At 34.2% G+C, this 65,561-nt stretch overlaps 2 protein-coding genes across 7 annotated transcripts; both read left to right on the top strand.

The window, feature by feature from the left end:
* Positions 1–210: 210 nt before the first annotated feature.
* On the top strand, positions 211–7,488 carry LOC127862334 (uncharacterized). The gene is made up of 3 exons (XM_052401417.1): positions 211–689; positions 1,681–2,830; positions 3,844–7,488. The coding sequence occupies exons 2-3, from the start codon at positions 2,122–2,124 to the stop codon at positions 4,191–4,193; spliced, it is 1,059 nt and encodes a 352-aa protein (XP_052257377.1). The 5' UTR covers positions 211–689; positions 1,681–2,121; the 3' UTR covers positions 4,194–7,488.
* Positions 7,489–14,051: 6,563 nt separating this feature from the next.
* Positions 14,052–29,296, top strand: LOC127862688 (uncharacterized). 6 transcript variants are annotated; one of them, XM_052401933.1, is made up of 3 exons: positions 14,052–14,256; positions 22,564–22,715; positions 26,967–29,296. In XM_052401933.1, the coding sequence occupies exons 2-3, from the start codon at positions 22,602–22,604 to the stop codon at positions 27,783–27,785; spliced, it is 933 nt and encodes a 310-aa protein (XP_052257893.1). In that variant the 5' UTR covers positions 14,052–14,256; positions 22,564–22,601; the 3' UTR covers positions 27,786–29,296. The 6 variants fall into 6 exon arrangements, with proteins under 6 accessions (XP_052257893.1, XP_052257891.1, XP_052257894.1 ...); XM_052401931.1 differs by lacking the exon at positions 14,052–14,256 and adding an exon at positions 14,274–14,392; XM_052401934.1 differs by lacking the exon at positions 14,052–14,256 and adding an exon at positions 14,883–14,993.
* Positions 29,297–65,561: the final 36,265 nt, after the last annotated feature.

Consider the following 65,561-nt stretch of genomic DNA (forward strand, 5'->3'; position numbering starts at 1 on the left):
TCATGATGTAATGGGAGCGTCTTGTGTCAAACTCGCGAAGATAATGGAATGTTACAGGTAAAGACCCGTTCGAATTCAACATTTGTGTTCGTTCAAGAGTAGAATAAATCAACGTTATCTTTTTACATGTATATTGGTTTGGGGTAAGCTGAAATATCGATAATAAGAAATCTGAAGATAAAGTCACACGACAAGCTATTTCACGTTGTGTTTCGCAATATCAATTGCAGTATAGTTGTGATCGATGTGAGTTAAAGATCTAATATTTGCGTATGCACACATAGCGGGGTTTATAACAGTGAACTAATTTGCGTAAAGCGCACTTTCATTTAAGTAAAATACATTATTGAATATACTGATATAATGGAAGCCACTGCTGTTTCGTTTGCGGATCAAGGGTCAGATTCAGTTGTTGAGTTTTGTTGCGCGGAATGCGATGAAACAAAAGAAGCAAGATTTGATTGCGAAAACTGCCTTAAATTTTACTGTGAAGAATGCATTGAACCACACAACAAGCTGTATAAGAAACATAATTCCTTTGCTAGAGGCGGAGTGAATAAATGGCCGCTTGCCAAGAAGTACATGGATTTTCTAGAACGTTGTGAAGTTCACAAGGGAAAACAAATTGAATTTATATGTGAGGGCCACGACAAGCTCTGCTGCAATACATGTGTTCTGCTAAACCATAGGTATGTAGATAACATGTTTCATTACATTTCATTGCTAGTGTATATACATTCCTAGCAGTTTGCATGAATTACCTGCAAGAAGAAAATCATCAAATATATTTGAAGTAATGTTTACTATACGCTATGTATATCGTGTATCGTATTTAAATGAATGAATTAATTAAAAACTGTCAGACAAATGCATTTAATAAAACACTGTAATTTGCATGGTGTTAATACTATAATCCCGTGCATATATTACTGTCTGCGTCTTTTTACCATTGTATACAACCTTAATATTTTCAATTAAATTATTTACACATTGTAAAAATATCGCTTTAACGAAATTATTACCAGCCCCCAATCCCTCAAAACAAACACACTTTGTACTCATAAATGAATGCGTATTCATAGCTTCGAGTCATTAAAAGGTATAGTATGTTTTTAGTTGCATTCAAAAGCAAACTTGTCAAAAATGATGTTACTTTTTGATGACGGGGTATGTAGCTATGTTTTAATAAATCGAAGTCTCTTTTAAAGCTCATCAGTGTGTTGCTTGATCATTTTAACCAAAGAACACATGGCATTTAGTTATTTAATTAAGTACGACCTTATTCGTTAACGATTGAATTAATTTAATTCCGTTTTTATAACATTCTTTTAGAAAATGTATCTGTGATAAATGTAACCCTTTTTTATAGTGACTTGCATTTTTCTAATTTCTGTAAACAAATCTCGATGTATGAACATATCTTTAAATTAATAACAGTGCAAATTTTAAAATTAGCTTCTTTCCATTTAAGGGACGCTGAATCTGTATCTTTTCAGACATTTTTATTTATATATTGCTCTTCTTGAAGTAAATAGAGATTGCATACAATTATACAAGGTCATTTTGGTGTGTACTTATCATTCTTTATTTACCATTTTAAAAGTTTATGCTTAAGATACGTGCATGAATATAATGACTATGAAACTTTTGACGTGTTTTTGTTTTTATTATTTATTCCAGAACATGCGATGTAAAATTGTTGTCTGAATCAGTAATTAATAAACCATGGCCAGGAATTCGGAAACTGTCGACCAAAATACAACATATTCAGGGACAAACAAAAGAAATGAAGGCAAACTTTCGGAGTGAACTAGAAACATTAGAAGTATCTTATATTCAACGGGTGCATGATATTAGAGACGTGCGCCAGAAAGTCATTACTGCCTTGGATATGCTTGAGAAAAATACGTTGCGAGAACTTGATGACATGAAGAGTTGCTTCCAAGAATCACTTAAGTCCAATATCGATGATTGTACAAAGATTAACGCGGACTTACACATGTTCAATGATATACTACCAGACATTGGAAATAAGAGCAAGGAATTACAGTTTATTGCCGGAAAAAAAATCATGGACAAAATACAGGTATCGGAAAATATATCAATGATAATTCTATTAAAATGGATTATTCAATAACATTCGTTGCAAACACGGGAATCGAGAAGTACCTATCCAAAATGACTCATCTCGGTATCATTGTGCATAACAACCGAAAAATGCCACCACACGGTAACCAAAATGAAATATTCACATTAGAAGATAAATACGCACATGTTGTACAATTGCAAACATGCTTCAATCAAGAACGTGAAAATATAAGCATTTCTGAACGGCCCAATGATGAAATGAATCTGAATAATGACGACGCGTCGACTAAGTCGGATGATGAAATTCATATTCGAGGTACATGTATTTGCGGTTTTCTTAGCGGTCATATTGTTATTGCTTTTAGTAATCAGACATTGGCGCTATTTGACCAGCAATATCGTTCAATCAGTCATACTGAAATATCTGGGACCTGTACTGATATTTGTACAATCAGGCCAAATGAAATAGCTATTGCGTTATCGAATAAGCCTGATAGTTCTGATGATGGTAGTTCTGGGGATGAAACAAGCGAAATGGACACGATTCACCAGGTTCAACTTATCGGTTTGGACAAAGGGCAACTAATCAAGGACATGGTAATACATCTTACACATTTGTGTATTGGAATTGCCAGCTACAAGGATGATTTGTACGTTACTTCAGGCACCGCATTGTATCATTACAAAATGACTGGGTCACTGGTTGAAAAGATTTACGAGGATAAATCGGACAATCGTACAGGTTGTGTATTTTATTACATTTAAACATTCAAAATTATTCATCATATATTTTTTATGAGCACGTTAATTTACAGCCAATAATTGCTTTAAAATCCATATGTGTAAATGGCTCGTTTACATGTTTATGCGATTGATAATCTTAATTGACATTATAATAAGATTACAAGCATACATTAAACAATAAATATATTCTTACATTTCAATAAATAAATACAGTTGCGTTTGCAAAGATTCCATTCATATATTTGTGAGATATCACAAAAAATGTTCACCTGTTATGCGAGTTTGCAAAATTAAGATAAAAAAGTTACCAACGCTTTGTTATTTTATCCAGTCTGATTAAGCCATTAATTTATCTGTATATGTGCTATATCAAATCTATCTGCTTCTTTAATTTATGATCGATTGAATGTCAACAAATTGCGACATTTGAGCTGTTTGGTATATTTGTCGGTTAAACTGCAATAACTATGATTGATGGTTACCACCATCTCAGCGATACTGCCAAATAAGCGGAAATAATATGATCACCTTCTAAATGACTATCTTAACAATAAAGTGCATACATTTCGGTTGTCAGAGAAATAATGTTTCGTAAAGTACACGTTGCAAAAGTTCAATTTGAAATCACTGTTAATATAACTAAAACAGTTGGTCGGCATTTTATTTGTATCCGGCATTCTCAACCGACTTTTGACTATAGTTTTTAACCGCGCAAATAACTCAGTGGCGATATGTCATGAATCTATTTCCATGGCGATTGTTTTCATACCTGAGTCGATTCAAAAACATGTAATTTGCTGAAATCATTATGCGCAGGTAAAACTGGGTCGGTGAAGCTTGTACATGACAACTGTGACTTGGTTAACTGAACGCAATGATATAACTAAAAGAAGAATTCAATAGGTTTAAGCGACCCTCATATCCACCCCTTCCACCCGTAGAATGAAGTTTTAGATCTCAAATTTGCCGCATTCTTTCCTCATTTTTAAAGATAACTATTTATTATTTTAGTTTGGAAGTGCGCAGTTGGCCTCCATGGCGACAAGATCTTCGTAACAAACACAAATAAAGACTGTCTTATCACATTAGCCATGGATGGATCCGTGCTATCGAGATTAGATGAAATAGGTTGCCACACGGATATACATGTTACTCCGTTAGGACAGGTTCTGGTCTTTAGATATACACAAGGAATCATACAGATAGACGGTGATGGGCGGACGATAATTTCCAAATATGAAAAGATTTCTAATATAGACTTTACAGTGCAGTCCGTTTTTTACAATCAGATGACGCAGGCAATCATTTTGACTGAACAAGATGATGATATAGCATGTATTCTTGTGTTTGAAAACAAATAATGTTAACAGTTTGTGCCCATAGTATAACTATTTAACGCTATGTTTTTTTTTTCAACAAAAATAATTTAGAACAATGACGAACTGGCTTAGTACTAAAGTTGTTTTAAACAAATATGTTTAAATATAAAAAAATGTTTTTTTTATTCAATATGAAACATGAGATGTATATATGTTTATGATCACAAAACAAAGTGATACCATGTAGTAGCAATTATGTTCAAACATAGCAGACAAGATATGCTTATATATACATATTTTGGACCTTGTGTTTTCCTTTAGATTTAAAAATGGTTTATGTGTATTTTTTACCTTGGGTGTTTGTGATACATTTAGATGCTTTAAAATCACGGAAAACAGAATAAGTATAACTAAAAAGATTGAATTGCATAAGGTTGGTAGAAACAAATGGACTGGATTATTAAAGTTTAATGTGTTTCCATTTAATATAAAATATGTGAAGTGTATTGTTGAAAGCTATTTTTCTTTTTCAATTTCAATCTTACGTTTTCTGTATTTCTTGCTGAATATGAAATATTTCATTTATATAATATTAGTAAGAGCAGCGTAATAAACCTTCAGTATTTTGAAGGTATTTGTCACTTGCTGATGTCTAAACCAGATAGTTTAACATTTAATTGTTGTTTCTCACTAGAAATGTTATAAATTGGTTCAATAGAGTTTGAATATGTTTACACTCCAAGCACAGATGTTCTATTGTTTCAATATGTTCACTACATATATCACATAAATTTGTGTTTGATAGGTTGCACTTAAACATATATTTATTTGTTGCTATGATTCGCTTGATGTATTTATATTGGACATTTCTCAGTGTGCTATCAGTAGTGTTTTAAATGGAATGATATATATTTGTTTCCAATAACATTCATTTTCTCCAAGAAGGATTTGCCATTTAATTTGAGTTTTGAAGGTTTTTGAAGGGTTTTTAATTTGAAGTGTGCAAATATTTTGTATCAACATTATTGTTACTTCACATTTTATAGCTCGGTTGGAATAACGTGTAAAGGTGCGGTCACATAGCGCATTACGGCTAAATCACGTACAAAAAAGAAATGAAAATCTTTTTTTTACTTGGTCGAAAGTATTAATTTCTGGTAAATGTTGGCTTGACTATGCTTTGGGCGTGCTTTGTACTTGGTCTGGCAGTTGGCGTCTGATCCACTGCTGAAACATCGCCTAAGCAAAGCTAACCACTTCCAGCCGCGTGAAAGGTTCGAAATATGTTCGCGATTGTTTAAACGGGGGCAAAAATAGGCAAGTTTCCACGGCTAGCCGCGGCCTTATCGGGTCTGGAGCACTGCTGATCACGTGCCATAGCACTGTCCAGTCACGGCTCGGCCTCGTCGGAAGCGCAGCTTTGCCTCTGCAAAGAAGAAGCCAACTAAGTATTCGAAGAACAAGGCCAATGCCCCAGATGAGGATTAGGCTCTTCAAGCCTCACATGCCCAGGTAACGGTTCATGTCAAGGCCAAGGTCCATGCTTCTCCTGCTGATGCTGCCAGTCCAGGCCATGGACCTTAGGCTAATTCTTACCATGTTGCTCATGGAGAAGCAGAGGCTGCAGTTGATGGTCAGTACTTTTTATTTTGATCAATTCACTGTATTTTCCTTTGCATTTTTTTCTTTCAAATTTTACATTTCGAATTTCTATTTAGAACTGAAAATCTAAAGCAAGTAACTAAATAAATTGTCACTTAATGAACTTTTTTATGTTAAGGTGCTACTCCTGTCGCCAAGCCAGCTTCCATCCCTCCTGCAAACACCACTGCTGCCAACATTACCACATACCTCTGTTGAGATCCCTGTTGCTGGCACCCATGGGGCTTGGAGAATACATCGCCACCAAGCCATTGAGAAGGAGACACACTAATAGTGGAAAAGGTGAATCCTTCTACACCTTTTCAAGTCAAGGAGGAAGAACCAGTTCTCGTAAGCAAGGGCCGTGGACGGAGACATGATAAGGGAAAGGCGTAGGCTGCCTATCATGCCCCAAGAAGGACTGGTGTCTTGACGCAGCTATAGAAAAGGATGTTCTCACGATTGTGATTTAACAAACACCTCGGGGTTAGAAAATATCCTACCCCTTTTACAGGCTTCAATTTAATTCTTCATTTGTATAAAGATCCAGAAAATATTATAACTATGTGTAAAAAAGTTTGACATTGAAAAGGCAGACATCAGCTGAAAGGATGAGAATTCACACCCATGCGTTCTAGAGTAGCTGAAGGCCAACTGCAACCTCTGGGTGCGAAGCAAGAAAGGTTAGAAGCAGAAGATTGCTGCCTGGAAGATAAAGACCAAATATCAATGTGGAAAACCTAAAGAAGGAGGTCTCCTTGGTAAGTGCCGGTGTCATTCTCTTTACAATTTCATCGTACATCGCAGGAGGCATCCTCATGGAGTTCTGAAAAGCTTTTGGATCTTCGTTACTCAGCTCGACCATGAGGTCGTAAAACCCCAGCTGAAGTCCCCTCGAAATCCAGTCACGCACCCAGATATTCCGTACTACCCTTCCCCTCCTCTTCATACTTCCAATTCTCTAAGCAAGAATATGTTGGGCCCGTATCAGTTAATTCTGCTGGTGCTGGAGCAAGAATATGATAATAATATGGCCATCAAAGTGCATGTTCACCCCTTGACATCTAGACTGAGAGTGAAAAAGAAAATTGCTGTATGTATATTCCGCAAATCAGAAGCGATATAAGCGTGCTTAGAAAGAAAATATTGGTATTGAGCACTTGTTCGATACGTCGTTTCAACGGTCTTAGGTAGTGCTATGTGCGCGGAAAACCCCACTTGTCAGTGATAAGCCGCAAATCACACCCCATTTCCCTGGATACCAACGCGTAACACCCGTCCGATGACCGTGCTCTGCCCGTGACAGTCCGCTAAACTTGTGCGTCTTATTACGTCTTCCAACGTTTTAATCACTGCCGGAACGCGAATTATCACTTGTGTTTAACGTGTATTGCACGTCTTTTCCATGTGTATCACCCGTGGTTGTCTGAGGTATACAATTTTGAACAGTTCAAAACTTTTTTCTACGTCCAACGCCGTTCAAAATTTGCTCCGCGTCATGCCGCGTCTGAAAATCGACTCAAGATCGTCTTAAACTCGACATCAACGCGAACAACATCGTCTATTTCACGGGAGATTTATGTTTGACGCAATGTTGGCGTGATTAAGCCGTAAATCGCTGTGTGACAAGGTCTTTAATTACATGAACCGTGCATCTTTTTCTCCAATACATTGTCTTAACGGGTTTCCTTTAATCATGTTCTTTGTTTAAATTATTTGTTATAAAAATACAAGTGGTTCAAATTAAATCAGTAATTTAAAGAAAAAAAAGCGATCGGAGGATTGTTGAAATAAATCAATGCTAGTTCAAAACATTAACAAAATAACGAATTCAACAAAACCCAAGGACACGAAACTTAAATAGTATCAGCTTTTTGATAGAACACTGGAATAGAAGCCGACCAAAAATATACAATTTCGATTGCTGTAAAATTATACCGTAAGGCTTTTATATTCAGAGCTAAACATAATTCTTAATTTGCATAACTGTTACATAAATGGTATAAAATTGTATAATTAACTAGAAATGGCGCGGCAGAGGCCGACGCGTATCCCCACGCCGCATGTTTGACCCAGGGGCGCCCCAGGGTTGGTAATGGGGCCATGCATAGTTGAGATTGACCGTATTGCCATAAGAGATGTTCAGTAACAATTTGAAATAAATGGGTGTAGAAATGAAGAAGTTAATGTAAAATAACCTGAACAAAATGAGTGAATATCTCTGACCCGGCCCCACCCCAGCCCCCATAACTTCTGACCCAAGGGTAAGATCAAAATTCCGAATAGTGCACTGTGGCAAATACGGTATGCTCATACCTACCATGTGTGTAAGTTTCAAGGTTCTATTGCTAATAGTGTAGGGGGAGATAGAGGCCAGGACGGACGTACAGACGGCGGAGATAACCACATAATAGATTTCAAAATCTAAACGCGGACCCTCAAGGTCAAGGTCACAGTGGTAAAAAATTTCATGCGCATGGAAAGGTGTTGTCCGGATGCACATGCGTACCAAATATGAAAGCAATATTTGAAGGGACACAGCAGGTATGAGCCTTTTTCGAATCACGGTCGCAGATTTCGAAACCTGAACGCTGACCTCAAGTTCAAGGTCACAGGGGTCAAAAATGTTATGCGCATGGAAAGGTGTTGTCCAGATACACATGCAAACCAAATATGAAAGCAATATCTGAAGGGACACAGTAGTTATGAGCCTTTTTCGAATCGCGGTTGCAGATTTCGAAACCTGAAAACTGGTCCCAAATTCAAGGTCAATGTCACAGGGGTAAAAACAATTATGTGCATGGAGAGGTGTTGTCCAGATACACATCCTTACCAAATATGAAAGCAATATTTGAAGGGACGCAGTAGTTATGAGCCTGTTTCGAATCGCGGTCGAAAATTTCGAAACCTGAAAATTGACCTCAAGTTCAAGGTCAATGTCATAGGGGTAAAATTTTGTGTGCGCATGGATAGGTGTTGTCTAGGTACACATGCATACAAAATATAAAAGAAATATCTGAAGGGACACAGTAGTTATGAGCCATTTTTCGAATCGCGCTCGCAGATTTCGAAACCTGAAAACTGACCCCAAGTTCAAGGTCAAGGTAACAGGGGTCAAAAATTTTATGCGCATGGAAAGGTGTTGTCCAGATACACATGCATACCAAATATGAAAGCAATATCTGAAGGGACACAGTAGTTTTGAGCCTTTTTCGAATCGCGGTCGCAGATTTCGAAACCTAAAAACTGACCCCAAGATCAAGTTCAAGGTCACAGGGGTAAAAAATTGTTTGCGCATGGATAGGTGTTGTCTAGATACACATGCATATCAAATATGAAAGCAATATCTGAAGGAACACAGTTCTTATGAGCCTTTTTCGAATCGCGGTCGCAGGAAAATCTCTCACCCGGCCCCACCCCAACCCCCATAACTTTTGACTCAGGGGTAAGATGAAAAGTCCGTCGCTGTCACCGTCGCACATATGCTCATAGCTACTATTTGTGTAAGTTTAAAGGTTCTAGTGCTAATAGTGTAGGAGGAGCAGGTGGCCAGGACGGACGGTAGACGGAGATAACCACAATATCCCCACTTTTTTCTCCGAAAAGCGTAGGGATAACTAGCAACAAAATTTGCAAGGACATCTTTTATTATCCTCAATACCCAAACTGTTCTTAAGGCCTTGAAAAGCACATAATTACACAATGTCATTGGATACTCGTTTACTTAAACCCATTCATTACTTTGAATAAACTGTACATTATTTGACAACCTAAATCGATCAACTATTGACTTGTTCGTGCATACATAGCATATTGCAAGTCTGTATTTGATTAGAAGCTCCACTTCTCAACGGTAATTGCCATTTAAGTCATTATTTTTCAAATAAAGTTTCTATTGAAACCAATATTGTCATATAAGGGTGCTTACTTTTAATTTAAGGACATGTTATTATTATAAATATATCTTTTGTAAGCATGCAAGTTGTTATTTAAAACCTTGTTTTTATAATAACGCGATACACGTTGCCAAAAGTAAGAACATGAATACAATCTATGGCTTGCGATTCTGTAATTATAGAAATTTATATGTCTTACTGGGGTTTAAATTGGGGAAGAAAAGAACATTAGACCAGTCCCTTCTTTAGAAAAGTTAGGTGATTGATATTCAAACTTAAAGTGTATGCAGTGTTGTTTAATAAAGATCGCATTAATGGAAGGTAATATAAAGCGACAGAGAAAATCATCACTGTCGAAAATGCTGTAATGGAAATGCTAAAGGATAAACAAAAAGTGAATTTGTATTTTTATGGAACTCATTCGTGTTGACGCGTGTTAAACTTTTAACACAGTAGAGACTTCTTCAAAGTTGTCGGACGTTTTTCAACAATGTTAGCAAAAACACGATCTCTTGCTCAGATTAATGAACTATTAGTGACCTTTAACTATCGACCTCAAATAGATAGGTGTCTTAGGTCAATTGTTTAAATGATATGAATCCTGAAGTAGTGTTCGCAAAACTTTTACTGCCATTTCAAACCACTGTCGACGACACTTTGATTTAAAAAGTCTTATTATGAATACGTCCAAATGTTGTCAGTTTTGATAAATCGATTATTAGTTTTGATACTGCTTTGTTAATATCAACTTTCAAAATTCAATGAACAAGAATATAAAATGTCTGATTTAATTGAAATTTTTTATCTAGACGCTTTGAGAACACAAGGCCCGACATTGAAAAGTAATGATTGAATTCATTTCGTAGAGAAAAAGCATGCTCAATGACAGGACGCTAAGGTTAGAAAAATAACTTGAGACTTCTTATCAAATGGATTATTTTCATCAGGTATTTTAATCATCCCATATAGGCGAGCTCGTCGATGATCAAGAAGTCGTTTGCAAATAGATAAGATAGTAAATAAAAAAATCTTGCTGTAGGATTATTTACTTTAACTTACCCAATAATTGAAGATAGTAAAAGTACATTATCGATCTCGTTCGTAATAAACATATACATGAGACATAAATGTTAGTACCGAGTTATGATAGCTGTAGCTAAGGTTTAAAATACATTTGGTATACAAAATGTCAGGTACGACAGACTTGCGAATTTAAGTGTAAATTTTAATTAAATTCGAACAAGTATACAACTTACAATTGAACAAGATTGTATACGATGGTCTTGAAAGATCTTGTTTCGAATCCAAATCTTGTAAAAGGAAAATGTTAGACAGGGTTTATCACAAACGTAGTTCTTAATGTGCGCATGTGCTCAATACATATTCATGGTTTGATGCTGTTTGATTAGTTTTAGTTTTTCCTCAATTATGTCATATGAACCTTATCAATGTATTTTCAAAGAAGACATTGTATGCGCCCGCACAAAAGCTGATCAAACAAGCAACAATCGTTTCATTTACTACTTAAAGTATTGCTCAAGCTAACAATTATGATCCTACAGAATTAAACGTATATAGTACACGTTATTTTTTATTGAATCGGATGTCACCCATTTAAAGAAATATGGCCAGGAAAGACTGTATTTCTACTGCAATAAAAATTATATGTTTTACATAAAGGCATTTAATTAACACATCATAATTAAGCTAATTAAACATATTTATTACAACCTGAGAAATGTTGTAGAATTAGGAGGAAAAAGTCTGAAAGGGTAAATAATGGTTTATTGCACAATATATTAATTTTTTGTATAAACATACGGAAACAGTTTGAAGGTATTAAATCATATTATCAACTAGTTGTTTCTTGCAGTAACTAAAGTTGTGTATATGTAATTTATTGGTATATTCCCCATAGATCCTTCTTTGGAAACAAAACCAATACTCCTCTGTAACCTGATGACCATTCTTTTGAGCATTTCACTCGACTAACATACATGTACGAACTTAAACCAACCCAGAGAACAAATATATACTTTAACATGCAGAACATCACCACTTATCCCTTTGTATTCATACATTGGAATGCAAGGCATGTATATTTAAGTATTTTGTAAAAGGTCGTAAAATTTAAACCTTTTTTTTAGAAAATCGATGCGATTAAACGATTCATTTCAATGAAATTTTATGTTAACAAACAGCTTGCAAAGATAATGATTTGTATGTTCTGATCATTTTTCCTTTCTCGACTATGGTGCCTTAGATGTGCCCTACGATAACTACATACGTTTTGCGATAATTATCTCGTTAAACACTGGAGTATCGTGTTATATTACATCTTGTTATTGTCTGCTATAGTTTTCTCTGATTGTTTTGTTCTGTATAACTCAAATCTGGCTTATAAGGGTACCAAATTGACATCATGCTTTCAGTTAACAAAAACTTACTCTTTAGTGGTAACCTGAATATTCACTTGTTCCTAGAATCTAATTCCTAATTCATTAACGCGTTAATTATCGAGAACCTCACCTGGTACCAGGAATTGCATCGTGTTAAGGTTTACGTTAGAATGATATTGCTGAGGACCTCGGGCGCAATACATCATCTGAATGTTAAGTGGGACATGCATAACGCTGGCCAATACTAGTCTCTTCAAAAAATGTGCCGTGATTTTCCGAGAATATTTTTTTTTAAGATAACTTAATTGGTAAAAGGAATGTTAACGTAGTAGCAGATACTTATCTGGTAACAAGAATGTTCTTGTGGTAAGGTTCGTGTTAGCACGATATTGCAAAACACCATTGGCTAACACACTTAGATACGTGAACTTTAAATTGATATTATTTTCATTTACATGTAATAAAATAGTAAGAGGAATATTATTGAATTTAGATTCGCACCACGGGCCAACTTGAGTGGTAACAGAAACAATAAGCATGTGATGATTGATGTTAGCAGATTATGAACTAGTAACAGGAATGCTACCATCCCAAAGTTCGCATAAGTAAGAAAATGTAAGTTATATCCTTTATATGCACTTTTGGATCATTTAGTTTAATAACAACATATCGGAAATATGTTCGTAACTGATAACTTAATATTCAGAAAAATATAACAAAAGTAAGAAGTGATACGAATTGTTTCGCGAGCACTAACTAGTAACTTGATAGCTTTTGTAAACCTTTTGTTGTTAACACGATACGTAAGTGATAAACGCGATTATAATCGCGAACCTAATGTGGTTATCGGAAGCAGGGTTTCAGAATCAACGTCTTTTATACGGATTTACACAGTGCAGTAAACACAGATTTTTTTTAAAAAGAACACAGGCTTATTTAATAAAGTATTACGATGTATTTCAAATTGTCATAAACAGCATAAAAATCTGTATTGTATGCACTAGTTAAAATTCTTACGAAACATTGTTTTAAAAAGTTATTTCGAAAAAGACAGCCTTTACCGGTGAGTTTACACCAATAAACGTTTAATTGGGAAGGAACCCAACCCAGAGTCACGCGATCCTGCACCCTGGGAATGCAGGTCTATGCAACAATACTCGACTCTTGCAACGGGTATAGTTACGTCCTTAGAGTCTATTTTTTTGTACGACCTTGAACCAAAAATACATCGTTAACGAAAACGTATTATTTAAAACCCGGCAATACGTTTTCTACACTGATATTTTACCGAAGATCAATGAGGGTTGTTGACAGCCTAAGTAGCCCAAAGTAAACGTCTACTTAAGCGTGTACGATCGAATAGCGAATGTTTTAATTTCTTAAGACTCGACTTATTTTTGGAATACATAACGTATTAGAATTGTGAAATTTAAATGAATCGTTTTATTAAATTGGCGGTGTGTTTATGTTAAGGCGCACGAATTTAAGTCTTGGCAAGTATGCAACTGGTGATTATGATTAAAGGGTTGATTTCATATGAAAATGTTAAAGACATGGAAATATTTAAACGTATATTTTACCTGTCTGATGCCACATTAAGTGGTTTTAACAAACTACAGCGACGCTTCCGCATAGCAGAATGGACTAAACTACATCCCGAAATAACATTTTGATTTTGAGCCTTAAATTTTGATTTCAATAATATGAATAGCTCTTACATTGACACAAGTTAATAGTAAACATAAGGGTTTTTAGATAACGATTTTGCTTCAAAATGTGACTTGGGCCAATATCTTAATCATCACTGCAACAAGAAGACAAAAACGCATGTATATACCGATTATAAACATATCTCCAATTGTAATAATGTAATCGCTTTTAAAATATGAATGAATTTGGCTGTATTAGAGAAAAGTTATAGGCATTACAGTTTTCGTATGTTCTTTACGTTTCGGTCCGTGTTCTTATATTGTACTTTCTTATGATATTAATGTGAATGTAAGATTGCAGTTATAATTTGATTTTATTACATATTCGTTATCCAAAAGTGACATGTATATCACCGCTCTGTGTTCTATTTTAATGGTTAAATGTTAGCAAACAAAAATTGGAAATCGGTTCAAATGATCTATTAATATTGCTGAAGTAATACAATACAGGTAACTTGAGGTAAGCGTTATTTATATCACAAATCTTCTACAGGAGTTTACATGTGTTTATTTTGCGTTCGAATATTTATAAGTCGCGTCAAATAATCATTTGTGTTTTAGTATAAAAAACACTGGACTTTGCAAACCAGTTACTGGTAATATTTTTAACATTTTGTGTGAAATAAACGACATTGTTTTCAGTTTTGAATGTGTGTCAATACGAAGAATACTTCAAGATAATATAGTTTTTGTTTAAAGAAAGATACATTTTTAGGATATTATACGATACATTGTCAAATACTATTAATGTGATTGCGTGTCTGTCATTACGTATTGGACTACATTACGATTCGCTATCATTAAAATACACGACAGTAATTCGCTTATAAAATTTAAATACATATTTGTTAAAAGACAAACAAAGTATATGTGTAAATATAAAAAAACTCTTAAAACACATAAATGCTTTTATCGAATTAAATGTTATATAAATAAAGCTAACGACAAACAAGTACACATAGAGAATAATCGGTTAGTGTTGTTCCTTGTTCTAAAATTGTACTTTCTTATGATATTTATGTAAATGTAAGATTGCAGTTATAATTTGATTTTATTACATATTTGTAATCCAAAAGTGCCATGTATATCACCGCTCTGTGTTCTACTTTTATGGTAAAAGTTAAGCAAACAAAAGTTGGCAATCGTTTTAAATTATCTATTAATATTGCTGAAGTAATCCGATACAGGTAACTTGAGGTAAGCGTTATTTATATCACAAATCTTCTACAGGAGTTTACATGTGTTTATTTTTAGTTCGAATATTTATAAGTCGCGTCAAATAATCATTCGTGTTTTAGTATATAACACTGGACTTTTCGAACCAGTTACTGGTAATATTTTTAACATTTTGTGTGAAATAAACGACGTTGTTTTCAGTTTGTTCAAAGAAAGATACATTTTTAGGATATTATACGATACATTGTCAAATACTTTTAATGTGAGTGTGTGTCTGTCATTACGCATTGGACTACATTACGATTCGCTATCGTTAAAATACACCACGGTAATTCGCTTATAGAATGTAAATACATATTTGTTAAAAGACAAACAAAATACATGTGTAACTATAAAAAAAAAACCTCTTAAAACACATACATGCTTTATCAAATTAATTGTGATATAAATAAAGCTAACGACAAACAAGTACACATAGAGAATACTAGATTAGTGTTGATTATAGATCAGGTTTATCATGCGAGGCTTAGAAAACTAAAAGCACGAGCCTTGGCGAGTGCTTTTTCGTTTTCGTGCCGAGCATAATGAACCTGATCTATAATCAACACTTACCTATGAATCCATGTATCCCACTTTTTATTCAGTTAACCATTTTATTTTTAGTTAGTTCAATTGGATAATTTCGCTGGATTTATTTCGTCATTTTATCGATGATGTCATTTGGTAAAGAAAAATATGTGTAAAATGTGTATTTCGTTCCTTTTACTTTAAACACTGTATAAAATACAAGAATAAGTGTTACAATTCTAGCACTTTTATCCGAACATGGAGTCGTAAAATAGTATATAAATGTAACTTTTTTTCTCTTTCATTGCTTTTTATTAAACCTTGACTGTTTGGTGGCTAATTAAGTTTACAGGTAAATGTTTTGTGAATAATTCTGTGCCAACAGTGAGAAATGAAGCTTCTTAAAACCCGTTTAAACTCAAATGCTTTGCGATTATCTCTCCAAGACGGTGACCCCAGTTGTGTTCATTTTTGTATTTTTGTTGTGTACTTGGTGTCTTGTTTGGTAAATTCGTTTTGTGTTTCTTGTTTGGAATTTTGCCAACTGTCACACATAAAGAACTATATGCGCATTGCGCATACTTGAGGTGAAGATGGCCGCATATGTTTAGCTCGATACAAATGAATATGATTGCGTGTATAAATTGAATTGGAAATAATTTTGAAAATAAATTCGTAGTTAGTTTGTCGGCTGTCGAATCCACTAACAAACATATAAATATACATTGATTCGCAAACAAATGATGTATTCAGGACATTCAGGACATCGTTGTGAATTTCTTGTGTCTCCTGTGTGGCATTGTGCCTTGTTTGTCCTCGTTCCTGACCAATGTTAAAAATAATTAGATAGATATAGATAGGTATTCGTAACCGCCAGTGTGCAATCGACGACTATACCTTTGTATACCTATTTGTTACCACAGCTATTATCGGATTACATATACTTCGTCGTATTTATCTGTTCTACATTGTCAGTAAAACCATAGGGCGATCAATAAATCAAATAATAAAACGAAACGAGGACCAATGGATCTTTCAGTGATCAGCGTAAAAATTGCTGCCGCGTTTCCAAACAGTCACCAATTCTACTACCAAGTGTCCCATCTTAACCGGTGTATTGACCAGTTGGCCTTTGTTTTCCATCACATGGACAATACGTTATCCAAAACCATCAAGAAGGTATATACCGAGTTATGGAGTTACTTCTCCTCTCCCACAGTCACGTCCGGCTCGCCGGAAAACAAACCTCAGCCGCCAATAAAGTAACTTTCAGGCTATTTTACACAAGCTCTAATCTATTTAACGGTAATTGGTGAACCATGGTCGAATTTAAAAAGGCGTGAGCAAAATGTCAAAAACAGAACAAATCGAGAATCTGCATTTTGGAAGCTAATTTTTTAACTAGAGATCAAATTGAATAATATTGCAACTAGTCGACATTTTGATAGTGAGGAATATGAGGTTTACTTGAAAAAACTGTAAGAATTCCGATGCAGGCTTTCAATCGACCTTGAACCGATTGCCACTCTTAAAATAAAATACTGGACTTGATATCAAATAGCTTGCTACTCTCCTACGGACGTTTAAAGGTCCAATCACGCTCAATGCGGGATAATTGATTGTTCTTTTTTTTTGAAGAAGAGTCATCATTTGAAAGCCCAAAAACGACGAATTGTTTCAATAAACTTATAAGTGTTTGCTAGAAATCTGCTTTCAATAACAAATTCCCGCAGTACAATTAAAATCGAGAGAGAGCGTAGCGACAGTTGCGATCGGCGTTTTTTCAATTCGTCCAATTGTAGCCATATTCAAATTCTTACAATACAAAATAACAGTAAAACATAAAAAATATTGGACAATTCTCGTGGCTCTAATAAATGCAGCAGTTACCCGGGTATTGATTCAAACGGGCGACGAAGGAGCGACGCAAAATTCTCATACCTTACCTGGTAAAGGCAGGAATTGAAGGAAAAGGAGCATCATTTGTGCACGATGCAAACAATATTTGTGAAACAACATGCGTAGTGGATAAACGTCCGCAAGCCCCTCCCCCAGGCCCAGCGTCTGAACTATCACCACTACGATCCGAGTCGCAGTGAGTAGGTAATCCAGTTACAGAGCGCCGGGCTATACTCAAGTACAGAGCTTGGATCAGCAACGGAAGCCTGACACATTTCTTGTTAAATGTTTATGCTCTAAGCTATCCAATCCTGACTTTTCATGATACTCAAATGGCTTTGATTTTGTTCTTTTCTGTGATACATTGCATACTCTGCTGGAAATATAAAATTGGAAGTTTTTGAAAGAATTCGAGTGTTCAAGGCCTAAATTTTACAAAAAAAATAAATGTAATATTGGTCGTCGTGTTGTTTACTATTAAATATATTTTAAACTGACGTTAAAAATATTTCATGCGTGTTTTCTTTATAAAACTTGTGGCTGTTATAATGATGTATATGAGTTACACTGCTACATACAACCAGTGGAATCTTGACTTTATATGTATACATATTCAGTGTTTTTTTTATTAGTAATTTTTAACTGTATTATTTAACACATACAGTATTATAAAACGCTTGGATATGTTGTTTTGTGGACGATTTAAAATCCATCGTAGTCGTAAAAAGCGAATTGTATTTATTCTAAACGGGTTTTTTTCTGGATTTTTTTCTATAATTTTTCTGTCTCCTTTGAAGACTGCAAAGAAATGTTTATAAATTATCATTATTTTAATCTTTCACACTGTTTACCAAATTTATAAATGAATGGTCTCCCTTGAATGGGCATGTTGTGTTTTGAACTGCAGAAAACCCCACAATGTTTTAAAGGTTTTTTAGTCTCTGTGTTGGGAATTTGTTATTGAAAATGAATTGTGCTTTAGTGTAAAAATTAAATATTGAACATAAATACAAAAGGTATGAAAATACATAACTTGCATTAGAAGAAAAGACAAAAACCTATTTTTTTCCAAAGTATACTGTTCATAAAAAATATGGCATCACAATCTCCACATAAAGAAGACATTACTAAACAAAAAACTTCAGAGATATTAGATGTTACAGAAGTATCTGTGAAGAAAATTGAGAAGAAACAGTAAATAAACGTAAATATATAAGCAGTGTGAGTGAACAAGACATTAGCATTAAATCACCAAAACGCGAAACCAAGAAACACTCAAAGAAAAAACCCAAACATGAAAAACAGGAACAGGAAAAGCAAAAGCATGCAGAGCAAGAAACAGAAAGCAATGAAAATAAATATAACATCAGCATGAAAGGTTTATCAAAACAGCTTAGTGAGATAAATGAAAAACCGTCAAATGTTATGATGAAAAATGACAGCTGCCTAGAAAAAATGATTGTAAAAGTTGTGAAAAACATGAAAAACAGCCTTCTCCATAAAATTGAATTATTACAAGCAAAACCATTCGATAGAGAAACGGAGAAAGAGAACTTGAAGAAACAATTAGATATATTACAAACGGAGTTGAACACAGAGAAAGTGGTGAACCGTGAAGCGTTAAGTAAAGAAAAGTATAGCAACAGAGAAGCAATAAATGAACTGGAGTAATACACTAGAACCAACAACATAGTCCCACGGTCTGCAAGACACAGATAAAAATGAAACCCCTGAAACCACCATGAAGCTGGTTGCAGATGTTGTAAAACAACACATCGGTATCCAACTCATCAGAACTGACCTTGATTTCGGCCATAGGCTAGGTCGTTTTGAAAATGGAAAAAGTCGACCTGTCGTCTAAAAATTCATCTCTAGAGAGAGAAAGATACATATTTTAAAAATGAGCAAGGAGTTAAAGCAGGGTAAAATATACCCTAGTGAACATCTAACGCCACTGAACCAAGATGTCTTCAACTCTGTTCGTTTGAAGAAAAGGGACAGTGGAATCAGTCTGGAGTAGGGGTGGAAGGATGTTTTTAGCCAGTATGAAGAGTGGCTGAACCTACATTTTGTACCATGGCCTCAGAGAAAGTAGCACCAAATGAACTGTAAATATATATTTGAGAACAGCAGTGTACATTCAAAACTACTGTGGTAATACAAGAACTTAAACTGAAAACCAAGGATACCGACAACATGGGCAGTTTGTGTGTCTTGTTTTTGGATAAGTATACCAACATGAACATTGATAAACATTTACATTTGCCTGTCTTTAGCCCAGGTGCAGTTGTATACGCAAAAGATTAGTGGTCACTCAGCCGTGCATTATTTACATACAGTTAAAACTAGTATTTATATCATTCCATTAGTTTTCCATTAGTTTTCGTGGGTTAGGAATAATTACAATACAGCATAATTATCTACTATCCTTTTTAGGAACTCTTATCAGGTATAAGGTTTCCTTAGATTAAAAATCAATACACATATTATGTCATCAACTGCTTAATAAAATGAATAAATACAAATAAACAAATGAATGAATAAAAAAACAGGTGTTGTAAATTATTGGTTGTGTATTTTACATCAGTACTCTTCCTTTTGAATACAGCGATAATTCATAAATTACCAAAACTGTGTCTAATTATTGTATTTGTGTACCCAAACATGGAACAAACATGAATGTGTTTATATATGTAGACTGCAACATTAGAAAATTAAGTAAGCTGTTAGAATAGGTAATACCCAATCATGAACTTGTATATGTATATTATATTAAACCAACTAGATTTTGCTTAGCATGATAAAATTATGTAAACAAGTGTTATGTTTATTGCATGTCAGGATGAAGATGCTCATTCTTTAAGAAATTAATTTGTCTTTAATCCAGGCGCAGTTGTATACGCAAAGGATTTGTGGTCACTCAAGCGTACCGTATTTACATACGTTATAACCAATATTTTTATTCCATTTTGTTTTCGTGGGTAAGGAATAATTACAATACACCATACTTTACCACTATCCTGGATATTAACTCTTATCAGATATTTGATTTTTTTAGATTAAAGACCAATACACCTTTTATGTAAATGAACTACTTAAAAAAAACATAATAATAAATTAATTAATTAAAAAAGCACGGCCTTTGTATATAAGTGTTTGTGTATTTTACATCAGTGCTCCCCTTTTTTGAATACAGTGATAATTAACACATTACTAAAACTGTATATAATTTTCTTATTTTATTACCCTTTGGTCTCATACATGAATGTTTCCATATATGTATTCTGCCACAGTATAACATGAAGTAGGCTGTTAGAAAAGGTAACGCCCAAGCATGAACTTGTATATTATATATTATATAACACTTACTAGATTCTGCTTAGCATGAAAAATATTATGTAAACACGTTGTTATTTCATTGTAGGTTTTTGTTTACACATAATTTTATATACCCATTATTTAAAACATAGATTCTAGTCTTTTCAATCAGTAGAAATAAATACAAATTTCAACACAGGTTAACAGAATATCAATATGTTTTTTATAAACTTAATAGGCAAGGTTCATTACTTTTCAATTAAGCCATTTAATTAAAATCATTTAAATTTAAAAATGTATGAAAAAATATGTTCTCTAAATGTAAGAGGTCTAAACAATGATAACAAAAGACAAAGTATATTTAAATGGTTTGCGGAAAATAATTATACAATATGTTTACTTCAAGAAACACATGTATGTGAGCTAACTAAAAACAAATGGCAATCAGAATGGAGTGGAATAGGTTTTTACAGTGGGAAAAAAATCAAAAAGTGAAGGTTTAGGAATCTCACCCCACCTACCCCTCCCCAACCTCCCCTCTCAATTTTTTTTTAAATCATCTAATAAATTACCCAACCCACATTATACCCCCCTAGCCCCCCAACCTCCCGCCCCCCCCCCCAATTTTTTTTTGTAACAACATCTAATAAATTACCCCACCCCACATTATACACACCTCTCACCCCCGTACTCCCCCCTACCCCCCCCCCCCCCCAATTTTTATTTTTTTTTTATTTTTGAAAGATCGTCTAATAAATGACCCCACCCCACATTATACCCCATCTTAACCCCCCCCCAAAAAAAAAAGTATTTCCTTTTTCTATTTTTGAAAGATCGTCTAATAAATTATTGAATATGAACAATTTCCCCATGATGGCTTACGTTATACTGTCAAGCACTCAAATAGTCGAGCGCGCTGTCCTCTGGCAGCTCTTGTTTTTATTGTACCTTGACACAATGCTTTCATATTTTGCATAATTGTTTACCAAATCACCCTAACCAATAAACAAGCGCAGACTACTCTATCAAGCATTTTGTCATAAGTATTGCCCCTTTTTTACTTAGATTATGCATATTTTCGATAAATCTATGTTAAAGTTTGCGTACTACCCCAAATATTTCCTATATCCTTTGACATATTGCTTTTATATGTTGCATACTTGTTTACAACATGACCCCAACCTATAAACAAGAGCAGACCACTGTATCAAGCATTTTTACATAATTATGGCCCCTTTTACACTTAGATAATTGAACATTTTGCTTAAATTGCCATAACTTCTTTATTTATGATCACATTTTATTATCACTTTGACAAAGCAACACTTACCTGAATACCACAATGGATTCCACCCAAACAATACCCCACGCCCCTACCCAGAATCCCTTCCCCCATCCCCCATTTTTTTTTAAACATCATCTTATAAATTACCCCAACCCACATTATACCCCCTCTCACCCCCTACCCCCCCCCCTAAAAAAATTATTTTTTCCTTTTTTATTTTTGAAAGATCGTCTAATAAATGACCACACCCTACATTATACCCCTTTCACCCCCCCCCCCCCAAAAAAAAAAAAAATAAATATGTTTTTTATTTTTGAAAGATCATCTTATAAATTATTGAATATGAACAATGTCCCCATGATGGCTAACGTTATTATGTCAAGCACTCGAATAGTCGAGCGCGCTGTCCTCTGACAGCTCTTGTTTAAGATGTAAATGGTTGGTTGTGTAAATCCGAGGAACAGTAAAGATGATGAAAATATTTAAGGTTACTTTGCTATACGATTTGTCTCTTATCTTCAGATATTACATGGCTTAGAACAAAACCAAAAATTGCAAGTATGGGTCAGAAACAATCCAAAACCAAGAAACTAGATGACGCAGTACTTGAGGAACTAAAAAAAGACTCGTTTTTACCAAAGAAAACGATCAATTACATTTACGCCAAATTTATGGTAAGTTCTGATTTTCTAAGTTCTGATCTTATAAGTGTTGATTGTCCGTTTGAAATCAAAATGGTACCTATCGAAATAAAAGAATCTCTGCATTAATTTTTAGCTCACCTGTCACGAAGTGGCATGGTGAGCTTATGTGACCGTGTGATGTCCGGCGTCCGTATATGTGTGCGTGCGTGCGTGTGTGCGCGCGTCCGTCAACAATTTGTTTGTGTAGACCGTCGAGGTCACAGTTTTCATCCAATCTTTATGAAATTTGGTCAGAATGTTTATCTTGATAAAATCTTGGTTGGGATTGTATTTGGGTGATCTAGGGTCAAAAACTAGGTCACTAGGTCAAAAACTAGGTCACCTAATAGGTCAAATAATAGAAAAACCTTGTGTAGACAATAGAGGTCGCAGTTTTCATCCAATCTTTATGAAATTTGGTCAGAATGTTTATCTTGATAATATCTTGGTTTGGATTATATTTGGGTCATCTGGGGTCAAAAACTAGGTAATTAGGTCAATAACAAGGTCAAATAATAGAAAAACCTTGTGTAGACAGTAGAGATCACAGATTTCATCCAATCTTTATGAAATTTGGTCAGAATGTTTATCTTGATGAAATCTGGGTTGGAATTGTATTTGGGTTATCTGGGGTCAAAAACTAGGTCACTAGGTCAAAAACTAGGTCAAATAGTAAAAAAACCTTGTGTAGACAGTAGAGGTCACAGTTTTTATCCAATCTTTATGAAATTTAATCAGAATGTTTATCTTGATAAAATCTGGGTTGGGATTGTATTTGGGTCATCTGGGGTAAGAAACTAGGTCACTGGGTCAAAAACAGGTCAAATAATAGAAAAACCTTGTGTAGACAATAGAGGTCGCAGTTTTCATCCAATCTTTATGAAATTTGGTCAGAATGTTTATCTTGATGAAATCTGGGTTGGGATTGTATTTGGGTCATCTGAGGTCAAAAACTAGTTCACTATGTCAAATAATAAAAAAACCGTCATCAATTTGTTTGTGTAGACAGTAGAGGTCGTAGTTTTCATCCAATCTTTATGAAATTTGGTAAGAATGTTTATCTTGAAAAATTCTAGGTTGGAATTGTATTTGGGTCTTCTGGGTCAAAACCTAGGTCACTAGGGCAAAAACTAGGTCACTAGGTCAAATAATAGACAAAACCTTTTATTGACATTAGAGGTCACAGTTTTCATCCGATCTTTATGAAATTTGGTCAGAATGTTTATCCTGATGAAATCTGGGCTGGAATTGTATTTGGGTCATCTGGGGTCAAAAACTAGGTCACTAGGTCAAATAATAGAAAAACATTGTGTAGACAATAGAGGTCACAGTTTTCATCCAATCTTTATAAAATTTGATCAGAATGTTAATCTTGATGAAATATGGGTTGGGATTGTATTTGGGTCACCAGGGGTCAAAAACTAGGTCACTAGGTTAAATAATAAAAAAACCTTGTGTAGACAATAGAGGTCACAGTTTTCATCTTATCTTTATGATATTTGGTCAGAATGTTTACTTGATAAAAACCGGGTTGGGGTTGTATTTGGTTAGTCAGGTAAGCGATTCAGGGCCATCATGGCCCTCTTGTTTAACTGATGTATGTATTGGAATCGTTTCAAAGCCACCAAAAAACTTTTGTTGAAAGTTTAATAGATCACACATATTGTAATTTGGCGGATTTAGCATGACACTGGAAACTTAATACCGTAAGTAAAACTGGCGTAATTTTCTATCTATCAAGTTACCGACATATTCCGGCATCCGGGTGGAAACCAAAGGCGATTTATGTTAATAAGGTGGGCGGAATTTATAATTACGGGCGAGAAATTCGTTCAGGGCGAAATAAAAATACCGGCTTTATCTTTGATAATGAGGACATTAAATTTGTGTAATGATTTTTTCTCTCCCATCATTAGACATAATCCGAAGTGTTAATTGATTTCTAGTTATTAACTTTAATTTAAAAAGAAACATTTGTATTTCTTATATTTATTTTTTCGTTTAACATTGTGTTGTTTTTCCTTCAAAATGCCATATACCAGTCTTTTACATTTCCCAAGGCCAACACGTATATATCATTCAATTATCTAAATGAAAACGTAATACAGGGATTAAGATGCAAACAAGTTATATTGTTCTACAGTATTAAACGATAATAAAAGGGCATTTGCTGAAGCATGGGCCTATTCAATTTACCCGTCACTTTAAACCTCTTTTACAACAAACTTATTGTTTATTTCTAAAACAATATAATAATAATATTTTTCCTGATCCATGGCTTTCACAACTTTAAGACATTGTTAACACTACCATTTAAAGTCTTTCAAATTAAAACATACACCTTCCTATGAAGGAACCAATTTAGAGAGTGATAAGCATGTGCCTTATAGCATGTGTAGAGGGTTGGAAATGCCACAATACTTGGTCAGCTGATGGCCAGACATACAGTTAGCATTGGCATCTTTAGGTACACGTTCACATAGTTGTAGAATGAGGAAATGTGTTTTAGAATTTTCAGCATATATATAAAACGTATATTTAAGTTAAGAGTACAAAACAATGGTTCATTAGGTATGCAAAAATGTTCTTAACATAGCTGTGTGTAGTGGGTTCAAGGAAACTTAGAATGATGAAAACAACCAAATCATGTAATTAATAAAACATCATAGTAATTATTGTATGAGTGAAAAACACATCAATTTAAAGCGGGCCTGCACGATATTGTCAAATATGTATGAATTTATATAAAATGTGTAAAAACCTGATTATAACTTTATTTGAATATAAATTAAAATAAAAGGTAAGAAGAACATGTGTCGAAATTTTAGCCAGTTATTTAATTCTGAAATATAAAATGTATGTACAGTCGAATTCGCCAGCATGTATATCATGCATGTACGATGTTTATCTAAATTTAGTTTAAGGAATCACTTTTATTTCCTGCAACGATATCTCTTCATACGACACACGAACACTAACTCCGGTTATTGTAGGAAAATCTGTACGAAATATTTTCGTCACAATCGGCTAGGGGCGCTAATTTGTCTTTGCTGCATTTAGTGAAATTCGTCTTAAGTGTATAATTTTCCTTGCCTATTTGGTGTGATTGTAAAATATTTTTATCGAATTATTACAATTAAGCACAAATAAAAATCGTGCAGTCCCGCTTTAAAGTGATATTATGGGCATTTAACAGTTTATAGGTGTCTATCGCAACAGTTGTTTATTTTTGGTGTTTTCACTTCATATACACTTATATTTGCTAGTGCAGCACCAACTTACTAAAACAATATCCCGGAAAGAGAAAAATAATGCCTTTGGATATCAACCGTTCTTTCGAATTCATAACTAACGACAAAAATGATTCGATATACGATGTGTATCTAAATGTAGTTTTAGTGCAGATTCGTTCATGCGACACAAAGACACTATTTTTTGACACGGATCATTTCGGCTTAGAGAACAGAGTAAGTCATGTAAAATTTTGAATATATTATAATTATATTTTTATAAACAACTGGTAGCAAGATGAGTTGCAGATAATTGGTCAGTAACCACATTTTAACTTACTCTTTTGACCTGTTAATTTTTTTAGCTCAATTCATCAGTGAAAAATGCCCATAATATAACTATAATGCCAATAATATGGTAAATCAAAAATACGTGGTAATAGGTTTGCAATTTCATGCAATCATTCAGGAGAACATTATGATTGAGGTTACGTTCCTTTATAAAAATAAAATCGTCACCATTTGTCAATGACATACAAATGAGATGTAGACAAAATTCGAATATAAGTCTATAAGATAGCAATAGATACATTATTTTTTAATTATAATTTTTTTCAGATTTAGTAACCATTCATCATTTAACAATCCTTAAAAAACAAGTTGCGTCCTAAATTTCAGTTTCTTTCATAGTAATGCCAAACAATTCTGAAAGTATGCTTCATGAAAAGGATAAGTTCACAATACGGTCTCATTTAAGCTACTTGCAGACGTTCAAGTATAAAAATACACCCGGGTATGTCTTACGTCCATAACATTATAAAAGATACGTCAGGAACATTTCTATTTAAGAAGTTTGTTTACGGGCGTAAAATTTCTTCCGCCTTTTATTCGGGAGAAATTCAAGCATTACGTGTAAATACCGCCCATTTTCCGCCCGGATAAGGTCTAAATTGCACATACCGGTATGTTATGTTTTGTTATTAAAACATTGCATCTGTTTTGTCTTACACAGAAGCGTCATCCAGACGGGAAAATAACAGAAACTGATTTCCAAAGGACGTTCACTAAATGTGTAAGATCTGGAAACCCGGAAATATTCCGCACATGTGCATTTTGTTCTGATAAAGAAATCGGCTTCAGAGAGTTTTTGCTGGCGGTCAAAATGTCATCATTGGGATGCGCAAAGGAAAATACATCGGCTATTAAGCAAACCTTTATTGAGGTTATTGGGTGTCTTCCGGATAATTATTATGAACCGTTTTTTAGCGGAGTACAGCAACTCGTTGAAAGAAAGAAAATTGCAAAGCGTTGGGTTACAGATTTGAAAAAGGTTAGAGAAAAAAGCGTAGAACGTATAGATCTGCAAACAAATTTACTTTCATTCCTGAAACAGGAGGTTTTTGACATTATACGTAGATTTTTTGTAGGTGATGATACATCGGATGAGACGTGCTTGAGCACCATATTAAAAGGAGTCGGGGAAGCTCTAGATTATGTCGGTTATGCTGGACGTATATTGGGAGCTTTCCTTGCACTGAAATTCAAAATAGGATTGGAGATACCAGCCATTTTCTGTGCAGTGGCTGTCACAATATCTGCACTTATACTTATCCGATTGATAAAGAAGTGGGTGTCTCTGCTGATGAATAAAGAAATCGAAAATGCATATGCTTTGTTCGGCACAGATGCGAGCGCTTCTGATGATAAAATTGAATCTTGCTATCGAAAACGCGCACGCAAATATCATCCTGACAAAGGCGGAGACATCGTCAAATGGATTCAGCTTCAGCACGCAATAGCACTGATCAGAGATGCAAGAAGTAAGGCTTAGTAATGTGCTGGATTCGTATGCATACTTTCAAAATGTCCTTGTTTAAATACTGTCGTTTAGGGGATATGTTTAAGCGGCATTATTCGGAAATAAAGATTGTTTTTAATTGTGTTATGATAAATCAGTCTACAATACATAATAGTCAATTGCAAAGATGAACACATGTATTCTATAAATGAATCATTGTATGGAATCACACAATCCCGTAATAGTTATTCTCTTCTCTCAGATTACGGATGTGTGTATAGAAAATACCATTTTCTGACAGCAATATTGCTCAAAATGTACAATGATATGTGTGGTACTTCGATAACCCTGTGAACAATGGTCATAACACCTGACCTTCCATGACTTGAGTACTGCGTGTGATACCGTTGGTGGTCTAACGCTAATATAAAAATATGACTTTGACACTCGTAACACTTCTTTGAAATTAATACAAGATAAAAAAAATACAAGTTTTATCCCAACAATCCACATCTTATGTAAACATTGGATGTTAGATCTTGCCACGGGTTCATGCGCTTGGCCGGTGATGTTGTAGTGTTGATATTGGATCTCAACATAGTGGTGCATAAATCTCGAGCCGATCTTTATTTGCTTTCACAATTTCACAAATGGATATTCTAACGATGAAATAACTGTCTTCTAACAGCTTGACCGTTACCTGTGTGAAATCATACAATGGATTTCCAAAATGAAAATGAACCGCTAAAACAATGCAGAATCCAATTATAAATGTAAGCGAAAAGAGGAAGTAGCATGGAAAAACGCAAGTGGAAGCATTGCTGTATGCGATTTTTAATGAATTATATGCACTTTGACAGATACTGGCGTGAGATAATGACTTATACATCCACCATTGGCCACATGTGTTAGAAACGGCTGTGATGTTGTCTGTACGTCGACATCTATCGCACAAGTTAATTTTTGAAAGATGTCACACACTGGCAATACTAGATATGGTTTGGGCAAAGTTTTCCCAGTTATTTATGGAACTGTTCTGATATATCTGAACAAATCGTGTGTACCAAATCGGCAATGATGAGGGATGTGATCAGACGCACTTAACGATCCATTGACGGCAAAAAGAATAAGCAGAACTATATATTTTGTCGTTGCTGGTCCTAAACAGTTTAACAATTTACATAGCTATATGATAACGTTCAGTCTGAGACAAGCTTTATATCCAAAGAAAACTCATTTTATGGGAGTTTCTTGAGAAATGTGTTCCTGTTCCCTGATTGAAAACAATTTGTATTAATGTTATGCGATATCAAACAATGTTCTACATTAGTAATGTCTAAATCTGAAGTCTGAAATATAATATAAACTGAAAGCATTCGTCGAAAATACACACATAAATATGTAAAGTCATAAGCACTTATCAACATTTCTTAATTATATCACAATGTGTGTGTTATATAAGTGATAGCACTATAAATTGTTGTTGCATTGATATGTGTGTAATACATTATGGTATGATTTGTTTTAAAATTTATGAAATCAAACATTTGTTACACTTGTAAAGTTTATGTTTATTTACATTTACTATTTTAAGTCCGGCCAATTTTCGGACTGCCTGAACATTTTATTTCTATAAGCTTCGATCGGCCTTTTATCCTTTTTGACAGGCATAATAGAAAATTCAACGATTGTGATGGGGATATAAATGAGGCTAAAATACCTGTTTGCAATATCGGGAATACTTTGCTTAAAACTGCAGTCAAATAACAATCTTAATAGGATAACACTTATTCAATTAACAGACCAAAAGACGTGTTGGTTAGAGCCCTTTGAAACAAGTATGTTACTTTTCGTTATGTATACGAATAATTGTCAGTTTTGGCCGTTTATGAAAAGTGTGCTTCATTATACTGAGTTTTCGTATGTGCATTATTTGTAATGTTTTATACTCACCTGAGCATGAATTGATCATGGTATGTGATTGAGATCAGTGTATATCCGGCGTCCTCTGTCGAGTGCGGACCGACACATTTTAATGCGTTACCATTCTGGAGACCGTATGTTTCTCCAATCTATGTCAGAATGTGAATCTTGACATTATATAGGCTTAAAACGACTCTGGTCGAGGAGCACTCGAAATCTACGTCACCAGGTCAAACATTTAAAACATTCTTAAAAATACAAACGCCATATTTATGCCCCCCTTCGAAGAAGAGGGGGTATATTGTTTGAATATGTCGGTCCGTCGGTCCGTCCACCAGATGGTTTCCGGATGATAACTCAAGAACGCTTAGGCCTAGGATCATGAAACTTCATAGGTACATTGATCATGACTGGCAGATGACCTCTATTGATTTTCAGGTCACTAGGTCAAAGGTCAAGGTCACTGACTCGAAATAGTAAAATGGTTTCCGAATAATAACTCAAGAATGCTTACGCCTCGGATCACGAAACTTCATAGGTACATTGATCATGACTGGCATATAACCCCTATTGATTTTCAGATCACTAGGTCAAATGTCAAGGTCACAGTGACTCGAAACAGTAAAATGGTTTCCGGATGACAACTCAAGAATGCTTACGCTTAGGATCATGAAACTTCATAGGAACATTGATCATGACTGGCAGATGACCCCTATTGATTTTCAGGTCACTAGGTCAAAGGTCAAGGTCACAGTGACTCGAAACAGTAGAATGGTTTCCTGATGATTACTCGAGAATAATTAAGCCTAGGATCATGAAACTTCATAGGTAAATTGATCATGACTGGCAGATAACCCCTATTGATGTTCAGGTCACAAGGTCAAAGGTCAAGGTCACAGTGACAAAAAACGTATTCATACAATGGCTGCCTCTACAACTGACAGCACATATTTCATTCATTGTATGTGTGTGTCAAAAAACTTTAACCTTGGTTAAAGTTTGATACCTTTTGCAGTATTGTAGATAGCAACTTCATATTTGGCATGCATGTGTATCATACTGAGCTGCACATTTTGAGTGGTGAAAAGTCGAGGTCAAGGTCATCCTTCAAGGTCAAAGGTCAAATATCATTGTATTTTTCTTTCCTAAAACTTTAACCCATTTGTGCCTAGTGGACTCTCCCATCCAGCTAAATTGGATCAATTTATAAGGACTGGAAGATGACCCCTATTGATTTTCAGGTCACTAGATCAAAGGTCAAGGTCACAGTGACATAAAAAGTATTCACACAATGGCTTCCACTACAACTGACAGCCCATATGGGGGACATGCATGTTTTACAAACAGCCCTTGATATTATTCAATATTGATGAACCTTAATCAGAATGTTTATCATGCCACTATATAGGCCATGTTTAAATCTAGGTAACGTGCGTGCAAAAACAATACTAGAAAGAATGTTACGACACAATTGGCAACATCAATTACTAAATCTAGACGAAACTTGTTTAGAATGTTAATCTTAACAGCATATATGCTATGATGAATCTGTCTCACCCGCATCTTTAAACTATGTCACCTTATTAAATCTAAACAAGCATTGTAGAAAATTCATTTATGACTCACTAGAGAATGAAACTTGGTCGGAATGTTCAATTAACAATATCAATGCCAATTTGGAATATGGGTCATGTGTGTCAAAAATGGTCAAATCTTCAAATCTTACAAAAACCTTGTTATCAATGTATAACCAACATTGATGAATGAATATTGATGTAACTGAGTCATAATGTAAACTAGGCAATATTGGCCACTTTGGAATCTGGGTTTCCAAATATAGGTCACCATGTCAAATATTTGTATATGGCGTTATATATTTTTTATGTCAACACCATCTTTTACTCAATCTTGATGAAACACGGTCAGAATTTTTTTCTTTAACACTTGAATGCCATGTTTGAATCTTTGTCAAAAACAAGGTCACCAGGATAATTCTTTGATAATGTATGTCCCATGAACTCTTCAGAGCAATATTGGCTTTACTGTTTTTTATTATCATCATTATATTATATTAGAGTATAGTATAGTATAGTATAGTATATGAACAGGCATTTACCCAGGCGACCCTGCAGTGCCTGGACTGTAAAATTTAATATGTATACATTTTTCCAATTTACTTACCCTATGTTATTTTATAGTAAAATAACGAACACTGCTACCCATGGTTTTACACTGCTCACAAGTTTTCTGGTTTCCTGGGGTGCCATTGCAACCAACCCATGCCTCTTGTTTTATCTAATCACATTATAATACAGCTTATTTTGTTTGAAATCAATTAACTTGATTCTTAGAGTGGAAAAAGTTTGATTAATTATAGATTAGAGATTAATACTTTTATGAAAATACAGGCAATATGAAGTATATATACATGCTAAATTGAAAATATGTCATTTAGGAATTTCAAAAAATAAATAAAAGCCAGGAGTCAATGACCCCTGGACTGAAATTTTGAGAAGTCAAATAGACAAATGCTGGGTTAAATTTTGAGGCGCAAAAATAAGTGTACGCAAATTGTGTATTTTGTCTCTGTCCTTCAATTTTTTCATTTAAGTGAAATAAGAGTAATAAAATGTCTTAAAAAGTTATATCGCTTTATTAAATTATTAAAAAACAATATATATAACATAAAATAATGTAAATGAATTGGTTCACAATGATAATGACAAAATATATTATTATTATGTACTACTGCTTTTATGTAAAGCAATACAGAAATCAAGCATCATGAATTCATAAATCAAACATAATCATTAATGAATACATACATCAATGTTACCAATAATCTTATAAATAACAACAATTAATTATAAATATCTTAATGGCAGACCAACAACTTGTAAAAAAGGCCATAATCTAATTTAGAATTCGACATGACATAATATGCATACAAAATGGTTCATATGAAGGAACACACGGTGCATTTTGACTCTATACATGTTCTGCAATCTATTAGTTTTACATTGATGTATTTTTTCTGTAGTTTCAATGCGTCAATACTTTCTTATTGTGCGCATTATTTTCGATGTAAGTTTTTCATACTAAATACACATGTAATGACTTGAAAGTCTATATTAAGTTACAGTAAAGTGCACGTTTACATTTAGTTCCAGCACCTGGTCTTTTGCAACACACACGCTTTCCATGCGTGGAACAGATGACAGCATCAATTTTGCTGTCTTATAAAAACACAGGTTTTACAGGGCATCATGTATAGTGATTGGTGTGCGCAGTAAAATAACGATGTAACTTCAGTTCTATAAACGGACATGATAAAATATGCATGTCCTGAGTTTAAAGTGTTGGCGCCTAAAATTGTAAACGGATGCTGTTTTCACAACTTACAACTTCACAGCAATATCTAATTAATCGCTCACCATTTCCATTTCACTTTTTCGTCTGCAATAATTGTTTACGATCAAAAGATTTGATGATGATTCTCGACACCTTTTTAAAGTACTTTTTAATAACCGAATTACACCCTTGATAAACAATAAATCCGATCCGATTTAACACAGTTCACAAACGTTACTGATTGTGTACACTGAACATTCCAAGCCAATGACGTCACACTGCACATTTGCAGTCCTCAACAATATCTCGCTAGACGCTAATCGCTAGACGCTAATCGGCACCACTGCAAATGGATGCTTTGAACATTCATAAAAAAGGAATTTATCATGAATATCTCTTAAAATGTTTCATTTTAGAGTATTCCTTCACCAAATTACTCAATTTTAACCGCTGTTTGAGGATCGCTCCTCATTTTGCAGTGGAAAAAGGAAAAGAAATTAACACAATTTGGAGTGGTATATTTGTGCAGCAGATTGGTGACACTTTGTCAATGGTGACATTTTGTTCGATGTTTCACTTGATAATATGTGTTCCCAACCCAACTCCTCTGCACATGCAAATGGTCTGCTGATATATACTTTCCTTGCTTGACCCATTTTTTTCAAACAATATATTTTATCATCAGTTAATGCGTTAGTGGGTTAAATATTCTAATATACATATATTTCATAATCTTAACCCATTTATGCCCAGTGGACTCTCCCATCCTTTTAAATTGGATCAATTAATTTCCAAAATTAGGGGTGTCAAGTATATTTATTTCTATATTTAGAATATTTCATAAAGAAATTCATTTAAGCAAACAGCGCAGACCCGGATGAGACGCCGCATTATGCGGCGTCTCATCTGGGTCTACGCTGTTTGCAATGTCCTTTTTTCAGGACGCTAGGCATAAATGGGTTAAATAAATTCATTATTGTAAAAACCTGCACAATGTAGTTCAAATCTTTATCCCACGATTGAATTGCCTGACTGTTCCATTGATTCAAAATTTCTTTTTCATGTTTGCCCATGTCTTGCATGGACAAAATATTATCTTCGATTTCAGATTTGGTGAATTGTTCCATACAGTGTTTCTTGCAAGAACATTTAGTCATCTCGACAGATTCAGACTCTGTGCCAGATGACGTATCTTCTTTCACAGACGAAATCTTGTTCTTAGTTAACCTCTTGTCTTTCACAGATGACCTCTGGTCCTTCGCAGATGAAATCTTGCCGTTTTCAGATGACATCATGTCCTTCTTAGATGACATCTTGTCATTCTCAGATGACATCTCTTCTAAAAATGACATCTTGAATGTTTCATTGTTGTAAAAAAAAACAGCCACTACTCTCCTGACAGGCCCAGTTGATTAAAGTCTACACGACCTGTTAAAGGACAAAACACACACGATTAATATGTCTATATGTACTGTATTCTTGGACTTCAAAACCAAACAAGTGTATGTAACTCAACAATAGTTTTATGCTAGAATCCCTTAAATTAGGCTACCTTAATGCCATGTATATACATCCCCATCGGCCTCGCCAATCTGATTGGTTGAGTAGGTTTGATAATACCGGCATGCTAAGATTATAAATAGTTTCTGGATGGATTTTAAAAACTTATAAATGTTGTTACTGACTTATCTAAATAATTTTATAACAAATAATTCACTCATGATTAATTAATTTTGAAGAATCTACGTATAAACCTTAAAAATAAACATATTCTATAACTATGTGTGGTTTAAAATAATTAGAAAAACAGTTAAGAATTATAAAGCCCAACTTTCCATTGAAAACATGTGAACATGTGAATTATAGTTATAATAATAAATAAACAGCATTTAATTTGAAATTCTAAAAATGTTAATATATCAACTGATTATGCATTTTATTTTAAGACAGTTATTTGAAGTGGACATCTTACACTGCTGCACTGATGGGAAGGGACGGGCCCATTATCGGATGAGAAATACACATGATAGTGTATGTACTGTTATACAACAATTTCATTCATACTTTGATTGTCAGAACTAGTTTATTGTGTAGATAAAACCATAAGCGGTCAGGAATTTGTTAAATACACATACATTTCGGACAAGGTTATAGTCAAGTACAATACAGTATACATGAACGTAAACTTTGTCCAAGCAAGTTAAGTAGTTTCATCGATATAGACTTAACTGAAATCAAAATTATAGGATGTAAAAATTCATTAGGAATCGTATCTACCAGACTGCCTTCCAAAAAGAAAGAAATCAGCGAACAATTACGTGTTTCTATACTTTACGAATGTTACAGCTCCAATGCATATATATTCTCATTATTCCCCATAACATTCTGAGGTACATTTAGCTATTGAAAAAAATAAAATTTGAATTGTAATACTTCGGACCCTTTGATTTCGTTAAAGACACATTGTTTCAAACGATATGAATCCTCAGGACTTGTCTGTATTTCATCGTTCCTCAAAGAATTGTAACTCTGTTGCTCTGGTATCTTCCCTACTATTGAGTAATTAAATGGTAATTTAATTGAATGCGTTTTAATTCCCTTTTATTATTGTTTAATTTGAGTAATAATGCTATGAGGTTAAATTTTATTTACACGTAAATATTGCTGGGCCAAGAGTGAGGTTGAGCGCTCTATAACCGGTTTAAACCCCCAATGCTTTGCATTGACTGTTCCAAGGCGGTGACCCCAGCTTTATTCTTATATGTGTTTATGTTGTCCTGTATTGTGCTGTTTTATGCTGTTTTGTACTGTTTGGGCAATCGGTCACTTGCCTTAAATAAAGGACCAACTAATAGTTTATAATAAGAATTCGATACTGCTCCAGCAGCTGGAGTTTTACTTCTTTATATTGTAATGATTAGTCCTAAAATATTGTTGTTCATGTATATCATTCTAATTGTAGAAAATGTATTTATAGCCGTGGTGATTTTCAGCATTATTTGACAATCGTGTTATATAGTCTTTAATAAAAAATAGTATAATTAATGAAAAAAGTAATGAAATTGTATTATAGTTTACATCTGTATTCCCACAAAATGGCTACATGTATTTATGTGGTAATAATTAAGCTTTTCATCCTTAATTCAAATTAAATAATATAAACTTCTAACCCAAATTGCAAAATTTTCACAATACAATCAATAATAAAATGTCGGGATTCAAATATAATATAAATGAAATGCATGACAACGTTCTCTCCCAGAGAACACAAATATACAAGAGAAGCAGTAAAATTTTGATTGTTGACCAATCAGAAAAAATGTTAAATTTTTAGCGTATTTCTTTCGAGATAAATTTCATCAAAAAATGAAAAAAGGCAAACATGAAATTTTATTTCTAAATTAATATATATATATATCATGTTGCAACAAAATAAGAAAGTGTGATATATTTACTTTGCCTTCCCATTGAATGCTTTTTGATCAGCTTGTTTTTTAAGTCATATTATGACAGTTTTTAAGAAGAAAATTTAAGTTTGACAATTGTTAAGATCTTTTGGAAATATTTTATTTGATTTTTTTTTTAAATTATATCAGTAGCTGTGATTCCTTTTTATGAAATTATTTGCTGGTTAGTTTTTCGACAAGATAATTAAACACCAAAGATAAAACAAACTATATTACACCCTCCTAGCAAGGAGAATGTCTGAAGTTTAACTGAAACCCAATTCAATACTATTTAATTTTTAAATCGCGATTTGATGAAGCAGGTGTATCAAAAAAACAACACTAAGAAAAAAATGACGTAAGTAATAGATTTAATTCCAAATATGTTAACAATTTGCGCCCCATAATTATAAAATAATAAAAGTCCTTTATTACATAAGATAAATCACCAAACAAGACTTTGTTTAAATTTGGTATCTGTAAATTTATTGCAAGTTGAACACGCATGTAAAACAATATAAACAATCCATGCAAAAACATCTGACCTCGGACCTTTCCGATAAAATTTCTTGAGGTCCGGTATACAATCCGAAACTGGCGGTCATAGTGTCCATAATAGTTATGTAATTTTTTTTATTCGGTTGGAAATGAAAACTCAACTTTAAATCTGTTTAAAATATTGACCAGTATAGGTTAATTTTACTTCAATAGCTGGGTTTGCGAAAAAATAGATCCATTCATTACCAATCAGTCGAGCCAAATTTCTATCTGTGCTGGTGACGCAACACACTCTAAGTGCTATTCTCAGAACCAGTTTAATCCTGCATGGAGTTTCGTGACGGAAGCAAAACATCAGTTTTTCATCAGTTGAAATGATGTTCACTGGTCTCAATCCTTCTGTGAGTGTAAAGCTTAAGCAGGCAACGACTCAAACCTTCCCCTTTCCTTGATCTTGTCAACATATGATCCGTTGGTAAACGTTTCAAATACAGTAGCTGTAAAGTTTCACTGAGTATTATAAGACAGATATTTAATATTGGTGTTTAAAATACTTGATATTTACATAAAAACCACCCATTTATGTTGAATTTATATGCCTTTACAAATTAATTATGTTTATGGATCGGGGCAAATCCGTTGATAAATAGTATCATCATAAAGTGTATAGCAATAATTAATAGGTAATTAATGTAGGAGTAATTTTTCTTATAAATAGCAACTTTCCTTATTGATATATACACACCCATGAAGTTTCATGTTGAAATCTTGTAGCGTATCTGAGATATAGCCTTGAAAAGTTACATCATACAAAAACAACAAAGAGCAATAACTCTTAGTTAAAAAAGTGCAAGGTTATGGTTCTTGTCTATGGCACTTCTTCACATTGATTTCTACACATCTATGATGTTTCATGTTGAAATATTTTATCTTATCTGAGATATAGCCCTGAAAATCTCCATCATAAAACAACAACAAAGGGCAATACATCTTATTTAAGAAAGTGAAGGGTTATGGTTCTTAAGCATGACACTTCTCATTTAAATCATTCCACAGATGAAGTTTCATGCTGAAATCATGCATGATATCAGAGAAAAAATCATCATACGTAAAAACAAAGGGCAATAACTCTTATTAAATAAAGAGTAGGTTTATGGTTTTTGTGCATGGCACTTCTCCTTATTGATATCTATACACCCATGAACTTTCATGTTGATATCTTACATAGTGTCTGAGCAAATACCCTTATGTTTTGGGACAAACGGACGAACAAGCCCAATTCTATATCACCCCACCATTGGCCAGGGATAAAAAGGTAACAAATCTGTCTTCACTTTAAATTGAAAGTTTTACCATGTGTTATGAAGAACATGTCTAAATTGTACTTTTTATTAAATAGTTACAAAATTGTGAAAGCATTGTGATAGAAATAAACTGAATAAAAAGTATTTTCTCTGATTTGCGATAAAAAAGTACAAGATACGGTAAAATGTGACGAGGTCCACATTAATTACACAGCACACAAAGCTAAGCAAACCACTTCACATTTAATAGAACACTATAATAAAACAATGTTATTTGGAATATCAATGTGGTTTGAAAGTTGTGTAGTGCTTTGTTCATACTATTTTATTTCAATCCTTTCCTTTGATAAAATGTTTTGTGCATGCTCGAAAGACGAATGGATGTATCAAAGCTAAAACAATAGTTGTTCAAAAATGCCAAGTGAGCTCAATAATAATCAAAGTGCTGTAGGCTCTGAAGGCCTGGGGCTAGGTTAAGTGTGACGTAAAATGCATTGACGATGTTTTGTCCAAATTTATCCCTTTGTCCGAATTTATACGGATTGACCCTAGCAGAAGCTCAGAGACTGTAAGACAAGACTATAGTTGTGTATATACTGCAGTGTACATAGAGGACAACACGATACTGGTTGTGGGAACGATAAACTTTTGTTCAACTCTACAGATCTGGTAGAGGTTCGTCTACAAAGGCGGTGAAGATACACAACAACAACAACATGGCCACAACAAAATGTTATTGTTGGCGTCAAATAAATCACTTTCAATAGCCTAAAATAGCTTTCTATTACATAATTAACAGATCAGGAAAACACTCATACTTCCTTTGTAATGTGTATACAAAAGAAAATCCACTTAAGCCCAAGTTTCACTTTTGCCGGTAGAGCCCCGGTCCATCCCGGTTTGATAACGCCGGTCGACCGGTGAGGACCGGAATGATTCGTAGAAATTTTTTAACGCAGTCACACTATTTCCCGGTGCCGCCCCGGTTAAAGCCGGTCAACAGCCCGGCAGAGTCCCGGTCAACCCGGACTGACTACGGTTTATCCCGATGAAGCCCCGGCAGAGCCCCGGTTGTCGCCGGTAGTGCCCCGGTGAAAGCCGGCAGCGTCCCGGCATAGCACCGGTTGTCGCCGGTAGTGCCTCGGTTGAGCCCCGGTAAAAGCCGGCATAGCCCCGGTATACCGTAACACCGCCAGCTATCACCGTGTCTATACCGGCATCAGACCCCGGCAGAGCTACGGCAACGCCCCGGTTTTACCCCGGTCGTCGCCGGTAATGCCCTGGCGGAGCCCCGGTGAATACCGGTGGCGTTCCGTCAGAGCGCCTGTTTTCTTATATACCGTAGCTATACTGGGACTCTAACGGCATTCACCGAGGCGTTGCCGTAGCTCTGCCGGGGTCTTTATGGGCCCCGGTGGAGCTACGATGCCGTCCCTGTTGTTCCCGGTGCCGCGCCGGTCGTTGCCGGTCCTTCCCGGTGATTCCCGGTTCATCACGGAGGTATTAAACATTTTAATACTTTCCCGGTGGAGCCCCGGTTTTCCTCGGTTCATCCCGGTCGTCCCCGATGGAGCCCCGGTTCATCCCGGTAGAGCCCCGGTTCATCCCGGTAGATCCCGGATCACGCAAAGGGGCTCCGGCGGCATCAAAGTGAGACTGGGCCTTCACCCTGATAAAGAACGATGTACAGATTGTGTACGTTGTTTCACGTAGAACTTTTCTCGCTCGATTTGCGCGCTCGATCTGCGCAGAGAAATATCATATCCGGTAACTTCGTATATTTCCGAGAGTGATCATGAATATTTATTGTTTGTTTTTTTCATTTTCGTTTTTCTTGAATGTCTCGTTTACGCAAAATAAAATAACAATATCTTAAAATTTGTTTATAAATACCAAATGTAATGTCTTCCAAAAATGTATCAGAAAAAATATTCTTCTTACTGTCTCCGTAGACACTCGTATCTTTTTGGCCTAGACCGTCAAGTGAGGAACTTATTCTCGCATGAATATGCAAACAATAATAAAACTATGTCGTAGCCAATGCTTAGCAATTTTGCTTCAATAATATCTTTTTACACGTTTTATGACACTGTCATGTTATATAGTGATGTTCTGTATTTACAAGGCGGGTTATTGAGATCTGCGAAGAACTTTTTTGATTGCGCATGAATTACCGCCAAGTGGTGAATCGGACTTTTGGGAATTCATTCATTCGTGGGTTTTGGCAGCCAGCCAATTCTGACTGTCTCAGAAATTTGTATCATTGCTATGGCCTTAGGGCTACGCCTCAGGCCAAAATTTGTTACAGCTTGCATGTGTTTGATATCCTGAAGTTTTAATTACAGTCCAATTTACCATTTTCTCAGAAACAAATTTTTGCATCTTTATTATTTACAACAAAATCATGTGGCTATTTTGGAATGTGCTGTGTGTAAAAACAAAAACATTGCGAAATGTGGACTCATTGAGAAATGATTACAATGTTAAATGATGACTTGGAATATTTAGGGATTAGTTGAAATGGATGACTATTGTGTATACAAGCAACTTTGTTGTTGTATTGTTTTTATTGTTATTAACACTCCAATTAGATCATTTTATAATGATCTTTATTTATGCAAATCAAATAACATGCAACATAAGATCAGCATCCGCAATGCGCATTTATACCGAATATGTGTTTATCGTCGACATACCCCTATGTTAAAAATACCAAATTCGATGTTTCATAAATTTTGTAATGCACACAAACAATTGACATACTATTGTACACAATATAAACAATGTTTCATTTAACGCAATATTAGTTATAATGCGCTGTTTAACCTGATCCAAAAGCCACAGGCTGTATTATATTAAGCCCAAAAATCTAAGTAAATGAATTTTAGCACCTAATTCTAATTACCTTTCTTGGGAACAAACTTGCTGCAATTCATAAGTGTTTGCTAGTTTTTCTTGAATGCTTTGACCTTTTTGGAGTACTCAGTACATATGTACAGCTCAAAGTTTCTTTCCACGCAAAGGCAAAAAGTATGTTCTAACAAAATTGTCCCATGTTTGTCTATATTAAACTCGAGTTTAATAAACCTAATAAATCATAACAAACACAATACATGTTAGCATCTATACAAATGTAATATCTCGTTTGGAGGAACGCTCCGAACAAAATCTGTTATTAAACTAAGACCGTAAGTTATGAATTGACAATAACATCAACGAAAAGTAAAAAGGTTAAGCTGCACTTATTTTTTTTCACCTGAGTATCTAATGGTTCCGTGTAAGGCTGTCAGTTTAAATTTTCTAGTGCATAACAGTGTTATTTGAATCCGGACCAAAATCATGTAAGCTGTTTTAATTTTAGTAAAATGGATATATTTCTGGGCTTTCTCTGGCCCAAAATGTTCTTTAGCCAAATTCCCCTGGCAATGGCCTAGTTCTTTTATTTTTTGACTCTATATAGGTTTTAAACAAGCAAAAGTTGTAGTCAAATAGAATTTGTATAACCAATTAGTCCGATTTGTACCCATTGAAGGATAAATGTTGACATGTGAGCCATATGTAATTTAATTTCGCGATGTAAATGAATATTTCATTAAGTTTCAGTTAAACAAGCAAACAAATCTTGCCATTAGATTTGAACGTTTTATTGGTACCAGCGGATTGGTTCCATGACGTGACGTCGATTTGTGATGTAACGTTATAGACGCAACGCCGTTACTTAGGGATTAACAAGATTATAACAAGGATTGCATATATATTGAAGATCGTTAATAAATGTTCATACTTAAAGCTGGTATTTTGCGTTTATATTGTTCCCACCATCGGGGAAAAAGTAAAATACGGAAATTCCCATCATTCGGGAAACTTCTCGGGGAAATAGTAAAATACGGAAATTCCCATTATCGGGGAAACTGCTTTGCAAACATTAATTGAAGTATTAAGTAATACAGATAATCGAAATTGCTTATTTAAATAATAAGCTACCGGTTTACAAATATAATTCGATTTAAATAAGTTCAAGACAGGGTTAATCATTATTTGTTTGTCAAATTTTATGTTTTTATTTAAATATTTACTATTTTTTCAATAAAAACTAAAATGTATATACAATTATTATATGCAAGGGCATATACACAAAATATGTTGCTTTAGGTTGCTCATACACTTATCGCACTGTTTAATATTATTATTATTATTATTATTATTATTATTATTATTTAACAATTAACGGTATATATTTATTATTGTCATTATATATTCATAATTGTTAACATTTTTAATATACTTTTTCGATGGTCGATTTCGATTTTCCATTGTTTCTTTATAACAAAAAACAGTGTATGTGTAATCTGTTATTATGTATGCATTAATGTGATACTGTTCATGCTTCTTTTAATTCAAAACTTTTAGTTGCGTTTTTTTATGTGATGAATTGTCTGAGATGCGCTTTTTCATATCCCCACAGGTTCCACATCTTCCTCTGACTAGGGACAAGACCATTATCAGAGAGAAACGACAGTAAATTTTAATCATTATTTAATGTAAAGAAAACGTCAAATTTAACACAGATATTAAATAAATGAAACTTGTTAACTAAAATAAAAGATAAAATGTAGAACGTGAATATGCCATGTAATAATTTCATACTGTCCTTTATTCCTCATAATAAAAAACCTTAATGATATAATAGAAACCTATCGATTTTTAGCGTGCTTTAAAATGTTATGTTTTATAAAACATATTGGTCAGAGTATTGTTGGTTAATTGATCTATGCGTTCATTCTAATGGCTTCTAAATTGCTTTATCTGTGTGACAGCGAATCATGGGCTTTGTACGCATCCAAGGAGAAAATGCTGACGTTTTCAATATGTCTCCACATCCCAAGCATTGCCACTGTTCTCCATGAGAGTTGTCTCAGATTTCTGGGCCATGTGCGTCGGATGGATAACGACCGGATCCCCAATGACACCCAGCAAGGAGCCTTGCTTCTGGCAAGATAACAACTGGTCGGTCACATCTTCGTTGCAAGAACATCCAAAAGCGCGACCTAACAGTTATTGACATAAACTTCATCACCTATGAGGCGCTTGCTGGGAACAGACGCATCTGGGGAAGTTCAGGACATGCTGGACTGAGGTTGGGAGAATATCCTCCAGCTTTCCTATGACAGGCGCACACGGAGAACGTGCAGAAATCTGCGACCGGTAGCTGACTAGGCCTTTATATGACTGCAGCTACCGAGTGGGTGTGCACAGACACGGTAAACGCTGCACAAGCAACCAAGATGGCTGACTAAACGCTGAATAAACACCTATCGAGAGACTCAGGGACGCCAACAGACCATACTTGATAACGTCTTGAAAAGGTCATTGAGACTGATCAATTACCAATGAAGAGATATTGCCTACAAGTCCTTAAATTCCAAAATATGTGTTATCTGATTGGATGAAACTATAGAATAGGCAAAGACGCGTTAGTAACGATTTGTCAGATAACGAATCGTCATTTGTAATATATCGCGATTGATGATGCTTCATCGATTAATAATGCATGCTTTTACAGGACGAACAGTAAGAAGGAAGAATTGTAATGACACTATGCCCTAATGTAGTCACTCAGACTTGCAGGAAATAGAAAGAACTGTTCATAATAGTGTACTGAAATTTACTTTTAATACTTTCCTTTGCGAATTAAAAATCCAAAGTCTGTTAGTGTTTATTACCAACAATGAGGCGATTGTTTTTGTGACATGGTGATATCATACATTTTACCAGCTGTCAAATGTGGGAGTTAAAGGAAGTAAAATCATTTCCTTGTATCGTTATACAACAATATCATTAGTGTTTGTTCTTGGTCTTCTACGCTTAATAAATTTCAAATTTCTTCATTTTTCACCCAGGTTGTTATAAATTAAACCTCTAATTAGATAGCGGTATTTCGGACGTTAGGGTTGGCAGAAAAGTGATGGCGGTGAAAAACAAGAACATTATTGTCGCTTATTGTTAGTTGCATGGAATATTAATCTGACTTGAGCTGTAGCACTATTGCACACTTGCCTATATTGGGTTGCATGGGGATCAGTCGTTCGAATTTCAATGTTATCAAAAAACAGTCAACAGGTTTTCGATAACCACATAATTTGATTTACGTAAGTATTTGTGATTGCACAGTTGTCTGAATGTAGCAAATAACTTATAACAACGTTAAATGCCTGACTTTGTTTAGGCCAAAATTATTGTCATAACAATACCGTATGGCAGCGAAACGTGTTTTTTGACTTGCTTTATTTGCCTGCATTATACTACTCAAAGGGAAATTATATTTATAGATGATTGTTACTCCCTAATAACAAGAGTTGACATGTGCATAGATAAGTAAGTTATCTTATATTATCCACAGAAATTATTTTAATCTTGACAAAAAATCTTCTTATTTAAAATCAGTAAGTGATTAATAATGTACGGGTTTTAAAGTAATAAGTTATTATATTGTGTACACATAATCGAAGCCACCATGTCACATGAAGCGATATTAGCAATCGAACATCTCGTTCAAATATTTCCCACAACATGAGGTGAAAGAACGAACACTATTATATCTCCCGCCAAAGCCACTTTGATGCGCTGATGTGACTCTTTGTTCAGGTACTCTTTCCAGTCCTTAAAACAATCAAGTAAGATATCAGACTAGTTCGCATCAGCAGTAAAAGCGGTATTGCTGTTGTTGTTGTTCCTTGTGATGGTGTGTGTGTATTTGTTGTGCTGTTATTTGTTCGAATAGTTCAGTTTAATTGAAATACTATATTGTCGTTGTTGTTAAAATGATCAACTATTATTTGGTATGATATCCTCTCTTGACAAGTCTTGTTACACTGTTTGAGCACATGTAATGCGGAAATCACATTGTGTTATCTTGTTCAATTTCAGATAATGGTGGATAAAATATTATTGTTATTGTAACCTTGTTATAACGATACTATGCAATGATGAAGCATGCATACTACTAGAAACGTGTGTAAAGCTGGATTTCAATTCGCAAAACTTAAACAGCACCCACTCGATTTCGTCAACAGTACGATATTGCTCACAATATATTGAAATACATGGATAAATGAAACTTACGTTGGGTCATCATGTAAGCAATATCATATCGCTGTGTTGTAATGAGCTTCATCATCAGGCTCAGTTTTTGTTAGACTCTCGTAACGACCACTGTCCAGATACAGAAGCCTTCAAAATTGCGATCAAAAATGCCATAATTTGAAATAATCATTATGGTATATTTACACCAATTTAATAAAAATAGACAACAATGCAATAATGTATACTTCACAGTTCGAATCATAGTTCGATAATATCCAATTAAAACGAAACTTATGTTTGGTGGTTACAAATGTCAAACCCGTTATTTATTATTAACGTACAAGTGAATTTTAGAGGTAGCGTATGGGTTAATTTATTTCATTTATAGCCAAATAATTCGCTTTAAGATCGTGTTTATTTATTCGTTTATTTTTTATTTTTGTAAGTTTCAAATATGAAATACATGTTTTATCCAAAACCATATTTTTACTTTGGATAAGTAGATTTTTCATTTAAGGTCATATTTTTATTTTGGAAATCATGCCGTCCGTATTGTGATACTAAAATACTACTATGTGATTTTACTCACAACAAATCAGTGATAAAAATAAATAGCATTACTTACTTAAATTGCAATGGAAGGAATGAAAAAAACATCATACAAAAGGGACTTGTTCACATATTTGTTCATTAACTTAAATTACTAGACCATGGTGTTTTGAATAGTCTTAACTAATTACATTATCAAGAAATAAAGTAGAATAAACAATATTGCCTTCCCTGGGATACAAACCCGGGCCCTCTAGAAGCAAATGATAGTGCGACACCACTGCGCAACGCATGCTATAAACATTTTTTTAACGAATAAATCCTATAGAATTACAAACGCTACATTATTAATACAAGTGTTTTCGGAGTTATTTAGGAAACGCGTTACAAACTCTTAATTATTTTACCGATTTCAAATGATGATAATCCATTAATGAACTTATACATTTAACTTTTCTTCTCAGTCAGAAGTATTATTTTGCTGGATAAGACTAAATGTATGTTTTTCTTTTTTAATCTATGACAATCTTTTTTGGAATTCTTTATTTTTCAAAATGTTTAGCTTGTCTATTTGAAGTATATATGAATACTTGCCTGTAAATTTCTGAGCCTTTGACCGCATCTAAATAATTGCATTAAGTTAAATATTTACACACTTTATGTCAATAATATAAATACATATACTGATGAAAATATTTTAAATTGCGATAAGTTATGTAGTAAGTAACATACTACTTTAATACTATACATACATATTCTAATGGAAATATTGTTTAACAAATTTTTTAAATTACTTGAAATAATTAAAATACTTGATAAAACGAGATTCAGCTAATGCATATTGAAATTGGTCATGACAAGATTATATTTAACTGGAACTGTCTTAAAAAGAAAACCATTACCGTTAGTCGTAATAATTTCTGCAATTGCCATAAACGAAATCCGCCGTTCTATAAGACTGTCCGCATCCTTATTTCTGATGTGTACAGCATCTTCTGGTATGCTAGTGTTGCATGCTAGATGCATGTGAATGGTGTTATCAGAATGGTCTGTGTAGTCTGGTGGATTTTCTTGGTGGTTTTCTATTCTGCTCTTAAAGTTATTTGGATTGTCTGTAACCGTTATGTACGAACTTGTTATTTCGGGTATCTCAGGGTAAAGCGCCAGCGATTCATCTTTGACAATCCCCAAACAGCTGTTTCTAGGAGTAGGTTCTGTTGATTGAATGTTGTCGAATTCAGTTACTTGGTCCCTGAATACTGAAGAATAACGACTAAAACGTTAAGAAAGTACGGGACCAACATTGTTAAATGAGGAACAAAACAGTAGTTCACCACCATCAAGGTGATGCATAGGCGCATTGTTAAGATTTTGAAATGCCACGTAAGTTTCGATCACCATTTGAATGTTTTTATGCGTTTGATTTAAACAATGTATGCCACTTAAAACACTTAATACCCTAAAACGTGCCATTCAAAAACTAATGTAACCGAAGAGGTTTTATATGATGTATGTATGTGAATTTAATGATCACAATTGTCTGCCTCACTTTCTTGATCACTGTATATTCTGCTCTTAAAGTAATACGAATGTACGTAACAGAATTGTACGAACTTGTTAAATCCTGTATCTCATGGTAATGTTCCAGCGATGTATCATCTTGGATAATCTCTAAACTAATGTTTCTAGTAGGTTCAGTTGATCGACTATTGTCAATTCCGTTTACTTGGTGAGTGAATACTAAAAAATAATGACTAAAATGTTAGAAAAGTGTGATAACGGTCTTTTCAATTTAGGTGCAAGAATCAGACAAACTGTTGGTCACAGTAGTTGACAATACAACAACATCAATATAAATGTAAAGACACTGAACATATATGTTCTACTTTTTTTCGATCACCACTTATATGTTGTATGTGTTCAAATAAAACAATGCATATCTCTTATTGTACTTACACCTGCAACGAGAAATTAATGTAACCAAGAATCTGATCTGCCGGTAATTCAAATATTAAGTTTCAGTTTAAAGTTACTATGCAATACTATAATTTGTTACGATTACCTTTAATGAATGCATGCAAAAAAAACCTGTTATGCGTAGATGTTGCCTTAAACTATTGAATGGTTATACTCTGTTGGAACTTACCATTTGAACGCCCTTTAAGTTTCCAATGTCCGCATATGCACAAACTTGCAGTAATGACAAGTATTGCACCGACGGCAGCAACTATTATGAAAATTTCTCTTTGGGAAAAGAATTCTGCAAAATAAAAGTTCGTGCAGTCCAGAAGGCAAACATCAGAAAAATTAAGCATTCGCATAAACGCACCAAACAGTCATATTTTGCGACTTTGTGAATCAAACAAACGAAAAACAACATGATGATACTAAAAGTAAAAAAGTATCGCATGTCATAGCTGTTTTCGTAAAGTATATATTTAAAAAAACAACACAAATACGTTCATTTATTAGAAAATATCGATGCCGACAGATTGAAACCCGGTTAATTATTGATCGTTTCAGGTGATCATAATAATATCATAATGTTTTTGGTCATAGTCCAAGTGCCTTTGCAAACCCTATTTTGTTCAATCGAGCGAATTCAACTCTTGGTTTAAGTTTTACACAGTTTAACATATTACTAAAAACCTAACAAAATAAATTGGCTTTATTGGTTTGTTTCTGTAAACTCACTGAAACTATGTGTATTATCGGAATCTTCTTTTTCAGATGTCTTCGTATGGTTGATCGTATAGGTTGTGGAAATCTTGACTGAAGTTGTTGTGTTATTATTTTCTGTAAATATACGATGTTTTTAGTTTATGTTCAAATCAATTATACTATCTGACAATATAAATTATGAGTATCTGTTCTTGGTTTGAAATTGGATTTTATGTTTAATATGTGTGTCATTTTCTCTAAGAGTTATCGAAAATAAATAAGAATTATTTTTTAGACGTAAACATAACATGTATATGTATTTCATTAAATTAGCGATGATATTAAAGATCCGTCATTCAAATTGCATTTGGCAGACATTTGCATACATTTAATGTTACAACAAAAACTGACTTGAACAACGTTTACAAACTTACGGTTGAAAGACTCTTTACCGTGTTTTTCCATTTCATTAGGCATTGTTTTGTTCATTGTTTCTTGCGTGAAAAGGGTCACTGATGTCGTTTTGTTATAAGTTTCTGTAAATACAAATTGTGATCACCATTGACATCCATCAACCGAAGGAGCTACCTTTGCTTACCAAGTCTATCTTAACTCGTAAGCTTCAGTTGTACAACAAAAGAAATATATGTGTGTCGTTCAATATACAAACGTTGCTAAATATTGATATCATAACTAAAACATAAAACTTCTGCGTTTAAAAGCAATTGAACTTTATGTATATCATCGCAGGATTTTGCTTAACTTGCTTCCCATTACACAGACGCATTCATGTTTAACTAGCATAATGAAAGAAAGTCATATAAAGTACGTGTTATGATACTTTAAACACGTATTACCTTCCATGTCTGTGTATGCATTGCTTTTACCAGTTACATAATCCTTGACAGTCTCATAACTTTTAATTGTGATGTCCTCTGTTATTGTAGTTGCACATTCATTGTTTTCTATAAAACGGATTGATAGCTTCGCTGACGTAATAATAATGAATGTCGTGCAAAGGTAATAAGCATACACACACATAACAATGGGAGAATCAATTACTGAGGAAACCCAGTATATTGTATTTAAAAACAGCAATGAAAGCAGGTTTTTATTTTTTAACGCATGCATGTTTCTATCAAAACTAAGGTTATTGTTTATAACATCATAACAAATGCGAAGACGAGTTTATACAAATCAATTCCAAAATTATCTGATAAAACTATACTTACACAATCATTCGACTTAAGATAATTTCGAAGGTGCTATAATTTTCCAAAATATTGAGAAATTATTATCTTTGTGTCAACTATACCACGGAAACTAAAGCTGTCAATTCTTACCTTCGTTCGGAACACTTAACACAGTGCTAAGTAAGTTCCTTTCATTAATAAATATCCTACAGTGCCATTTATCACCCGCTTGTGCAATGTTTACATTAGATATATTACACGTGACATTATTCCCATCGATGCAAGAGCAGTTAATAGTGAAACGGGAAGTTGCCAGACATTCCGTTTCATTGTATACAACTTTTGCCATGTTTTGAATGTCATTTTCAGCAATTGATCTTCTGTAAAACATCCAAACCCCATGACTAGCATGTCTACTTGTGCAGGAAGTTTCTATGGTTGATGAACACACAACTTGAAGGTCAATCCGTGATTCGATCGTCACTAAAAAAAGAATCATTTCGCTCACCTTACCATTTTTTTAAAAATAAAAACATAAAAGTAATGCGTTATCGTGATATTTTGTTTAAATCTTCAAAATATTATTTTAACGATTCACAACTCATTTAAGCGGTGGTGTGCTACCCCGTTTACAATTTTACTATTAGCTGGGCCGACTTACATTTTACATTGGGCCGAGTAAACATTTAAATTGTGACACTTATAAGCAAACGGTGTACCCGCTCGTTTGCTCTTAACACAAGCAAATGTTACATGCATTGCACAATAATTAATATATTGCAATATGTTTCTTTACCTTTTTATTAAAGGACACTGTTAGAACATATTAACATATTAACACCGACAATTTACTGTATTTAAATGATTTGAGATCACCCCGATCATATTTTAAGGCTTAGTTTTAGCCGTCTGATTTGAAAAACTTCACCAAATCCCGTAAATAATATGCCTGAGAACTGGCATCCACTGCGTTCACAGTGCAGAGAATCTTATCAGAGGTGATCAATACACATGTACAGAGGAAACAATTTATAAACCGAAATTTCAAAAACACATTACTGTTAAGTTAGTGTATGTGTTTATGTAAGTCAGATTTAATTCACAGGTTCTCTTAGCGTCTCCTCGACTGCTTTATGCGCGGACCTAAAATAAGGTCCGTATTTGTAATGATAGCACTTTGAATACTCTCTATAAAATGTTACAGCCGTAGCGAAGAAGACTCCCACCATTTTTAAAAAAAACGAAAGCATAAAATAAATTGATAAAACAGCTGAACTAAGATGCCTATAAAACATGTTTGAAATGAATAAACAAACTAGCAACACACACGAAGCAATTCACGCTATTTACAAATGGAGACTAAGTAATTCACTTTTATAACATCTTTTAAAATGGTTTCTATGTGTTGGTCTTTCTCGAGGTCTGTTAACGACAAATAACACCGACAGTTACCGTCACAGTTTTGCTTTAATATAGTAAACATGCTTTTACTAATTTCTGGCTCCCTGTCCCGACACGCTATCAAAACTTGTAAGCTTTATTCCCACAACAGTTTATTTCATCGGTTTATCGTGTTCGATCGCTGCTATATCGCTAAGGTTCCGGTCGAAAACTTAAACTACGCAAGAGAAACAGATCTATACCCGCGTAATAAAACCCGAGTTAAGTTTTATGTGTGCGGTTTTAAATCTTTTGGTCATGAGTCAAAGAAGCTAAAGCTATCTTCCTTTCGACATAATGGGTTGATTTAATTTTTAATTTTAATAGTAATATCTCTTTGTTTATCGTTAAGAAATATATGCTTTACTCTCAACCGTTTTGAAAGTCGGATTACCCAAATCACATCTAAAGAAAGTTTTTATAGATCAATAACACCTTAATACCTCTTCGTAGAAACTTACGGCAATCACCTATCCATAGTGCAGATCAATCCCTATGATACACTTGTTTGTCTTATAATCAAAAACGACCCGTCAGTCACGAAGTACAATTTAAACAATTTATTCGTGAAATCATTTGACACTGTATCCGCGAATTCAATTATTCATATTCAAACACTTGTCTGGAAAGGTTATGCTTTTGTGTTCCCTTTAAGCTTTTCTTTTTGTTGGTGTTGACTTTATTTAGTCACAGTTTTTAGGAATAATTCAGGTTTCATATTAAGCAAATTTTCGTCTTGTTGAAATAGAGGCTTGTTAAGTGAAAAAAAGACTCGCTCAATATTGTTCACCGGCTTGTTGTGAAAATTAATTATTTCATAGTAAATATAGTAAAAACTCACGTGTTTCGGTATAATCAGCATAGTCGTATGCAAGTATTGCGCAGAACAGTATAGTCCAATTCATGTTCTTATTATGACACCTTTACGAATCATTTGTATCAAGTCGAAGCTGCCTATGACAAGCTCGTCGATCAAAGTTATGAAATCTCATGTAAATGAGTGTTCATTGTTTGTATTACAAGTTTCATTAAAACGTTTGATGGAAAATGGGACAAAGACACGGGAAATAAATTGTTTTAGCTACGTTTATTGTCCAATAATTGATAATACTGAAACATCGGAAAGTAAAACAGATGTAAGACACTTAAAATGAGATATATCGGTTAACTTGTTAAACTACATAACACAATCAAATAGTTAACATATTGAGTGCAAACGGCATTGTGGATATACCTTTATTTACAACCAATATAAACGTTTTGCATCGCGAATCCAAATGTGTAGTTTTGATACGTCACGTGCTCTCTAACAAACGGGTATTAGCATCAATTTGAAATAAGCAATTTCGCAAAGCTCATCGTCATTACAAATGTTAACTGTTTTCAATAAAAAAAAATTGCAAGTTTACTACTGCATATTGAATGGAACTCAAAAAAGCTGCTCCAAGTTTAACATATAAGTTTCCGTTTCGAAACAGGTAGTGGCTTTTATAGATTAAAGAAACTGCCAAACGATGAATGTTGGCTTGGTTAGTAAGTGTCGCTAATTAAGAATCTCTGTGCAAGACTGTTCTCCAGGGCACGCTATAGAGAAGACGAGGTGGAAGGTCAAGGTCTATATCACACTAAGTGTGAAAATTGTTTCCGATCAATAACTCGTCAAGGAATTGACCGATTGGCTTGATACTTCACATGTTCATTGGCATTGGAAGTAGATGACCCAAATTGACAGTGAGGTCAGTAGGTCAAAGGTCAAGTTCACTAACACACTAAGCGGTTCCGATCAATAACTCGTCAACGAATTGACCGATTTGCTTGATACTTCACATGTGCATTGGCCTTGGACAGTAGATAAATCCGATCGAAATTTAGGTCACTAGGTCACAGGCGAAGGTCAATATCACACTAAGTGTGAAAATCGATTCCGATCAATAACTTGTCAACGAATTGACCAATTCGCTTGATACTTCACATGTGCATTAGCCTTGGACAGTAGATGACCCCTATTGAAATTGAGGTCACCAAGTCAAAGGTCAAGATCACTATCACACTAAATGTGAAAATCGTTTCCGATCAATTACTGGTCAACGAATTGATTGATTAACTTGATACTTCACATGTTCATTGGCCCTGGACAGTAGATGACCCCTTTTAAAATTGGAATCATTAGGTCAAAGGCCAAGGTCACTATCAGACTAAATGTGAAAATCGTTTCCGATCAATAACTTGTCAACCAATAGACCGATTGGCTTGATACTTCACGCGTGTATTGACCATCGACAGTTGATTACCCCTTTTGAAATTGAGGTCACTAGGTAAAAGGTCAAGATCACTGTTTCACATTAAGAGTAAAATCGTTTCCGTTCAATAACTCGTTTACTGATCCACCGATTGGCTTGATACTTCCCATGTGCATTTGACTCGGACAGTAGATGACCACTATTGAAATTGGGGTCACTAGATCAAAGGTCAAGGTCACTGTTACACACTTAGTGTGAAATAGTTTCCGATCAATAACTTGTCAACTGATAACCGATTTGCTTGATACTTCTCATGTGCATAAACCTTGGAGAGTAGATGACCCCTATTGAAATTGGGGTCGCTAGGTCAAAGGTCATGGACACTAGCACAATACGTGGAAAAAGCGTTTCTGATCAATAACTCTTCAACGAATAGACCGATTGACTTGATACTTCCCATGCGCATTGGCCTATAAAAGCAGCTGACCCCTCTTGACATTGGGGTCACTAGGTCAGATGTTAAGGACACTGTCACAATTAGTGTGAAAATTAGTTCAAAGCCCTGTTTGGGGGGCATATGTCTCCGACCGCGGAACACTTGTTAAAGTTTAGTTGGCCTAAGGACTATTACATTCTATCCTCTTCATTTGTAAGTTATCGATACGAGGTAGCCGCGCCTAGATTATGCTAATGCGGGTGTGTATGGAAATATCGGCTTTGTGTGGTTTAACACTGTCCAAAAAATACTGTCGCCCACTAATTTAGCAATCACGTGCGGAATGGTAAAACACTATACTGTCCCATTCGCGCATGCGCATTACGCAGTTTTGATTTTCCGTTGTAAACAGACGACCAAAGTCATGGTTCATATAAATTGTTCATGTTTGAATAGTTTTTTCGGTATAATAAAAACAATAATATGAAATAAGACAAAGCCTCAATGCGAGCTCGATGTATGTTTAATAGAAGAAACTAACAAAAAACTTTAATAAAGATGATATATAAATATAATTATTTAATAAAGATGATATTTAAATATATTTATTATAGGCACTTCCTTACAGAAGAACGTACGTGGAGTTCTCAAAGACTGGTAATAACATAGGCACTGGTATAAAAAAAATAAGGAAATGAACTTTTAATTATTATGTTAATCAGCAATTAAACAACAAACGGACCATATTAAAGTTTCATGTGACCGGATGAACAGAACTTTTAGCCCAAAACCCCGCCAAAAACAGATTGTTACACTATCAGTTGCCAGCCTTGCAACCACAGGTTTACCTACCAAGGTCAGATTGGGATTCGAACCCGAATCCACCCATGAGCCATCTAATGATAATGATCATATGATATTGGCCTGGTTGCTCTACCAATTAAGATATCTGATCTTTTGAAAAATATATAGGTAAACTGCAATGCTGTATAATAGCATGATAACTTTGCTTAGGAAAATTTATCATAGAATAACATTTAATTTATATTTTGTTATGATTTAGAACAGTATGTTGTCAGTTCAAAAGCTCACATGAGGTAATGTTTGAAAAGCCCGAAAAAGCTTCTGTTTGTAAAAATGGTGCTTATTTGCCGACTGTTTATAGTTGAGATAAAATCACCTTATTTTGCACAAATCTGGTAACATATATATGGTTTGAATACCAACTGCGGATAAGAGTAACAGAACTGTCCTTGAAACTAAATAACTCTTAATATTTTTATAAGTAATTATCTAAACCTATACTTCGATAATTATGTATACCTGAAGAGAAGATAGATCGAAGTTGTAAGTTGCTGTTATGCATGAAACTATCAACAAATTGTGCAGTAAACAAAGATTGGTATATACCAAGGACATATATATTAATCTAGTATGTATGTCCTTGGCATAACCTCCTTAAAACACTAATCAATCAACTACAACATACAATGTAAAAATTTAGAACATCCAACTGTTGCTACCTTCTGAATTATAATTTCCAGGTGCACATCATCGTCACTGGCATCAGCAATGATTGTTTAGTGTTTTTAGGAGGTTTATGTTGCATACTGTTCTAAGATTTCACAAGGGCCAGGCAGCATATTTGTTTTATTTTCCTTTTTGAGCATTTAAAGTCAAAGTACTTTCAAATTACCATAACTGAGGAATAAATGCAAGGCAGGTCAGCGATAATTATGTCACCCACCAAGACATGTTATTTAATTCCATTGATATAACACTTTGATAATTTTACACTAGTAAGTATATATTTTTTTTAAGTACCAAAATACTAGGATTAATTTAATTTGTATATTCCTAACTACTGTTTAAAAATCATTTTGGTTAGCGACGGTCACGTTCGAATATTCGAAATATAGCGCTCAATAGTAACAATAAATACGGGGAATAATTTTAAAATATTTAAAAGCCGTAAATTTGATCATTTTTATCTATTTTATCATAATGATCAATCAGGAGACGCTGGTTATTTACTTCGAACATTTCCAGTTCCGGTTTCGGATATTGCGGATATCAGGTTATTGTGCGCGCAGATACCTAACTTTTCAAAACAACAACCTGTAGATCTACAGTCAAATGTATTTATACACGTGTTACCGTTATGCGAGCTTCGCTCGCTATTACATGTCTGACATGGTGATAGTAAATTTGTCAACTTTCGGAAAAATACCTCTTCGCCTCGGTTGACAGTATTTCCTCAAGTTGACAAATTTACTGTCACCCTGTCAGACATGTAATATTTATATAATGAGAAAATTAATCTTATTATATAGAGAATAATAGGTTAGTGTTGATTATAGATCAGGTTTATCATGCGAGGCTTAGAAAACAAAAAGCACGAGCCTTGGCGAGTGCTTTTTCGTTTTCGTGCCGAGCATGATAAACCTGATCTATAATCAACACTGACCTATTATTCTATTTATCCCACTTTTTATTCAGTAAACTTTTTTTATTTAAACAAAATAAGTTTTCACGAGTGTTTGTCGTACTTTGATAATGACTGTAGTGTAACCAAGGTCAGTGTATTACTCCGCGTTCCAAAAATAACCGCTGATCAAATAATCATTTTTTTAAATCAGAATATCGTTCTGTAACAAAGTGTCGAGCGTTATTAATTACAATTTTAATCATATTGAATTGCAAATCTTTAAGTTTTATGATATCAATATGACATTAAGTTGTTATATACAAGGAACTACATTTGTTTACAACGTAGCCTAACACCACACACAATTCACTTTCGATGTCAGTCAAACTATCGAGTCGATCACGAGGTGCACATTATTTGCTTCTTTGTTATAATATGTGGTTATTTCGTGACGAAATAACAAAGATTACTTGGATTTAAGCTAATTATATACATTAACATTTTGAATGTTGAAAGTGGCACCAAAGAATTGTGAGGCAAAGTTGTTCGAACGCTGGTGAACCGTGAAGTGACTGGGTGGGGCGAACATCAAGATCAACTTGTTCGACGGTAGACAGTGGTTGTCTAGGCTGCATTTCGGCAATAGTTTCGGTGCGTGAAGGTGTACAAGAGGAACTGTTGGATTGTTACATTTACTGGACTGAGCAAGAATGAACACTTTTGCAGCTGTTCAACAGATATGTTGGAATAATTGGTTAAGGACTGGCCATTTTTGTGCCCTGTTATTGCCATGGTTTCAGTGGGTGGATATTTGTATTTCGAAATTTTTGGATCAGGAATTTGCGAACTGAGTGGTTCGTTATTCTCTTGTGCTTGAGAAAGCCGGAGTCTTTTGCCATGGCCTTCAGCATCTGACCTAACTTGTTGACACCCAATTGTTGACGCAAGAATCACCGGGATGCAGTGTCATTTGTGCGTATTGCCAGGTAGAAAAGATGCTTTGAAGAAAAATCAGATGGATGCATATCCGAGTACAGCTTGTAAATTAACACAGGATTTCTTGGTCCAGACGATTGTTTTCTACGGTCAAAGGGGAGCAACTCGCACTGACTTCTTCAAAGGGGAGCAACAACAACAGAACCTATTTGCATAGTGTTAAATTTACCTAATACTTGAGGTTTTAATAAAAATAAATGCCAAAAAAACACGTTTTTTTTTTGCTACTTTCCTTTGTTTTAAGGTCATTAAGATTGACAAACATTTGAGATTGTTTTTATTATTGATGCACTTGGCAAACACAGGTGACGAGGTGCGTGGGAAAAAGTAGTCCCGGTTCGGCAGTTGATGACGTCATTTCGTGCCATTGATTATAGCCTTGCCGTTGATTATAGATGAAATTTAATAAACGGGGCTTTAATCAACCGATTTCGCTGTAAAAGTGGGATAAAAGAGCTAATATTAATGCAGGTTTTCAAAGATGTACACTTTTCTAAGTTTATAAATTTTTGAATTTTAGTCGCTTTCCTTTTTTAGCAGTTAACATTTGTGGATAGAGCTGAAGTCATTAAGAAATTTCGTTAAATTCCTTGTTTCACCAATATACTGTAACATAATGCGTGTCGTTTTCTCATCATTATACATGTGCAAAATCCTTGATATATTTCAAGATATCTTAAATATGCAAACTAAATTTCTATAAAACACTGATAACACTATCATAGCTACCTAAATGACTAGCTAGATTTTCTATTTACTGATTATGTTCACCCTGTTGTGTAACGGGTCAACATTTATGACAAAATTTACTCAAGGTTGTTTCTGTTACGACTTCGATTAAATAACGAAAATAAATCTATTGACAAAATGTTAAAGCCACCGAAACACTGAAACAACACAACATTTGTCGATGATATGGACAACAATAAAATGGAGTTAACGTTATTAATGAATGATTTTATTGCGTTATCAATCTGAACTAAACGTGGCGTTATTTATAGAACAAACTTCGGTACAATCCGTTTAGCTCAAGCGAGATATCTTCTGTTCAAAGTGATTTAATAGTTTCTTTTTTGTATCTTTAAGTTATACGCGTTATCTAAAAATCGAATGGTTTTTGTTGAGGGACGACATTTTCCGTTTTTATGGCATTTTCTGTTTAAAGGAAGTCACTTCTTAGCAGATATCCAGGTTATACGGAAAGTTTCGTCCATGATAAGCCTGTGCGGACTACACAGGCTAATCTGGGACGACATTTACGCACTCGCGTAAACCCCATTTTAACAGAGCGAGGCTCAAATAAATTTAGCTGCCATGATGCTTACGCACTAAATTAACAATAGAATTTCAAATTATTTTTTTAATATGCTGAAAGCAATAAAATGTGTTTATACATTTACAAAACCTTTATATTCTTGTGTATTTATAGATAGTATACATGTATGCGCAATACGCAACCCGGTAACAAGATTCAATTTAAACTGTTTTAGATTCCGTTGTAATATGTTCTAAATTCCTAAATTCATATTAATACAATCAACATAACACTCTTCAATGAGTTCAACTCATATGATGCTTTATATTTCATTATTTAAAACAAATAATGATCACCATCGCGAAACCGTGACCTAATTTGTTTTCCTTCTTTCTCTATATTGGCTACTACTACTACTACTACTACTGCTACTACTACTACTACTACTACTACTACTACTACTACTACTACTACTACTACTACTACTACTGCTACTACTACTACTACTACTACTACTACTACTACTACTACTACTACTACTACTACTACTACTACTACTAGTAATACTACTACTACTACTACTACTACCACTACTACTATAACTACTACTACTACTACTACTACTACTACTACTACTACTACTACTACTACTACTACTTCTACTACTACTACTACTACTACTTCAACTACTACTACAACTACTACTTCTACTACTAGTACTACTTCTACTACTATTACTACTACTACTACTACTTTTACTACTACTTATATATAATATAATTGTCTGTTCTCCATTTTCTTTGTTCTCTCTCTTAAACTTAAATTAATATTTTGATGCTTAGCAAATCGTAATGTATATAGTTTTACTACCGGTTATGATAATTTGTTGACACCTTTAATTCATTTTCAACATTGGATTATACTGTGGTGAAATAGTATTGGAAAAAGGAACCGCTTTTGATATTAGGTGAACATAAACAACATAGGAACGTTGACAGTGCTCTTTTCATAAAATGTTCCACACAACGTTTGACGCTAGGTCAACGCGCGTCGTATAAAGCCGTAAAACAAAAGACAAATCATGCGTCAACTTATCAAGCAAAGATCGCTCTTCAATAGACACGCGATCTATCTTACGGAAGAGAGTGGATCGGAGGTATTCAAAGTGATGTAGTGGAATGTAACCTTAAGGACCAGGAGTTATACAAAATAATTAAGTGTATTGTAACCTTTTTGCAATTCAAAGTTCAATCGTGATATCCGGACATCGCCAATCTCCACGCAGAGTTGTCGTTCCTTGCTATCACATACAACTCTGCTTAAGGCTCAGCACGCCATTTTGTCTACCAAATAGCTAAAACCGAACAAACGCATTCAATGTATATTTGATTGGATATTTAAGATCGCATGCATTAAATTAAGAAATATGACTTTCAAATGTACGATAATTCTTGCAAAAACTTGCGAGTTTTAATGCAACTTTTTGGAACTATTTTATCACCCATTTACGCAGATGGAATCATTCCATGCACTTCACAAATGTAACAAGTGAACATACTTTTTTATTGAGTGACGTTAGGAATTGCTTCGACGTGTGTATGTATGTTGGTTTCTCAACATAAAAAGCATATCAATTTTATATAATAATGAATTAAGACTGATATAAGATATCATGGTATGAGATGGTTTTCTTTAATGCAGTTAATGCAATGTAACCGTCGTGCAAGAGATTGTTTAGTATACTGTAACCTCAATGATGAACGCTCGAATGATCATGACATGAATGAGACGCTTTCATAACAATAGTCCGTTCTGAGCCCAACACAGAGGTGAATGTAATGTGACCGTCGTGCAAGAGATTGGGACATCGCATGCTGATCCAGAGTGAAAATTTTGGTAATTTTGTGTTCCTTATTGAATATGTTGTGTGTTATTAATTTGTTGTATGATCTATTGTTTACGCCTATAAGAGAACGTTGTGTTATGTTAAAGTAAGTCTTGGTTTAACCTTCCAAGATAACGAATTGGGTTTTGTTTAAACAACTTCTTCTTTCGTTTTCAAATAGATGTACTATTTGTAGTGACCTAAATGAATTGTCTATTATACTCTTAAGGGTTTGTTGGTTATTTTATTAGCTGTTGTAACATTTGTCAACGTTTTCATGTACACTTAATATAGAACATAACAAAACATGTGTTTTATATCTTGCACAATGTACATCGTTAGTATAACAAACCAATCAAAGCATGATTAAGAAGAAACATGTCACTTAATCATATAATTTCCGTACATTCGGTATACATTTCAGTTCATACGGTATACCTGACCTTTATTATAAAGCATATTAAATTTGATTATTATATACAAATAAATTGTGTTTATTTAGATTCTTTTAGGAATGTGTCTTTATTTTACGAAGATGAACTTACATTTGATAATGAGTTTCGTTTATTTTATGCGTATATAATGAAAAGAGAAATTTTAATTAATTTGGTCTTGTTATAAATGCCCAACATTACCAGAAATGTAAACATCGAATGGCGTTGGTTATAGTACTTTGGTACATATGTTCTGAATATTTCCTTTAAAAAAGGACATGCAAGCTTGAAATGATATTCCTCTTCAATATCTATTGAATTACACAAAAAGCAATCATGCTGATCCCTAGCAGTTCTTTTTCTACCATACCTACCAGTTTGTATATTAGTGGGTGAACCAATGTCTACAAAAACATGCTTTATAGGCTGCTATGTAGAAAATCTAGGTATGATTTGTGATGAAATTTGTTTTTGAAAAAGACATCATTAGTTTACAGGAAGATATGTTTAAATAAAGGTCGTTACATATCTGAAAACGTAAAAATAGAGCATCGCTGTTATAAACCGAAAGTACGGCAAAGCAGTATCGTTCTCGTGCAAAGAAACAGATACGAAAAACTTCAAAATAAATCCATTGAAACGGCATTTTTATAACAGAGGTTTTACGTGACACAATGTCAACTTGCATAAATACTAAAAGTATGTGGACAAATGGAATTTGATTTGCCCAAATAGACAACCGCTTATCCTTTTATCGCCTTCTAATGACAACATTAACTAGCTAAGTGTTGTTGTTGATGCCTTATCAGCGACGAAGATTAATTGATTTTGCCACGCGTTCTTTCTACCAATACACATCGTTATTGTTACTTGCACATGTTTTATGCTATCAGAAATGATATAATTTATTTGACAATCGACCCGATAAACGTTCGAAAAAACCTCATGCCGTCATAATAAATATTAATGAAAATTTACTGAAAATTGAACGAAAACAGTACCAACCAGTATAGAATGAACATACGGCAACCGTGATTCATGAATTGTTTCGAGCGCTTGCCACCAGCGAAGGTATTCCCCTTCTCAACACCGTATTAAATGTTTTCACACAAAACACCGCATGTATCACATCAAAGGCTATTGCCGCAATCACATTATTTAGCCGCAAAAAGACGCACAATAGACGATATGATGTCAGTGGCAAGAAAAAAACGACATCGCATTTTTTAATGTTAACTTTTTGCACCACAAAACGATTAAATCATGATCGCTTTTCTCATGTTAAATATTGCTTTTTGGGTGAAATACAGTGACATTTTTAGAAAGGTGACGATTATTTAAAGGTGTAATAAAGGAGTATTTTGTCGGGGGGGAATCCAGACTGACCGTTGTTCTCAGGTGACCGTTACGTCAGGTTGGACTGTAATGTCGTATGTGTAATTGTACTCCAGTATTTAATACTTGTTAGATACCTTGTAATAAACAGAGGGTACCGAACTAATTCCCCATATACAATTTCAGATTTATTCTCCTTAGGTTGTTTGTTTGTGAATAGATAAGTGTAGTACCAACAAATGAATCAAAGAGTTGACACAATTACGTTGGCTTTAGTTCGTACTTTTTACAATGTTAAAGTAGTATGTTTATTGCAAAATTAGCTTTACCTTCTAAATATTCTTGGTGCAGATTAAAATTTCCATCGTAGTTGAAAACAGTGTCAAGATAATTTAAATCGTCTACAACCACTGATTCTTTGTCATCAAAGTTCATTTTTCATATTTTTTGTTCTGTCGGAGTCAACCGTAAGTCCCCATGTTTTTCGATAAAAGTGCAAACGATAAATGTTGGTTTGCAATTCCTCTGGCGATTGTGCAAATAGTAAAAGCATGAGCATAATATTATCAATTACTAAGCCTGAATTAGGTTAATTTTTCAAATGAAGTTAAATGTCATTGAAACAAAATGGAAAATAAAATCGGCGAGATAACTTCCCGTTGCCTCAAACAAACGCACATTCAAAAAAATGGAATAGTTGTTACATGATTTTACACCACATGATTATACTTTTTGATACATATCGCTTAAGCACGACCGTGGATCAGGGGCGCCACCTCTTTTATGAGATGCATTCATAAATTAGCCATTGCACAATGCAACTTCCGAGGTGGCGCTCAGGCCCGGATGTTTTTAAATTTCTTAGATGATTGCACAGGGCGATTAGGGTTTATTTGTTTTATCAGCATATGCCACATTATTTTTAAAATCGGGCAATGAAGTGCGATTAAGCGAAGATTAATTCTCCAAAAAATGTACAGAAACATTCATTCTCAACCCATTCAAAAACGAGAGAACCTTTATACATTGATGCATGGTGGAGTTTTAAAATGCATTTCGATGAGTTTTTCCTATGCGATGAGCAAAATTTCCGGTAACAACATCAAATCATTGCATATAACATATATTAGAGTCTGCATGTACTAAAATATTAGCTTCTTGCCGACGTATTTTTTTTTTCAAAAGAAATGGGGCCAATTCTAAGGAGATGGCGCTAATGATAGGAGGTGGCGCCAATGCAGGATGCATTAATTAACAGTCGTATCGCAAAGGCATCATCACTGACGTACATTTGATAGATACTGTTATTTGTTATATTTACTTTAGTTTTTCAACGTACATACGAAGGCCCAAATTTTTACAGAACATAAACACATTCTAGAATGAATAAGTTGTAGTTTGTTTGTAATAAATAAGTTATCAACTCAATTAAGAAGTCACCATTATTAATAAAACATAGTGTGCGATAAATACAAAAAATGTGTAATACTCAATAAAACCAATAACTAAATTCCCAACATTATCAAAATAGTTCATCGACAGCAATTTTTGTATACAGTATGATCATTCACGAAATAAATATAAGATAATAAGACTTCTTTAAACGATGATTTGTGTTCCTTCACAAAATTCGTAATTTACTAAAAGGCCAAGGTCAACGAATCTTAAGTTGACTCATATATGTTGTTTTTCCCACTATTTACTCCAAAAGATGAAGATAGCTCGGTCTTTTTTCGTGAAGGTTTTTTAATATTTTAGGTTGAATGTTCTTATCGTACAAAGACGAACGTTTAAATCTATCAAACATTATTAGAAAACTACTATTTCTTATTAAAAACGCACGCGACTCAAATGTGCTGAAGTAGTCAACTTACATAATAGAAACCATTACATAAAATCTGTTACTTAAAAATAGCCATAAATGTGCATTGGCGCAACCTCATATATTTAGGGCCACCTCCTTGGCATGGCTCTATCGCTTTTGAAAAATGCAAATGTATCTATTAGATCGGCTAGTAGCCGACGTTTTTGTGCGTGCATTAACTTGTACATGTTCAAAGCAATCGTTGTATGTAATGAGCGATTCAATTGGCTGGAAATGTACTCGTCACACAGGCAAAATACATCGATTTGCTTTTACGAATTCTACAATGCCAAAACTTATTAAGGTTCTCACGTTTTAAAGGGTTCTCACCGATGTTTACAAATAATGCGAAATATGTTTAAAAACATATAAAACGCCATCACTCTGTACAATTATCCGTTAAATTGCAAAACATCCGGGCCACATCGGAAGTAGCATTGGCTCATTTATTAATGCATCTCAAAAATGAGGTGGCGCCAGTGATTTACGGCCGTGGTACGGTTCTTAACAGTTTACCTTTAATGTTTGATTTGTACATTTTCAGCCAAAGGGCATTCCAATAAATTGCGCCAAAGCTTTTAAACAAGTCAACACAAATAACATAAGATGTTTATTTTGATTGAAATATATTGAGACACGAGTATAAAAACAGCTCAACGGTTTATCTTCCTTTCCGTAATCCGAACTGAGCGTCAAAAAGATAACTATTTTCGTTACAATAAGATCCAACGCGATTGTTAATAACAGTGGTAAAGAGCTTAGACACAGAGCTTACAAGTGTTACACCTCGGTAGTTACTAGCAATTTTTGTATGTGTATGTATAGGTACAATTACCCCCTCCGTCCATTTATAAGGGAAAATACCCCGAGTTTAAAATAACATTAAATATATCATACTAATGTGATCATAAAATATCCACGCTTTCCATAAAATACGCATTAAGCAGATTATCATAGCCACAATCTAAACCTGATTTCAAAAACATAACGGCATTTAAAATTTCGTCAGTGGTGATTGATTTATCCAGTTTCGGAAACGGGAAAGTTATTAAATGCACGTGAGAGACAAAATTGCTCCGCCTGGTCATTTGGAGAATGCGAAACGTCATAACTTAGTGTAGAGATTTATTTATATTTATTTATGAAAATCATTAAAAATGTTGTTACTTTTTTTTTTTACTTTTTATTATGTTTAAAATGCTTCCAAAAATCTGTAGATTTAGTGTGCTTTAATTTCGATAATTTGCAAAGTTGATTATTTTCAAATAACCATTTTTTATGAAAGATTATAAATGTGATTTTGTGCGCAAAGTAAATGTCTGCTTTCTGTTGTTTTGCATTTAATTACAATTCTCAGAGCTTATAAATATATATTTTGAGTTTGAATACACTCATTCTCTACATCAATATAAGAAACATTCTTATGCAAGGTATGGTTTAAAAACAACGGATCGGCTACTTCACGTATACATTTTGTTTAAGACTTCA

The sequence above is a fragment of the Dreissena polymorpha genome, chromosome 16 (genome assembly GCF_020536995.1).
Source record: "Dreissena polymorpha isolate Duluth1 chromosome 16, UMN_Dpol_1.0, whole genome shotgun sequence".
Classification (NCBI taxonomy): Eukaryota; Metazoa; Mollusca; class Bivalvia; order Myida; family Dreissenidae; genus Dreissena; species Dreissena polymorpha.

Bases quoted from the DNA above. Each gene is read 5' to 3' on its own strand.
- LOC127862334 (XM_052401417.1), top strand. From the start codon at position 2,122: ATGGATTATTCAATAACATTCGTTGCAAACACGGGAATCGAGAAGTAC. The intron at 2,831-3,843 runs GTTGTGTATTTT...TTATTATTTTAG, and splicing joins TAAATCGGACAATCGTACAG to TTTGGAAGTGCGCAGTTGGC.
- LOC127862688 (XM_052401933.1), top strand. From the start codon at position 22,602: ATGGGTCAGAAACAATCCAAAACCAAGAAACTAGATGACGCAGTACTT. The intron at 22,716-26,966 runs GTAAGTTCTGAT...TGTCTTACACAG, and splicing joins ACATTTACGCCAAATTTATG to AAGCGTCATCCAGACGGGAA.